Source organism: Zeugodacus cucurbitae, chromosome 3, assembly GCF_028554725.1.
Source record: "Zeugodacus cucurbitae isolate PBARC_wt_2022May chromosome 3, idZeuCucr1.2, whole genome shotgun sequence".
NCBI lineage: Eukaryota > Metazoa > Arthropoda > Insecta > Diptera > Tephritidae > Zeugodacus > Zeugodacus cucurbitae.
Genome location: NC_071668.1, coordinates 13,742,755 through 13,814,164, shown reverse-complemented (window position 1 = coordinate 13,814,164; position 71,410 = coordinate 13,742,755). Strand labels below are relative to the sequence as shown.

Below are 71,410 nucleotides of genomic sequence, written 5' to 3'. Positions count from 1 at the left end.
ATTTCAGAACACTTCAGTCCAAGCTTTACTACACACTCCATGATTTATTCTCTCTCACCTCACTCTCTTTTTAGTTTCTTCTCTATGTTGTGTGGGGTAAAACATGGACCATATTCATTGCGTACCCTATAAATAGCTAATATGTGTACAGCTCATCAACAATACTCAGTATGGCCACAAGCTAATAATACAGTTAACTGCTAGCGCTACCGCAAGAGGAAAGAAACAAAGGAATTCAGGGTGTAGAGTGCATTTGGGTGAGTAAAAGTGGTGAGCTAGTAATAACACTAAGCAAAAACGTAGGATGAGTCAATGTGGAACAGTTGGGTCTAGTAGTATAGTAAACTGGATGTGTAGATGATTCGATTAAAGAAAGGGTGTTCGTAGAAAGACTGACTGAGCTTCATAATGGCCGTATCTCCTAGAAATTAAACCAACATTCTCAAGTAGTTAGAATTACTATGTTGGAACGATAACTTTTCGAAATATCTTCGTATATCAATCGAGAGCAAGGACAGTCGAAATGGTAACAAACGATGCCGAACACAACGACCACTTAGTGGCAGAAAGAAATAGCTTATGGCAAACGAGGTGCGAGGTTGGAATAAAAACAAGTTTATAGTGGTACCCAACCCAAATTGGACCCAAATTTCTTGAGAGATTCGGCGAGGGTGTCTATTTATTCAGAAAACACGCAAAAATAGTACCCAAACTATATGTGTGGCAACCCTGGTAAATATGACAGGAGTTTTATTCTGTTTGAAAGCTCATGAATGGAAGAAAATGTGAGGAAGACACTCTCAAAACTACGCTCAGAGACCTTGAGTAAGCAGTACTACCAATTCATTGGAATTTCGAGATGATTTTTAAGAGAAAAATACCTAGAGTTGCCAATTAGTATAAAATGCAAATCACTGCGTCGAAATCTAGCAGTTTATGTATAAAAGAAAAAATCAACAACAATAAAAATGTCTCCCACAATTTATACATTATGGTGACACCACTTTTTATGATGAGAATGTTAGACCACCATTTCTGGAAAAGTATCTCAAACATTTCGCATAAATGACAACCAACATACACAAATTGAATCAAAATGAGTTGTGAATTCCCGGAGCAACACTGTTGCAAGCTTATATGCACTACAAAATTGCAACGAAAAGAATTTTCTGATTCTGAAAACATGTCTGCTTTTCATTCACTGTCGGTTACAAGTGGCAATGTGCATGCCGGCGTTGTTGTTGCCACTTATTTGTTACTTGTTAGTGTTGTTAGTGTTGTTAGTGTCAAACAACTGCACGCACCATTCAAGTAGCTGCCTGACTGGCAGTCGGTTGGTTGCTTGGTTGGTTGGTTGTTGTTCGAGGGCGCTGCAGTCCTAGCTGTATATTTTCGAAATTGCTGCCTGCTGCTGCAACGGCAATTGGCACTCTTGTCGGTGGCGCTCGTTAATGGCGGGGTCAGTTGTAGGCTGGCCGGGGGAGGGCGGAGTGTCAGGGGCTGGTCGGCATGCAAACAGCAAAAACATACAATTTGCATATTACATAATTTCGCCATTGGCACACAACAACAACAACAATGTTGTGTCCTCAAAAGGACAACACGCGCACTGTACGCAATTTCAAATATTCACTTTTCTTCACAACCAACACCCTCACACCCTCTTTATCACTCCTACGGCAGTTGCATGCAAATGCAGCACACTTCCCCACACACATATATACACACATACAATATGTGTGTGTGCCTGTTTTTGCGTGCAAATGAATGTGAAAATGCTTTATGTCCACTTGATGGGGTTAAGAGGTGTTTACTCGCTTTTGCCGCAAACCTCTGCCGCCACACTGCCACTGGCCCGCACCCAAAGATGCGGCAAATGTTGCACGCACACTCCCACACACACACACACACATACATTGTCTTTTTCACATCGTTTGCCCGCCATATTGGCATTTACACGCACCAAAAATTGCGTTTCGCGGTTGTCTGTTGCTGCAAGCACAATTTTTGGTTGCGTATACGCCATGTACGACGTTCGTTGTATGCAGTACATTGAGCGCTGTGAAAATGCTGCAGCGCAATTTGCGCACATAAAATTTTATAATTGTGACTAATTGAGTTAAAATATGTGGAAATTAAAGATAATAAAAATGACTTCATTAAAAATATATTTAATTAGCGGGAATTTCAATCAAGAAACTATAATTATAATAATAAGTATGCAAGAGCTGGAGAAAGGCCTAAGAAAATATTAATATGTTTTTTCAGCGAAGAATACTATGCTCAGTAATACATGCCTCCTTCATTTAATGAAGCGGTCTATTAACTAACAAACATAATAGTACAAAGTCAACCAGACGGTATAAAATCTTTATGTTCGGTGTATCGGAACTATTGGAAGTCCTCGACCGATTTTATACATTGGTTCTCAAATATACGCTTTCCGCTTTTTTGCTCTTTATTCAATGCTTTATAAAAAGTGTTACAGTGATCGGATTTAGTTCAAATATTCGTTCGATAATCTGTTTCCATCTAGACGGCGACTTCATAATACCCCTCGTAGAAGCCCCCCTCCTTATTTGCGAAGAACTCGGACAGCCACTTTTCACAAGCCACTTTTGAGTTCAACTTTTCACCACCAAGAGCGTTAGCAACAGGTGTTAATCACTTGGCGCTATGTCTGGGGTATATGGTGGATGCGTTAAAACCTCCTATCTGAGCTCCAGTAGCTTCTGACGAGTCATCAACGAAGTGTGTGGTCTGGCGTTGCCCTAGTGGAACACTACACCCTTCCTGTTGGCCAATTTTGAACACTTCTTGTCGAAAGCGGTCTAATTATTCGCAGTAGATAGAGCGACTGGCCATATGGGAGCAGCTCATAGTGGATGATTCCATTCCAATCCCACCAAACACACAGCAAAACCTTCCTGGCCGTCTTTTTATACTCTCGCAACAAATGTTGCCAAAGAGAGTATTATAGTTTTGTTCACATAACGGTTGTTTGTAACACCCAAAACTAAACGAGTTAGATATAGGGTTATATATTCCAAAGTGATCAGGGTGAAGAGTGGAGTTCAAATCTGAATGTCTGTCTGTCCGTCCGTCCGTCCGTCTGTGCAAGCTGTAACTTGAGTAAAAATTAAGATATCTTAATGAAACTTGGCACACTTATTTCTTGGCACCATAGGAAGGTTGCTTTCGAGCAAAATCGGACCACTGCCACGCCCACAAACTAGCGAAAACCGAAAACACATAAAGTGCCATAACTAAGCCATAAATAAAGCTATGGAAATAAAATTTGGTATGAAGGATCGCACTATGAAGGGGCATATTTGGATGTAATTTTTTTTTGGAAAGTGGGCGTGGCCCCGCCCCCTACTAAGTTTTTTGTACATATCTCGCAAACCAATAGAGCTATATAAACCAAACTTTCTGCGGTCGTTTTTTAGCCACTTCTTAATACAGTCCAAAAATTAAAGAAATCGGATAATAACCACATCCCACCTCCCATACAAAAGTTAGGTTGAAAATTACTAAAAGTGGGTTAACTCACTAACCAAAAACGTCAGAAACACTAAATTTCACATAAGAAATGGCAGATGAAAGCTGCACTCAGATTTTTTTACAAAATGGAAAATGGGCGTGGCGTCGCCCACTTATGGGTCAAAAACCATATCTCAGGAACTACTCGACCGATTTCAATGAAACTTGGTTTGTAATAGTTTCCTTACATCCCAATGATATGTTGTGAAAATAGGCCAAATCGCTTAACAACCACGCCTACTTTCTATATACCAGAACTTTGAAGACGATCTGAATTGTTTACTTTACAATATATAAAGTAAGCACTAGTGAAGATATCGATGCAGAACTTTGCACAAATACTATGTTTTTAGTGTGGCATACCACACTACCAAACCATAGGTTTTTAAGGTCCCATATATCGAACACGAGGACCTCGGTGCTTCTAACCTAATATTATGGTTTCCAACTTTCAATGGACTTTATACAATATATATGACGAATATGTTTGTCAAATTGTTTATTATATAATATAAATAAAGTTAAATAAATAAATTGCGAGAGTATAAATTGTTCGGTTACACCCGAACTTAGCCCTTCCTTACTTGTTTTTAATTAAGGCTATTCACATATTGACCGATAAATTCGTGAAGTTTTTGCACATTTTTACATCAAAAACTATAGTAAATCTAGATTATAAATCCATATAATCTTACTAAGATATCTTGCATATTGGCCAATATAAAATGAAACCAGTAAAATTCTTACATATGTTAGGAATAGAAGGGCTAGGCGAAGTACTAAACTGATTTTAAACATTTTTAGTCCCGGCCGACCATATTATTGTCACAAATTTATTTGAACTTAATTGCATTAAGATATATCGAAAATAAACCGAAATTTGAGTATAAAATCAGATATTGCCGCGGAGGTTCTCTTAATCGGCATGGGGGTCCCGAAAGGGTATATTACGTTTTCGACCAATATAGATGAGAGTAGTCATATGTCAGAACTAATATTTGTGTCAAATCTTACTTCGATATCTGCATTTACTCCATTGTTATTTCCTATAAAAGCCAATTAGCTTAATAACGATATTTTAAAAATGGTGTTCCAATGGAAGTAGGCGTGGTTAAAGGCCGATTTCCCAATTTTCAAACTATTTAAAACGGTTCTCGGAATTGGGAGAAATGAAATATGTATATCTAAAAAGTAGGCCCAGGCCCACTGACCACTTTTTAACTACAATGTTAGATAAAATAACACCTAAAGTTCCTTTTTAACCGCTTAAAAATACTGACAAATATCTGACATAATAAACAACATCGCTTTGAATAATGGGAATTACCGATAAACAAAGATCTCATGAATATAGAAGAAGGTCTATAGAAAAAAACACTTCACTTGAGAAAAACAAAACAGCTTGAGAAATAGATATAAAAATTTCAATAATTTTCAATATTCAAAAACAAGAAAAATCATTTCCCACCACAGAAAACCACAACAAATTGCTTTCTGTCAAGCTAATAAATCAAACACCAGAGCCAGCAGCTGCCAATTTCCAAATCGTCTTCCGCCATCTAGCCAACAACAATCTCCCCCGCCAGTAAACACAGGCGATGCTCTCCGCTCTGTTATAAATTTGAACTAAGTTGTTTCACCACTTTATTCATTTGTGCTTTCACGACTTTTCAGTACATAAATTATCATTATGGCCTTTGTTGTCTACGCCCAATAGAAAAGATCTATTGTAAATAAATTGAGTACTAAATTTGCATTTTAATCGGTTTTCATGTTTTCTCTTTGCCAAAACTCGCATGTAAATAAGTCAATAGAGGCATATTTATTCAATACTTTCGGAAAAATATTATTATTAAGCAAACGTGTTGTTCATATTCAAAGTGAGTGCGGGCAGCGCTCCTAAGAGACTCTTCAGAATATTGAAAAACTCTTGAATTTCTTAAATTATTAACATATTTCAATTAAGTTGACAACTTTTAAAATTTATTACAACTTAGAAGATGATGAAGATGTGTGTTGAGTCCGTAAAGCAAAGGAGTTGTAAGTATTAAAGTGCTACAAATTTTGTTACATAAGTGTTTAAGTACAGTGGGAGATAAAAGTATTCGGACGGAGAAGGTCGTTAGATTGCGGGACTTTTATACTCAGTTGGAAGAGAGAATCAGATAGAGCAGTGCAGCCACAGAAGCGAAGAGTGTACCTTCAGACACTTTACCAAAGTGTCTCTTTAGGGATGGAGCCTGATTCCTAAAATTTAACCAATTCATTCTTTTTCAGTATTTTTAACCTATAAATGACTATAAGGGAGGTGTGGACATAGTATGAAGGCTCTCAAAGAACGATCCGTAGTTGTAGAGAAAGATTTTTGCACGAGGTATATTGAAGTTTAGAAAGCCGGTTTGTTAGGTAAACTAACATACATAATCTTGGAATTCAAGATTGAAAAAAAATCGAAATATCTCAAAACTGTTTTTATATATATAAAATAAAAGTGAAAAAGTTGCCACCTATTTAAAAAAAATTAACAAAAATATATTTAGCATAAATAAACTACACTACTTAAATAAATAAGAAAATAATATTTTAGAGTAGGGTTGCCACCTATTTTATTCAATTTAAAATTAATAAGATAAAATATTTACTAAAATATAAGTTAAAATAATAAAAAATAACTTAAAAAACTTAAAATTTATAATAATTTTTGAGAAGTAGATGGCAACCCCTTTTTTGGAAATATCAATAAAAATATTATAAAATGGAAAAATCACTATAATATAGGTATTAAACAAAAGAGAAGTAAGAACGCAATACTTGAACATTTACGCAGGGTTACCACGTGTTTCATTCAATTAAAACTGGAAACTCCAACACATAAGATACAATATAAATAATTAATTAAATATATTTTTTATAATGTCAAACACTGAAAGTTGAAAATATATTTCGAGAAGAGTTACCATACTTTGACACAAGAACCCTAGTAGGGGTTTCAACGGGTCACTGTTGTAAGTAAGTAAGGCTCTTTATAGTAAAAGAATCGCAACTATGGGTCGCGATTTCCTTACTTCACATTGCCAAGACCACAAGGTGGTTCAAAGATGACTCAATAGTCTTAGAGATCACAGTCCCGTCGACGTCACAATGGGCCTCCCAAAGGCCTAGTTGTGTCGACTTGACAACCACTTAACCTAACCTACTATACTTTTAAAAATGTTAATTAAAAAAAGTGTGGTTAAGATGGAATTGGAAGTTTAAATTATTTTTTTCTGGGAGTGCTACCACCTTTTTTCAAATTATTTAAATAAAATTTATGAGATCAAAAAATATTACAGCATATTTATCAAGCGAAATCAGTAAAAAAATTGAAGAATTGCCACCTATTTAACATTTTTTAACAGTAAAATTGACAAAATAAAGTCAGAACTACGAACATTTTTAAGACCCACTGTATAAGTATAAAATACATATAACTGCAAAACTGTAAATATTTCCCCTGCGCATGTATTATGTTAAAGGAACTGCATAACTTAGAAGTTGTTAAAATTCCATACGGTTTTCCTGCTCTCATATTTTTTTGTAACATTTCATAAGAAGCTAAGCAGCGTACAACCACTTTAACCAGAAAATCTCAACAAAACGAATAACCAGAAATTTATATTATTATTTTTGTCATGCAAATTGCTTGTGTACTCTCATGCATATATGTGTGTTTGTGTGTTGCTTAGTTAATTAAAATAACGAGCATTTTTGTTGTTGTTGGTTGCATTGAAGATGGACAGTTAGTTGACGTTAAGCGTAGTTAAGACACAAGTGACAAGATGAGTGCTGAATGCTGATGTATACAGGTGTGTGTGTTATGAATTAAAAGCAAGATAAAGCTTTTGCTTTAATATATTATAGCAAATAGCATATGAGTTAAAGTTGCAATCTCAAGTATTTAAACAATTTCTAGACTTTGACTTTAAGCAAGAACACACACACTCGAAAGTTGGTGTGGAATGCTAACCATTCATAGAGAAATAGATTTATATACATATATCTTCGTGTATATAACTGTATTTATTCCTTTGTGCAGTCACTGCACAGTTAGTATACTTGTAATGCTTTAAATATTTCCGAGTATTAAATTTTTAGTAGCAACTTCCTTAACTTCGTCATTAATATTAATGGCAGTGCAGTGAAATCAAATTTACAGCTCATTTCTTAAATAAATAATAGTTCACATAGAAATAACTGAGCGTTAATAGCCGCAAGCAATGCTGCTGACTTTGGGTATATTTTACAAAGTGAAAAACGAACTCCCAAAACCTAAGGCTGGGCACATAGTGAAACGGAAAGCAAACTAGCGGGGATAACAAAGCCAATTCAATCTTAAATAATCTTTCTATGGAAGAGAATCGACAATGATTAGGGACTTAAAATCAAAACACCAAGTATATGAAATCTTACTTTAAACACACTTGGAAACGAAATTCTCCATAACTCGAAGTCTTGCATTGGCAATAGAATTCAAATTTCATACAAATTACCTTCCGTATATCGGAAGTCTCTCTAACTCGAAGTTTTTTTGTGGATTATAGATATTCGAGTTAGAGAAGTTCTACTGCAGTTCATTATCATGCTCTTTCACTACTTAGGGTTACCGTACCGATGCTCAGATAACTTGTCCCGAATAATTCTAGATTCACTGGACTAAATTCCATATTTTTCCAAAAGGATCGGTTTTAGATTTTTTAGACTGATAACTCGACAAAAAATCTCTAATTATTTGTGCACTTTTTTCTATATCTACAGCAACAATAACTACATACAACGAAAGACGAAAGCAATATCGAATGGACACCGGAGGGGAGAGACATCCTTTATTGTGATATCAAATATTTTTATTAACAATTACTTAATTATTATAACTGTGACCTTGAAAAAGCCCACTTTACTTGCTTCACGCTAGAAATAATATTTAAAAAATTAACATGCCATGTACTCTTGCTTTGATATACTAACCGGAGCCAAATTTGCCCACTCAACCGTTTTACCACTAAATATTCATTTTTTCCTTTGCCTTTTCTAAAGAATTTTTGAGGCATGCAAAATCTTTTAGACTACTCATAGAAATGCATGTTTGTCTGCATTTGGCCTCAGAATTTTGTGTGTAAATTTGAGTGAATTTTAGATTTATCACATTGTCATTGGAATTTTACTTTAATCAATCAGAAGAACATTATTTCTTATATTTATTTCACTACGTTGACTATTGTATATGCATATCTATGTATGTATTTAGATTTTCCATTTTTCTGATTTCAGATAGCGTTTCATTTGAGCGTTAAGATTTCTAAATAAATTTTTATGAATAAGATATTTGGATATGCCTTTATTAGGGTGGTACGATTAGGTAACAAATTCTGTCGGGTCAGCAGTTAAAAGTAGCTATAGTATGCTATAAGTAGTAATTGATTTTAAAAAATACTATTGATGATTACGTCTTGATAAATTTCTACAGACTTTAGATACGCTTTACCTAGATAGCCTCAAAATCTCGATAGAAAGCTTTTATATACGAAGCTTTAATGTAAAAACTTATGTACTGGCTGTTGATTGAGCATGAACTCGAATACAAGTCAGAATAATTTAGTACAAAAATGTATAGTATCAGAGAGTATAGATAATAATCGGATAATGCTCAATTAGAACAAACAAACATATACCAGTAGGTAGGATCTTTTTCTAACATGTAATAAAAATTAATCCCTCTATACTTATATATTTACTATAAGATCCTTTACAAAAAAAATCCTTTCACGGATATAATTTTCAAAGCCTTTTTGTCTTGGAATATTAACTTTAATGTCTGCCATTTTGTCTTCTCTTTTAATCAGCTATTTCGTAACTTAAAAATTCATATTTATTCACAATAACCTCTGTGGAGTGGCAAATCGAACAAGTAACTGGTATAAATCAGATAAACTGGTATAATTAAGCACATATAGAAAAGTAAGAGGTATTTACAAACCCCGCTTGTACTTTAATATTTCAATAAAATAAGTGTATTGTTGCTTTGGGAGAAAGAGAGAGAAAGAGCAAAGCCAAATAAAAGCGCCCAAGGAAATGGCAAATCGATGCTGGATATTATAAGATGAGAATGCAGATAAATTAAACTTTGTGTTAGCTTTAGCAAATTGATTGCCAACGAGTGACCAATTTGTCATCAATGTAGAGAGACTACAGCACAGTACCATTCACATGACAATTGGGTATCTGTAGTAGACCTGGATTTTTATCCTGTTAAGGACTGCCAACTCAAAAGCATCTCTGAAAATTAACTGAGCAACATTTGTTTCTTCAAAAACAACAACAAAAACAGATTGAAACAAGTAAGGAAAGGCTAAGTTCGGGTGCAACCGAACATTTCATACTCTCGCAATTTATTGAAGAAATTGTATTAAGATAACACCCAAATTTACCTATAAATTCGGCACAAAGTTTAATAGAATAACGAAAATCATCCTATATAGTGTATGAGGGATGAGGAAATTCCTGAACAGATTTCATTAATTTTCACCAGCAAGGTACACTATATCCAAGACTATACACTCACTTAATTTCGCTAAGATATCTCACATATTAATCAATATATATATGCAGATTAAAGCCCACCGTATTTTTGAAAAACGTATAATTAAGTATATGGGAGCTAGCAGATGTTATTATCCGATTTTAATAATTTTTTGAACCGGGACACACTATTAGAATAAAAAATTTCCTCTGAATTACATTAAATTATCAGAGAGCTTTATTCATATTTTCGGTTAAAATTTACCCTTAGGCGCGGAGTTCAACATGTTCGATAAAAGGGGACTTGAAAAGTTATAGTCCGTTTTCGACAATTTCTTCTCAATTGAAGCCAGAGATGATATGTACTATTTGTGTAAAGTTTTATTCCGCTATCTTCATTGGTTCCTTATGTATACATTATAAAGTGAAGGAATCAGATGAAATTCAAAATTGAGTTATATGGGAAGTTGTCGTTGTTATGAACCGATTTCATCCATGTGTCATCAGGGTGTCAAGAAAGTATTATATATCGAATTTCATTGAAATCGGTCGAGTAGTTCCTGAGGTATGGTTTTTGACCCATAAGTGGGAGATGCCACGCCCATTTTTCATTTTGTAAAAAAATCTGAGCGCAGCTTCCTTCTGCTATTTCTTCTGTAAAATTTAGTGTTTCTGACGTTTCTCGTTAGTGAGTTAACCCACTTTTAGTCATTTTCAAACCTAACCTTTGTATGGCGGGTGGGCGTGGTTATTATCCGATTTCTTTCATTATTGGACTGTATAAAGAAACGGCTAAAAGAAACGACTGCAGAAAGTTTGGTTTATATAGCTTTATTAGTTTGCGAGTTATATTCAAAAAACCTATTTGAGGGCGGGGCCACGCCCACTTTTCCAAAAAAATTACATCCAAATGTGCCCCTCCCTAATACGTTCCTATGTTCCAAATTTTATTTTCATAACTTTATTTATGGCTTAGTTATGACACTTTATAAGTTTTTGGTTTTCGCCATTTTGTGGGCGTGGCAATGGTCCGATTTTACCCATTTTCGAAAGCAACCTCCTCAGGGTGCTAAGGAATACGTGTCCCAAGTTTCGTTAAGATATCTCAATTTTTACTCAAGTTATCCGTTGCACGGACAGACAGACATTCGGATTTTGACTCGTCTCGTCACCCTGATCATTTTGATATATATAACCCTATATCTAACTCGTTTAGTTTTATGACTTACAAACAACCGTTAGGTGAACAAAACTATAATACTCTCTTAGCAACTTTTGTTGCGAGAGTATAAAAAAGTAAAATTTAGAAAGATTCCGAAGAACTTGATGGTTTTATTAAAGTCTTCTGATTAATGGGTTGTATAGGTTGAAGTTGGTCAAGAAATCGAAGCGAGCGATCATTATGTTTTTCGGAAAAAGTCGTTGCGGTGACTTGAATTATTCTCAACCGATTTAATTTTTTTTTTTTTCAAATTGTTCGTAATGCCGTGTCCTAGAACGATTTCATTTCTTCGATTAAATTTTCATATCAATCTTATGAATTTTTCAGTACTGTTCATCAGAACAAAAAAGCCTCTTAGAGAAAATCGTCCCCGTTTGCACAATATTTTTTTCTCATGTCGATGAATCATTCAAGGACACCACAAGTTCTCATTCTAACGAAATTTCATTTGTTTTTATGCTTTCAGTTGAGCTGATTGAATTACAATAAATACAAATAACATATAAATAAGCTTTTAAACGAGCGCTATGGACGCTATGGACTATAGTCGAATTCAAATTGGTTTATATTCAATTCAACACCTCCAACGTATAAAAAAACATTTCCCTGTTAAAACTATTCACTATTCAATCTGGCAGTAAATGACCCAATTATTACAGAAAACTGATTCAGTCACTCATCATAATTTTCTATTATTATTTCTATATTTATAAATTTCAACATCAGCACAGCACCTTAATGCCACAACATTCATATAACGAGTATATCCAACCACATGCCCGTCTATGCGTTCGTTTATTTGCATGTTTGAATATTATTTTATTTATTTACATATGAATTTATATTTTATTAACTCATTGGAGCGCACGCTTGTACTACTATCATTGGCATTGGCAGGTTGGCAAAAGCACAATCAGACATGGGCACACATGCATGCAATGGAGTGCACCAGAGATTACGTATACGCCTCGGTGGTCCAACAAAATGCACTCACAACAACTTGCATGTCGAAGTTCGTACTTCAACCAAAGACTTTTCTACTTCAAATATTATGATGTATGTACTCGTATTTGTATTGAGAATGATATATAGAGAATATACAAATGTACATATGTAGCCATGCCTGTATGTGAGTATGAAAGCTCTGGAAACATGAAAGCGAGTGAAGATATATGAAAATATATATTTATGTTATCTATCTGCAAACCGCTAACAAGCTAGTGCATCTTCAGCTGCTTGTTGTTGCACGTTTTCAGCTAGCTAGCAAATCATTTACTCGTGGTTCATTGGAAATTTTCACGAACATCAAAGCATTATCTAGCATACTCTGAATAGCGCACTGCGTTTCGCATCTAATTTTCATTGTGCCACACACCGCAGCAATCAATGCGAGAGAGCAGCACATTTTCAGTTGCCAATGTGTGTGTGCGTTTAGTAAGTGAGACGCGCTCATTTGCCGGGCTTGGAATGCGTTCAGCCAGAAAGTTTCTATTGATTATGGCGCAGCGCAGCATATTGAATTGCTTCCACCTGAATTTGTAGTGGCGTTAGGCAATTATTACGCTGCTGTTAAGCGCGTACTAGATATATTGCGGAGTTTTCAAATAGTTTGCTAAGTACGAGAGTGATTGAACAACTTTATCAAGCGAACATTTAATAATCAAACTATTAACTTAAACAATTCGGTTTATCAAAGAGTGTTCACTAAATAGGGAGACATGATAAGAAAATTCTAATGATAAGAGATACGAGGAGAGACAAAAGAACAGGGCTCGGATATAAAATATTAAAAAAGGTACACTCTCCTAACGACAAACTCTTAATTCGCATCTGTATTGTAGGACCTTATAGGACCGTCTGAAGAAAGCAATTGACCAGAAGTGGCCAAAAGAAGTGAATTTGTGTTCGATCAAGACAACGTCAGGTGATACACATCAGAGCACGGCTTCCGTTGAGCGCAAAAATGTTCATGCACTAACAATACCCGAACTATCAGCTCATTCGGCTCAAGCGCTCAAAACGGCATTCGTGAATGTTTTCGCTACTGAGCTGAATTCAGCTAAAATTGCGGTAAATTCGTTTGCTTGCTGAGTTTATTCACGATCGTGTTGAAACAGCTATACCCAGGCGTTCGCTCATTCGGCTCAACAATGATCGTGTTGAATGAAAACAAACACACAAAAGAGCAAACTCAACACATATGAATAAACTCACTGTGCTTGAATAAATGCGCAACCTGCAGCGCTACTGGTTTTGTAAAATCCGTTAGCACACACACATGTAAATATATATACATATATATCCGTACATATATAATTCTATATGTATATCAGCTGCAAAACTCACTTTTTCCTTGAATCAGCTCATACGCACAAGTTTCTATTCAATTCCAATCACTGAGCGAAAGTGAGCTAAACATTTCGTGAAGTGAGCAAACGTGAGCAAAGCATTTCGGACCGAAGGCTCACATTGTACGCGAATGAGCGGTTCGGCAACATGAGCTGATTTTTACTCAACGCTGTACTTCGCTCAGTGATTGGCATTGAATAGAAACTTGTGCGTATGAGCTGATTCAAGGAAAAAGTGAGTTTTGCAGTTGATACACGATACACATATCGATAGTGACCCGCCAAAAGCTCTGGGAGCTTATTTGAAAGGTAATTAAGCAACTACCATATAGTTCGGATCTAGCACCTACTGATTACTACGTATTTCTATATGAAAAATGCTCAAAATACAAAGCTCCAATAATGACGTGGCTCAAAGCTCGACTTAAACGTGGACATTGCGTCGGCTTAGCCATATTATCTAGGAATTTTCCTTCAAACTCACTAGTAAGCTGGGACGTTCTCAGCTACGCCCAGCTTAGACTAATATTTTCTTAATTTTAAGTTAACTTTGGCATATTTACAGATATTGGTGATATTAATACATAAAGTATCCTCTGACTGAGACCTAAACTTGCACCCGATGCTAAGCTTTCGATTTTGACATGAAAACAAAACCCATAGACCAAAAATATATTTAGTAATCGATTTTAACTAAAATTTCGAAATAGACTTATACAAGGTGTGTTCAAAAAACAACGGGAATTTTGAAATTTCCAGAGTTTGGAGAGTCCAATTGTCAATTTTTATACTCTCGCAACAAAAGTTGCTAAGAGAGTATTATAGTTTTGTTCACATAACGGTTGTTTGTAAGTCATAAAACTAAACGAGTTAGATATAGGGTTATATAAATGATCAGGATTATGAGACGAGTTGAAATCCGGATGTCTGTCTGTCCGTCCGTCCGTCCGTCCGTCCGTCCGTCCGTCCGTCTGTCTGTGCAACGGATAACTTGAGTAAAAATTGAAATATCTTAACGAAACTTGGAACCCGTATTCCATGGCACCCTGAGGAGGATGCTTTCGAAAATAGACAAAATCGGACTATTGTCACTCCCACAAAATGGCGAAAACCAAAAACACATAAAGTATCATAACTAAGCCACAAATAAAGTTTTAAAAGTAAAATTTGGAATAAAGGATCGCACTAGAAAGGGGCATATTTGGGTGTAATTTTTTTGGGGAAGTGGGCGTGGCCCCGCCCCTCAAATCTGTTATTTGTATGTATCTCGCAAACCAATGAAGCTATATAAACCAAACTTTCCGCACTCGATTCTCTTACGTACTCCACCACACACCATGAAAATAGTTGAAATCGGACAATAATCACGCCCACCTCCCATACAAAGGTTGGGTTGAAAACTATTAAAAATGGGTTAACTCAATAACGAAAAACGTCAGAAACACTAAATTTTACAGAAGAAATAGCAGAAGGAAGCTGCACTCAGATTTTTTTACAAAATGGAAAATGGGCGTGGCATCGCCCACTTATGGGACAAAAACCATATCTCAGGAACTACTCGACAGATTTCAATGAAACACGGTACATAATATTTTCTTGACACCCTGATAACACGAATGAAAAATGGGTGAAATCGGTTTACAACCACGACTACTTCCTTCTGATTCCTTCACTTTATAATGTATACATAAGGAACGAATGAAGATAGCTGAATAAAACTTTACGAAAATAGTGCATATCCTCTCTGGCTTCACTTGTGCAAAAATTGTCGAAAACGGTCTATAACTTTTCAAGGCTCCAACCCAACCTTTCTTCTAATAGTGTGTCTCTGTTCCAAAAATTATTAAAATCGGGTCATAACATCTCCTAGCTCCCATATACCTAATTATAGGTTTTTCAAAATTTCAATGGACTTTAAACTATATATATGCCGAATATATGAGTCAAATTAATTATGTTAATAAAATTAAATAGTGACACCCGAACTCAGCCCTTCCATACTTTTTTTTTTTTCAAAAAACAAAAATTCCCGTTATTTTTTTAACACACCTAATATACTTTGGGCTTCAACGTAAAACTCAAATAATGAAGAGTAATGAAAACAAGATGCATCTTCTAGTCTTTTCTTACCATCAAATTAAAAACCAGAGTACCAACAACTTAAAAACTTAAAGCTTCTTTAAGCTCAAGATAAGACCAGCATAAGTCCAAGACTTTGACCTAAGCTTTATTGGAATAGATCTAAGCTAAATCTTAAGAGAAAATTTAAATTTTTACTAAAGACATTAAATATGATATAGAATTCAACTTAAACTCTTTAACTTCAACAAATCTTACTGAGTCTTCCGCAAAATCCAAGTCTCAGCTTTAAAACAACACGATAATCATTCTCAACCGATTACTATTTGTTTGCAACAAATGTATCTACGAGCACAAAGAAATGCGGAATAATAGGCGTCTTTGCTGTTCATTTGCGCAACAAAGCGAGAGCGCACAACAATAACAACAATATTAAGGCCAAACGCGTACATGCAAATATGCATTAGTATTAGTGTAAACACACACATACATCCATACATATATACATATGTACATATTTGTTATGTGCTTGTATGCGCTGGTAATGGCGATAAGCTGCTAAACAGTCAACGCATTTTCACGTTGAATGCGCGCTGGCTGGCACACCTGGGCGTATACGCCACAGTGCAATTTAATGCCGCTCTATTATTTATGGCTTGAAAATTGCAAAACACCAGCCGCAACAAAACACACACACACACACGCACACATAGAGCCAACGGAAATTACGTAGCGAAAGTGCAAAAGCATTGGCAGTGGTATACTAGTACGATAGCAACAACAACGGCGGAAAAAGCCAACTAAACTGTGTGTTGTTTTTGCAATTGTTTGGGCTTTTGTTACTCAATTTTTTTCTGCTTGTTGTTGTTATTAATTTTTTTCTGATTGTTGTTGTTGTGTTAGGCTTAACCCTCGCGGCTTTGGCGCAGCCAACAGGGAGTTGCAGCAGCAGCAGCCGCGACGAGCTAAGCTTAAACGTCACTTTTGTTTCGACCGCATTCGCAATTGTGGTGCATTGCTTTGTAATTATTTACACCTTTTGTTAGCGTGCGTGTAATATTCGGCAGACATGCTACGTATATACATATTCTATTTTGTGTATAAGTATCATGCTTGAAAATGCGATGAAATCTGGTGTGTCAAGTACTAGTGTTGGTTTGGTGTTTTTAAGAAGAGGAACTAGTGGAGGCTATATTGTGGAAGCCTAGAAAGTGTTAAAATGTTCTCGGACTAAGTCGGATATGCCCAAAAATTCAGAATTCAACATTCAGAAATGAAAATATAGTAGATTGGAACGTGTGGATCATGTGGAACGCATTTATGATCTATTAATTCAGCATTTTCGAAGCAAAGCGAATTCATAAATTAACATTTAGAAATGAAATTACATTTAATTAGATTATGTGGATCATATGGATCGTATTTATATTTTATGAATCTTTATGAGCTACGCCCTGTCGTAGATAGTGCCGAACTTTAACGGAGTGTTCAAAAACTCATGAGCTAACATTTAGAAATGAAAATATTGTAAATTAGAATGTGTGGATCATGTGGAACGTATTCATATTTTATGAATTCTGCACTTTCGAAGCAACCCGCTTCATGAATAAACAATCAGAAATGAAAATATAGTAAATTAGAATGTGTGGATCTATTGGATCGTATTTATATTTTATGAATTCAGTACTTTCGAAGCAAAGTGAGTTCATAGGTTAACACTTATAAATGTAAATATAGTAAATTATATTGTGTGGATCATGTGGATCGTATTTAAAATTCACATATACAGTACTTTCGGAGTAAAGCGAATTTATAAACCTAGTAATACGTTGCCATACGCTTGAATCTTTCGACTATTCTGTCATAACGACAGTTAACTTGAAGCTCGAGTGTTCGATAACGAAGCTAGCGATATGAGAAGATACGATACTTCAAAGTAACTGGAGACTATTAAACGCTACTAGAGTCCTCAGGCTGAATGGCTCTATTGTGCTAGCTTTGCACATCCTTATTCTCAACTTTCTAAAATCTGAAAAGCACTGCAACCTCTTCAAGTAAGCGAGAAAGATTTCATTTTATTGAACTTCCCAGTAGAATTGGTGGGATTGATAATGTCTTCGGTACTAAATTCTTACTATTATTCTAATTTCTCTCTCTTAAACTTATTAATTGTTTAAATTATAGAAAAAGAGCTACATTAAAGTAGTTAGCACGTTACAAATAACCGCTATGCAAAAGAAATAATCACGCCTACCACTGGAGTCTTAACAGTTTTCCCACTTCTTTGGCATGCTCTCACTATTTCGATGCTTTCAACACTACATGTGGTTGCTGCTACAACAACAACAAGCAATTACACACACATGAATACCCCTATCCAGACTCACATATGTATGTACAGGCAAGTGCACCCAAACTCATTAACGCGATACCAACTTACTGTAACAAAACTGTCAATTTCATTTTCACACCATCATTTCGTCGTCGCAATGGGAGTTTACACTATAATTTTCACAATCTCTCGCTTGCATTTTTTTTATTATTTTGTTGTAATTTTTTAATGTTCATTTTCAGTTTCATTTTGCTGGCCTGAGGCGGCCGCAGCTTGATTTTTCATATGAAATCGTTAATTATTGAGCGGGTGCAAGCGTTGAGGGCTGCTCCGAGTGTGAGTGCGAGTGTGTGCGTGTGTGTGTGTGGAAAATATAAATTTAATAGACATTTCAATATTAATCAACCACAGCATAATGTTAATTAAGTGCCAGGAAAGCGATTTAAAATACCATAAAATATCTGAATAATAGAACGTGCTGACAAATGAGCGCGTGTAAGTGTGTATGGGTACCACATGGCGTATGAGCGATATCGCTGGCTCGATTATGAGGGCGCATTGGTATGAAAGCTGGTATGACTTCGGGGAATGTAGGCAATATTTTATTTAGTGTTTTCAATTTATATTATATTGATGTGTGAGAATAATTGTATATTACTCATTTATGGCAACTGAGACCGGTTTGACAGAAAGGACACTCAGTATATGGAAGTTTCTACCAAAATTTAGTTGATTTAAGAAATATGTGTTAAATTCGATATATATTCAAGTGATGGACTAATTTGGCCTATATTTAAGTACCAATTTGAGCAATATTAACGCAATTGGACAGATGATTAGACAGAAATGATACCAATAAATGCCTACAGGGTTAAAAAAAGGCTCTCTAGAATAGTATAATAAAAAAATGGATTAAAATTAATTCATGAAGAATATCCATAACAAAAGAGAATTCTGAGCGCTTTACACTAATGTCCAGCATTCGCCAAACTTACGTTAAAGCACCTCGGTAGGCAAATCTTCGGTGAACCCAGTGAAGTGACTGGACTCGACATTAACCGATTTAAGATCATTATAATTGTGTCCAAGCACTTTGTCGTATCATAAGGGTATTAGAGATCCGTTAAGAGTATCCGGGTATCGCAAAGGACAGTCGAAGCTGTCTAAGTGAGATTTACTGCAGTTGCGGAGATCTCCCCTTAACCTAACATAACCTAACCTAAACTCATTTCCGAAGAATCGTGCCAGCTGATCGCGTCACTCTCTTTCTCCCTATCTCTCTCTGTCTCTAGTTCCGCTAACAGAGTTGCCAAGTCAAAATTTTTAAAATTATTATTTAAATTTTGCTTTAGGCTTAACCCACACCGGATTAATCAAGACGTCTTTTCTTGTCTGATATGACAACATCACATAGCTTCATATGTGACTACCCACACTGAAGAAGAGAGACAAAAATGCATTTTCGCTTGGTTTGAGCTAGAGCAAAATACGTTTTTATGTCTTATTAGTCAAAGACTTTTTTGACTAATCCGGTGTGGATTAAGCCTTAGACGAAATTATGGGCCAATTGCACGCTTTTTGGTTACAATGAGATGAAACGACCGTTCTCAGAAACCAAAACCGATTTTTACGTTGTCAAATCCCCATAATTCTATAAAAATATTTCGATTTGAATCGCTACAACAACATTTAAGGGTCATACTCAATTTGTGGTACGAAAATAATAATATTTTTTATAAGCAGTTAAGAGAAACGATGAACCGATTTCATAATTTTTTGGGGCCAAACCGATTCAATTGATAGAGTATATTCCGATTTATATAGGAAAAAATTGCCAAATTTTTGGGCTAAGGCAAAGTATGGACCCATTTCGAGAAAATTTCTTCGGAGAAGAATTGACACATGCCGTCTATTATGGAAAAGATTCTGACGGGATTAAAAAAGATTTCTATGGGAACTGCGAACAACCCATTTTCCTACTGTATTAAGAGGGGTTAATTAACAGTCTATTTAAGAATTTTAGTTACCAAAATCAGCTCGACTCTGTTCGACATTTTATGAAGAAATTCATGTTGTGGGTGACACGCCTATATTCCAGTTTTATCAAGTTCTTCCTCTCTTTATCCAATGTTTCTGTTATCTTCATTAGAATACAGCCTTTGTACAAGACCTTTAAATGAGAATTCAATGCTTTATCCAACCACCCTTGTAGAAAAACAGCTTGCAAATATTACTAAATACTACTTATTTGAACAAACCGACTATGATTTATAAGCTGCTTCATATGCAAGTGCGTATATAAGTGTGTTGCGCATCATTAAATTTCTAACCTAACATTTTAATTAGCAAAATTCTAACAGAAATTGTTTCATTCAATTATATGCGCATGTGTTTGTATATTTGTACGTGTGTGAAACACCCAAATCACAACAACAAATAAATAATACACATTTATTGACACAATCAATTTCCCATAACAATTTCCTAACAAAACCCATGCAGCAGCGCCTAAAAGCACACACACTGGGTTTAAGTGTGTATATATGTATGTCAATTTATATTTCAATTTGCAAATAATACATAATTTTACAAATAATTCCGAATTTCACACACTTAATTTGCCTCATAAGACACTTGTGGAGTGTGGCAGAAGTTTAATTGAAAATGCTCAATTCAATGAAGGCACACACACGCTATACTCACTCATACATATACATTTAAATATACAAAATGATTCATGAAATTGTGACATCTTTTGTGTTTGCTGTTGCACAGTTGTATTATTGAATGCAGTTCAACATTATGCGCTTAATGATATTAATATGATATGAACTGGCAAAGGGGTTTGCAATAAGAACGATTATTATTATTGAGCCGTGGGCACTGAAAGATTTTCCAGACTTAAGATCATAATTATACTATCGCAACAAAAGTTGCTAAGAGAGTATTATAGTTTTGTTCACATAACGGTTGTTTATAAGTAAACGAGTTAGATATAGGGTTATATATATTAAAATGATCAGGGTGACGAGACGATCGCACTAGGTAGGGGCATATTTGGATGTAATTTTTTTAAGGAAGTGGGCGTGGTCCCGCCCCCAAATCGGTTATTTGTATATATCACGCAAACCAATGAAGCTTTCTGCAGTCGGTTCTCTTACGTACCCCACCACACACCATGAAAATAGTTGAAATCGGATAATAACCACGCCCACCTCCCATACAAAGGTTAGGTTGAAAATTACAAAAAGTGCGTTAACTCACTAACGAAAAACGTCAGAAAAACTAAATTTTACAGAAGCACTCAGATTTTTTTTACAAAATGGAAAATGGGCGTGGCATCGCCCACTTATGGATCAAAAACCATATCTCAGGAACTACTCGACAGATTTCAATGAAATTCGGTATATAATATTTTCTTGACACCCTGATGACACGTGTGGAAAATGGATGAAATCGGTTTACAACTACGACAACTTTCCATATAACTCAATTTTGAACTCTATCTTATTCCTTAACTTTATAATATATACATGAGGAACCAATGAAGATAGCGAAATAAAAGTTTAACTTTAACTTTTCAATGCCCCGGATATCGAATATGAAGAACTCAGCGCCTTAGGGTAATTTTTCAACCAAAATATCAGTAAATCCAAAAATATTGGACCTAATAGACCCAATTTGGGGCAAGAGCTTTAAGTTGAATAAGATGTGGACGGCTAGAATAAGTTATGATGAAAAAGTAGGCAACTACCGACCGACATTGACAACCGACCTGTCTATACGATGATCTGGACAGGGCATGACAAGAAAAATCTTAAAACCACTAAAGCCATGTGTAAAGCAGTACAACAAAAGTACACCAAACTCCTACTGTCACTCGATAGATGGGACTGTGGGAGTTTGGTGGGAATATTCACAGGCGATACATGCCTACAAAATGGAACTTATGGATCGAGATGTCTGCAGGAAATGTCAGGAAATGTCAGGAGCAAGGTATAATAGAAACAATGAAGCATCTCCTGTACACTTGCCCTGCATTGCCAAGGCAACGTCTTCGTTACTTGGGGGCCTCACAATATGAGAATCTGGAAGAGGTAGTGAAGCCACAAAAACTTTTAAAATTCGCGTCAAGCGCAGGGATTCTAAAGGATGACTACTCCTCATGGACAACGTGACGGCACTCCATAGGGTAACGCAAAGAACCCAAAACTGGTCTATGTGTGGCGTATTGGCCTACCAGTATAACCTAACCGAATTACGAAGCTTATTTGAACCTTAGATAGAGGTAAAAACAATATACTAAACCTTTTATCTCATTTATAGGGGAAGAGAGGAAGTTCTACGAATTAAATTTGGTTTAGACTAAACTCCTCTTATGTTATTGAAGAGTTTATGATATAGAGAAGACGGTTATTGTTATTGTGGCCATGTTTGTTTGAAACTAGTTTAGATATTTTTATTGACGTCATCTAACGGTGTAGACGAAATAGACACGGATTTTTTCCGACCAAGAGCGGTTAGGCAAAGTTAAGGCATTGTATAGGATAACAGCCAATGCAGATTCTAGGATTTAGCAAAACATTCGGGTCCATGTAACCGCAACGGACCAGAATTTATACCAAACCCAGAATTGTTAACACAGTAACGTTTCTCAATTTATAGAAATAACATAAGTAGTTGTCAGTATTTTAAAGCTACAGAAAATACTTTCAACATATGGCTACAGATTTAGGATAAAGCAATGAGACCTTTGCTACACATTCTCCTCTCTTTCACAAGGTGCGCTTTGATGTTATTCCGCAAATAGAGTGGCCTCCAAGGCTCAAACCAACTACTAATAACGGACAGCATCTTAAGAGATGCATTTATTAGCAGAAAACAATATAAATTTAGAAGTTTCGTCGACCGTTATTTTAATAAACTCCCTTAATTAAATCAACCCACCGAAAAACAAACGCCAAATCAACCTTTTCTAATAATATAGTTCTTTATTTTATTATTAATTTATAATATTAGTTTAAATAGAACTTATTAAAAACAGCACGCTCTCTCTCTCTCGCTCTCTCATCGAAATGATTCGTAAATCATGCATACTATTCTAGCTAACTCTTTCACGCTCTAACGCTCTCTTTCTGTCTGGCACTTAAGTGCCAGTAGGCATTAGCTGCTCTCTTTTAAATTTATACAATACAGTTATGTATCATTCAACTAAATAAAAAAAAAACAGTTTTAGGTTTATATAAATTATCAGTTAATAATTATGTGTTTTTGTTGTTATTATTTATATATTAACTACCATTATTATAAATATATATGTATGTTTCTAGTGAACGAAAATAACGGTAATTTTAAAATTAACTTTAATTTTAATTTTTATTATTTACTTTTTATTTTTTTTTTTCATTTCACACACACGCTACATATTTATGCATTTCGTTAAGTATTTTTTATTGTTTACAGTTATTTATTGTTATTGTAACTAATAGTTTATACACATATCTGCACATGTCTTTATGGTTTATCTGCTTTTGCTATGCACTTTTTAACAATATTACTTCACACACATACATAGGGATATTCGCTATATGTCTGTCTGTATGTATTTCTGCTATTTTCCTTTATGTGATAATTTTACGCTTAATTTTAGTTTTGCCGGTGTATCAATTTCATCACGATATATGTATGTATTTCTTCCTCTTTTTCTGCTAAATTGTTTCTAACACAATTTGCTAATTTTTTTATTTTAAATTAAGTGTGAATTGTTTGTCGTTTATTATTTTATATAATTGCTTTATGTTGATCGCTGTTAAGGTAGCTTTACGAGCATTTAATGCTCTCACTTGGTGTAATGTCTCTATATAACATGAGTTTTTGAGTGATAACTGTTGTTTCTGAGTGAAAGGTGGTTTCTTTGTATGATTAATGAAGAACAGTAGAAAGAAAAGTGTGGGTAAAAACTTGGAGTTTCACAATTAAAAAAAATGTAAAAAAAATTAAAATTAAAAGGAAATAAAAAAAAATTTGTAAATATAAAAAAAAATAAAGAAAAATGTATTAAAAAAATAAAAAAATTAAAAAAAAATTAAAAAATGTATTTAAAAAAAAAAAAATTAAAAAAAAAATTAAAAAAATTTATTTAAAAAAATTATTTAAAATATAAAAAATAAATAATTTTTTTTTGCTTTAAAAATATATAAAAAAAAATTAAATTACAAATAATTAGAACAAATAAAAGAATTAAAAAAAAAAATTAATTAATAAAATAAATAACACAAAAAGTTTTTTTTTAATTGATAAAACGATTAATGAAGAACAGTAGAAAAAAAAGTGTGGGTAAAAACTTGGAGTTTCACAATTAAAAAAATGTAAAAAAATTTTAAATTAAAAGGAAATAAAAAAAAATTTTAAATATTAAAAAAAAATTAATGAAAAATGTATTAAAAAAAAAAATAAAAAATTAAAAAAAAATTTATTTAAAAAAATTAAAAAACAAATTAAAAAAAAAATAAAAAAAATTTATTTAAAAAAAATATTTAAAATATAAAAAATAAATAATTTTTTTTGCTTTAAAAATATATAAAAAAAATTAAATTACAAATAATTAGAACAAATAAAAGAATTAAAAAAAAAATTAATTAATAAAATAAATAACAAAAAGTTTTTTTTTAATTGATAAAACAATTAATGAAGAACAGTAGAAAGAAAAGTGTGGGTAAAAACATGGAGTTTCACAATTAAAAAAAATGTAAAAAATTTTTAAATTAAAAGGCAATAAAAAAAAATTTTAAATATTAAAAAAAAATAAAGCAAAATGTATTTAAAATAATAAAAAAAAAAATAATTAAAAAAAAAAATAAAAAAAATTTATTTAAAAAAATTATTTAAAATATAAAAAATTAATAATTTTTTTTAGCTTTAAAAATATATAAAAAAATTAAATTACAAATAATTAGAACAAATAAAAGAATTAAAAAAAAAAATTAATTAATAAAATAAATGACAAAAAGTTTTTTTTTTAATTGATAAAACGATTAATGAAGAACAGTAGAAAGAAAAGTGTGGGTAAAAACTTGGAGTTTCACAATTAAAAAAATGTAAAAAAATTTTAAATTAAAAGGAAATAAAAAAAAAATTTTAAATATTAAAAAAAATTAAAGGAAAATGTATTAAAAAAAAATAAAAAATTAAAAAACAAAAATTAAAAAAAATTGATTTAAAAAAATAAAAAAAAATTTATTTAAAAAAAATATTTAAAATATAAAAAATAAATAATTTTTTTTGCTTTAAAAATATATAAAAAAATTAAATTACAAATAATTAGAACAAATAAAAGAATTTAAAAAAAAAATTAATTAATTAAATAAATAACACAAAAAATTTTTTTTTTCAATTGATAAAACGATTAATGAAGAACAGTAGAAAAAAAGTGTGGGTAAAAACTTGGAGTTTCACAATTAAAAAAATGTAAAAAAATTTTAAATTAAAAGGAAATAAAAAAAAATTTTAAATATTAAAAAAAATTAAAGGAAAATGTATTAAAAAAAAATAAAAAATTAAAAAACAAAAATTAAAAAAAATTGATTTAAAAAAATAAAAAAAAATTTATTTAAAAAAAATATTTAAAATATAAAAAATAAATAATTTTTTTTGCTTTAAAAATATATAAAAAAATTAAATTACAAATAATTAGAACAAATAAAAGAATTTAAAAAAAAAATTAATTAATTAAATAAATAACACAAAAAATTTTTTTTTTCAATTGATAAAACGATTAATGAAGAACAGTAGAAAAAAAGTGTGGGTAAAAACTTGGAGTTTCACAATTAAAAAAAATGTAAAAAAATTTTAAATTAAAAGGAAATAAAAAAAAATTTAAATATTAAAAAAAAAAATAAAGAAAAATGTATTAAAAAAATAAAAAATATTAAAAAAAAAAAATTTAAAAAAAATAAAAAAAATTAATTTAAAAAAATATAAAAAAATTATTTAAAAAATAAGAAATAAATAATTTTTTTTTGCTTTAAAAATATATAAAAAAAATTAAATTATAAATAATTAGAACAAATAAAAGAATTAAAAAAAAAAATTAATTAATAAAATAAATAACACAAAGTTTTTTTTTAATTGATAAAACGAAACCGCCAATATATTTAAAGAAGAAAATTGGAAAATAAAAAAATTTATTAAAAAAAAAAGTTATTTAAAAAATTATTTAAAAAATAAAAAATAAATAATTTGTTTTGCTTTAAAAATATATAAAAAAAATTAAATTATAAATAATTAGAACAAATAAAAGAATATTAATTTAAAAAAATTTAATTAATAAAATAAATAACACAAAAAGTTTTTTTTTTAATTGATATAACGATACCGCAAATACATATAAAGAAGAAACTTAAAATGGATAATATATGAACTAAGATATTTTAATAAAAAACTATTAAATGTATAATAAATAGTAAAATAAATATTAAATAAAAAAAAATTAAATTAAAATTAATAAAATTAAATTAACCGAATAAAATAAAAAACTAAAAATGTATAAATAAGAAGCTTAATATTAAAACGAAATAATTATTTATATTTCATACATTGCATAATAATAACAAAAAATTATAATTTTAATGAAGAGAACAAAATAATAATAAAAACCAAATATCAATTATGGTAAAATGAAATAAATAAAATTTCTTTAATAAAACAAAAGAAAAATAATTTAAAATAAGTAAAAATAAATTATATAATAAAAACTTCAAAAATATAAATTCAAATAAAATAATAAAAGAAAAATATACATAAATCAACAAAAATAGAAGATTAATAAAAATTATTCATTATAAATAAAAAACAAATTGTAACAATTATATTTGAAAGATTGAAATTTAAAAAAATATGTTTTATGAAAAAATACTTTGAATATAAAAAATAATAATTAGGAACAAACTAAAAAAAGATTTTTAAATATATTTTACCAAGCCAAAAATCAATTTTTTTTAATAATTATGAAATTATCTTGCTCGTGAATTAAAGATGAGCAGTTAATATTAATAATTTTAATAGGAAATATATTTTTGCAGATAATATAATATAATTTATAATAGAAGCACTATAAAAATATTATATAAATAATAAAATAAAAAAAATTGCTAAGCATTTTTTAATTGGAAATATTTTTGTAATTTTATAAGAAACAAAATTAAATGAAATATAAAAATAAAATAAATTAAAATAAAAATAAATTAAAATAAAATAAATTAAAATAAAATAATAATTAATATTAAGATGTTGATATTTTAACAAACAAATTATAAAAAAAATATTTATGGATTTAATATTAAAGCATTTTTAATTTGTTAAAATTTTTAATTTAATTTAATTTAAAGATATTTTTGTAATTTTATAAAAAACAAAATTAAATGAAATAATAAAATAAAATAAAATAAAATAAAATAAAAATTAAATTAAATAATAATGATAATAAATAATAACATGTTGATTTTTTAACAAAGAAATTATAAAAAAAATTATTAATTATTAATTTTGCTTACCAAAATCATGATTTACAACATGTAGAAAATTATAAAATCGAAATTCGAAAATTTCAAAAATATCATGAATATAGTGGTAAATAAAAATTAATAAATAATTTGTTTAAAGTAAATTATTTTACGTGAAACTCTTAAAAAATGTAAAATTCGGCTTTTTAAATTGGATTTTTTTATTATATAGTAACACTATATATACAATAAATCACAACTAAAAATTAAACAAATAGTAAATTATAACAAAAAAATAAATTAATTTAAAAAAAATGTAAAAAATAAATATGCCCCTCTCATTTAATTGTAAACAAAAAAATAAAATAAAAAATATTTTTAAGCGAGCTAATGAAAAAAAATATGCTTTGCCTCAAATAATTCATTGCTAGCGTAGCAGTAAGCCATTATTAACAAATTTTAGACATCCCAAAAAAACCAATAGACACCCATTTGTTTAAAGTTTGTTTTTCTCATAATATTTGTATTTATATTTTTAAAATAATAGTACGTTAACGCAGTTTGTTTTCAAATATGTCTTTTGCCAATATATATATATTATAATTACATATACATATGTATATTTTACTTAAGTAATTTCAACGACTTAGCTTACATAACTTGCCAAGTTGCCACCACATATGCATAACAAACTAACAAATGTAAATTAACATTAATATATATATATATATGTATGTATGTATGTATTTATTTAAGTGCACTATATACAAATTTAAAATTAAATTATGCCAATTTAATAGAATATGCACAAATATAATATATATGTATGTATATATGTATATGTATAAATGTATGCTAATAAATGAAATAAAATTAAAATTAGGTTAGGAAGGAGAATGTGCTTACTGCAAGACGGCAACGTTACTGTGGCGTAGTTAAGACACGGCACACACACACACACATGGTGCATATAAAGTGCCCGTCTGTCGGTATGTGTGTGTGTGTTGATCATCAACTACAAACACACACAAATATGATTTACTTTTAATATAATATATAACTGATTAAAATCACTCTACATTTGCATACATATTTATATATAAACAGTATATATATATGATGTTAGTACATTTTGTAAGTTCCTAAAAAAACGAATAATAAGTCTACTATATTTCTAATACAATTAAACAAGCGCTTATAGTTTTTTGTTTGTTTGTTTTGTCTCGTTACAATTTTTTTGTTTTTGTTTTTTTGTTTTCCTTACACAAAAACAACGAAATGATATGCGTTTGAAAATAAGCTTAGCAACAACAATTGCGCGCGCCGATAAGAGAAATATATATATAGAATACAAAACAGAAAAAAAAATCACCACAGATTTGTTGTTACACACACACACAAGAGCAAGGTCACCTATGTGTATGTGTGTTTGTATGTATGTACATGACAAAATGAAACTCCAACAAATGACATCGGGCGCATTTCGTTGCATAACAATTATGTTTAAATAAATTTACTCCGCCGTTGTCTCCTCACTCTTCTTTAACCTTCTACTCTTGGCAGAAGCCCTCAGTCTCTTCAATGGCAAATGTCAACTTCTCCACCAGCTGATCGTAGCTCTTGTAGGGCGGCAAGTCCAGCCGATTGAAGCAGGTATGCGAACGCGGCAGCCACGTCTCCTTACCGACCTTCTCAATGCAGAAACGTTGCGGTCCATTGGAGCCCATAAGTTCCGCGAAGCCACCGACTGGTACACGACACGTGCCGGTGACGAATTGCAGCAGACGCGCGCGCTTCTCATTATCCGTATCGCGCACGAACTGAATGTTGGGGAAAGAGAGAAAAATTAATGCTTTTAAAATCTGCAACTTTTTATACAACAACAACAAATTGTCTACGCACCTGCCAGAACCACATGACCTGCTTGGAATTGCGATTGTAATGCCTATAGATTGTATTGCGCTGCCAATCGTCCACATCCACATCCTGCATGCCGCACAGTATGAGCTCCAGTTCGCGTTCATCGAAATATTTGAGCCACTCGAGCGGCACGACTTCGTTGAAGCCTTCCAGGAACGTTTTCGTTTGCTGTTCGATACCTCTGAAAAGCGTTTATTTTTTGGGTAAGTTTTAAGGGTACAATGGCGACGGTAACTCTTTCGTTGTTATACACTCTCTCTATCTCTCTTTTATATCTTTCACTCCTTCGTTACTCTCGCATTAGTGTCTCTCACTCTTTTGTTACTCTTCCATTAGTGTCTCTCATACTTTTGTTACTCTCTCTCTCATTCGTGTTGTGTGTTACTGTTGCTGTCTCACTCATACTAATGTCGCCATATACACATTTTCATTGCTTGCACTCGCTACTTTCACTAATTCTCAAACAGTTTATTATAAACACTAAAACTGAGTTTTCGTAGAGTCCGATAGGGAACTCTTAACTCTTTCTGAAGTTTTTGAGACCAATGAGTTTATTTTAAGCATTAGTCGGAATTTCAATGAGGCTCACTTACAGCCACGAAATTATTTTCGAGAAATAACTGTTACTTTGTTGAATACAATAATCCCATTTATTCTTAGGATAATGAATTCATGTAAAGTTTTATAAGGTTTGCTTTCCAGGTTTTATGGGAAAGTCAATACATTTCGAACGCAATGGATAGATCTCTCTTTTTTGTGATCCTCAATGCGTTTAATAACTTAGTGATATATTTTCGATATTGTTATAATTTCAATATCGAAACTTTTAGATCAGTATTGAAATTATTCATTTATTAGTACGATATTTAGAATCCTTTATTTGTGGGATTTTGCCAAAAGTTAGGAGCATTTCCTTTAAGAGTCGATTTTTCCACAACTTTAAAGTTTTTGTACCGAGTTTTCGAACAATTTACATATTATTCGAACTCGATGGTTAGAGATCTTCGCTTTAAGAATCTCTTTGAGTAAATATTTTTCTCACAGAATAAACATTTCATTATCGTAGTATGATCGATATTCGAATGTTTAAAAAATAACAGTTTATTATTCTAATTCAATCAATATTCAACTAATTGGTTCTGCCACTTTATAGTTAAAGACCTTTTATAAGCCTTTGAAAGGAATTTCATTCAGTTCTAACTACTCAAAAAATGGTTTTCAAACATTCTTAGTATTTTTGGGCCTGTAAAAAATTTTAGACATGTTTCTACGATGATCTAAACAGATGCCCACGATACTCACTGAGGACCCTTTATTTGTGGAATAACATCAAAGCGCACAAATAGAGAAGTCGAATGCAACTCGGATAAATTTGAAATATTTTTATAAGACTTGCTTCCAAAATTTTAGTACAGACATTCATTAATCAGACAGTCATTAAACCAGTTTAATCAACAAATATGTGGTTTAAAAATAATCGAAATCGCAAAAAGCTCAGTGAGTTCAATTTTTTTATAAGCTATCAATTCACTCTCAAAATCTCAACTATGCCCACCAAATACAGATTCATACAATTAACGAAAACCACTCACCTCGTCATGCGCCATTCCGTCATGAGGGTTATGTATTCCTCCTTATTTTCTTCGGTGACACGTTCTTTTTCACCATTCTCCTTCAATTCATGGTGTATTATCTGGCCGAGCACCTCAAAGTCCACGCTGAACCACAACTCCAGGCCACACTCGTCAATATTATTATCACGCACCCAAATCAAAGAGTTATAAAACTCCGGATCGATGGTCTCAATGTCTTTTATGGTCAATTTCTTATTCAGCATACGCTTGTAGAAAGGCATCGTAAAACCGGAGTAAATGAAGCGACCATGATACAGCGCCATCGCAATGAAGCGACCAATAAATTTGAAATATTGCAAGTGATCGGGATTCACATACGAGGCCGGATTGATTTGTAGACTGTAGTTATTCTTGTTGGCATACTCGAAGAGACAATACATGGGATTGAGCACTTCGTGTGAGAGCAAAAAGAACCATTCACGCGACACGCCACCATAGTCGAGACCCTCCTCGCCGCGGAATATAATATAGAGGCGGCGACGCAGTTCGTAGGCGGGCAAACGCATTATCTGGTGGTATGAATCTTCGAAGAGCGTTTGACGCGTCACCGTTATCTTAATGTGCGACGGCAATGCATTGCTCTGGCACAGGTAACGGAATTGTGAGAGCTTCCAGCGGAAGGAGCGCTCATAAGCGCGCGGCACACCGTAAACACCCTTAGCGCCTTTGGGCGCGCCCGGACGCGGATCTTCGAATGTCGTGCGACGCGTATTGTGATCGACAAAGAAGCGCTCACCGGTTGTGGTGTAGCGTATCTCCCAGCCGGGTGGTAATGGACCCTCATTCATCAGACTGACCTCTTGACCTATAGTTACAGGGGAGAGTATGAGTAAAAATCAGTAATATTTCTGTCGTGCACTCACCTTGCGTGCGCGGATCCTCCCACTGTGTGGTGCGGTTCTTGTGATTCACAAAGTACACGCGATTATCTGATTGCACCTTCTTCTCCCAGCCATCGGGTAGCGGACCCAGTGCATCCTCATCGTCTTGCGTCACAGTCGCTGTAACCGCTGTCGGTTGTTGTTGCTGTTGTGAGTAAAGGAAACGCTGATTGCCCTGCGCCACCACATGCGCACGCTGTCCCTGCCAATGCTGGAAATGCATGAGCCGTTCGCTGTTCGGTCGCTGCCAGGTTGTTGTGCGCGTATTGTGATCCACATAGTAGACGCGTCCGCGTGGATCTTTGCGTATCTCCCAACCGGGCGGTAGCGGCGTCGGTTTTTCCCAATATGTGGAACGCGTATTGTGATCGACGTAATAACGGCGACCATATTGATCGAAGCGTATCTCCCAACCGGCTGGCAGCGGCTCATCGTCCGCCTGAGCGGCCTGCAAATACAAGAAAATATTAATGAGTTTTATATAAAAAAAAAAAAACAAGTTTTCTCGACACACCTGCAACTGTTGATCGGCCACATTGGAGACGGGCATTGCGCCTTGCGTCAACAGCGCGCCCTGATCGCCAGCCGCGCTTAACAGCGCGCTATCCATCAATTGCTGTTGAGTTTGCGGTTGTTGTGGTTGTGACGGCAGCGCTAACGGCGACATACTGGTAGCGCCGCCACCGCCATTCGCATACATTTGCGACATGGGACGCACTTGCACACCGGCCGCGTTCACCGCCACTGCGCCGCCGCCGCCATTCATCGATGGCATGCGTTGTACTTGCATTTGTGTTTGCTGTTGTTGTTGCTGCTGTTGCACCTGCATTTGCTGTTGTTGTAGTGCAACATGCTGTTGCTGTTGTTGCGTTTGTGGCATTGGCTGTTGTTGTTCCCAAACGGGTGGCGGCAGCGGTGGCGCAGCACGCCGCACAGCTCCACTCGGTACATTGCCACCACTACCGCAGCGCTCCAGATTGCCATTCGCAACGGGTGAGCGCGAACCACCACCGACCGTCAAGTGCGCCACATTGCTACTACCACCCGCACCCGCCGCTGTTTGAGCGTTAAGCGCGCCATTCTCCGCATTGCGCATGCGTATGCGTCCACGTACGCCCGCCGCGGGCGTGAATATCGTGCCGTCGCCACCGATCGTTGGCGGCAGCATTTGCATGCCATTGCCGTTTTGCTGCTGCACGCCGTTCGGCATGTCCAGCTTGAGTCCGTTTAGCACTGCGACGAGCTCGCCAATTTTCGTTTGCCGATTATCTGATTTGGAGGTAGCCAGCAAATCCATCGTGAGCTCAAGATACTCGAAACGTCCATTTAATTGTTGCAGCACATGCGCCAAATTGATAATGCGCTCGCCGAGTAGCGTGTCTTTCCGAAAGCTTGAGTGATCGAGCACTTTGATGTGTAACACGGAGTTTGGGGTTACCTGAAAAAGGGAGGAACATTTTTTATTAATTTGCTAATTAGAAACTCTTAATACATATTTATAAAATTGGTCTAATTCAGAAGTGTCAGTACATCTCTTTTTTTACTTAAGAGACTACATAAAGGATATAATGAGATAGATAACCAGATTTTTATCAGTCCTTTAGTTCATATCACCCTTTCACTACGACTAAGACAAGTTCTATCTACCATTTGATGATTTTCAGAATATCCAAGAAGAGACTTAGAACCAAAGGACTCAGGAGATCTATTTCATGACATATCGATGTAGAAGCCTATGTTGTTGTTGTTTTTCTTCTTCATATATTAAAAAGTTAGGGTTCCATGACCAACAAAAACAACAAACCTTCCTCTACAACAACTGCGCTCCTACAAGGGTTCAGGTCGGATGCCCAGGCGAGGTCAGATGTGTTAAACGCTTTCTCCCCGCACACCGGCTCTGTCGACGAGTGACCAACCCTTTCCGACCTACTCGTGGGACCAATACATGGAACAAACCACAAAAACTAAAAATTAAACAACAACAATGGAGCCGTGAGTATCAACCAAAGTACACAGAAAGCGAAAGGAACAAACCAGAAGAGAAAGAGAAACAAATCCTTAAATTAAGTGAGGAAAAGCCGGTACCAAAGGGCTGCCTTTACCTTAGATAATATAGGCAAAGACCAAACGGTCGGCAACTCTATTGATGAAGAGGACCTCAAACGCCAAAAACTAATAGTAGAGGAATGTGAAATCTTGAAAACGAAGCAATCGATTCCTCCAGCAGAAGCAGAAAGACAAAGCGGATAGTAAAAGAGGAACTGGTCGCACAATGAATCGCCGGAAACTCTGCCTAAGAAACCTAGGCATGGCGGAATCGAGCGAAATTGTGGTACAACAGCCAGGCACTTCAGTGACGTGGCCAGAGACAACCAACAAGTAGCAGTCATAAAGAGAACGCCTCCTCACCGAACGCTATCCAAGAGAAGTGGTCAAATTGTGAGAGCCCAGTTTTAAGCTACGTGCTAGACAATCCCGCGGGTCCTTATCCAGAGTTCGACTCCTTGGAAACCCTTAACCTGACTTACCGAAAGAATTATATTAAAAAAAACCTTCTAGGCCACAGTAAGTGTATAAATGAACCAAGTTCTAGTTCAAAGAGGGTCAAAAATTGCTATTTCACTTTTCTTTATGTGACACTCCTACCGTATACATACATACATATATACACCCGCACTTTTAAGGAAACTAGAGTACAACGCACGCTTAAACAAATATCTACAATCAGAACTTGGCCTTCAAGCAATTATTGTCGCACTTCGCCGATAAAATTACAAAAACAAACAACGAGACGACGATTGCTATAATGGCAAATCTTCAACAAAAATAAATAAAAAAAAAAAAATTAAATAAAACAGGAAAGAAAAATAAAAAAAGGTGAAAACGCAAAACCGCAAAAGTAAGGAGTGGTGGTTATGAAGTGTGCGACCGTGTTTTTTTGTTTGTAGAGAGAGTAAGGAGTGGACACGCGTTATTGTTTATTTGCCCAACAATAAATACATAAAAATCAAAAGTTAACAAAAAGATGATTTCTAAGAGCTAAGAGCTACTCACTTTCAATAAATAGACACTAGAGAGCAGACAATCAATGTGAAGTGAGTTGAATAATAATTATATCGGAATCAATAAACAATAAAAATAAAATTTAAGTACAGGGAAATAGTTGGAATGTGTGTAAGTATTTCCTTTTATTTACATATGTATATATGCAGCAATTTACTCATATTTACAAAAACAACAAATTATACAGTGAGTGCTCTTCATAAAGTTTAATAATAACACGCTGTCGGTATGTAATTATAGCAATATTTCTAATAATGCCACAGAATGACAGCTGTGTAGTCGACTTTGAAAATTCCCAGCAATTATTTAAAATTTATTGGGTAATAAACAATTATACACAAGTGTATGTGTGTATTTGTAATAAAAACAACAAAACAATTTAAAAAATAATCCAATCGATCGCTATAACAATGCATACAATTCTTAATCGTATATTTAACGGTAATCAACGAGGCCTCTTCTATGTTTTTTAAGGCAGTAAGGTCTACATTCTCGAAATGCATACGGATTTATAACTAATTAATACGGAATTATAACTAATTAAATCGAAAAGGACCATAACTGGTCTATGCGTGGCCTGCAGGCCTACCAGACCTAACCTATAACTTATTAAGGACTGTCAACGGCACTAAACTATTTTAGGAAAATATTTTTGTTGTTATAACGGGCTATTCGAATTTATTACAATAAAGTTTATTAAAAATAAACTTTGTATCTATTTTTATTCTTCTACGGCTCTTCTACAATTCTAGACTATTTACAATGAAATTTATTCAAAATAATCTACTATCAATTATTTATCCCTCTATAACCCTTACTTTAATCATTTTGTGTTTTACTTTCCATCTCTTTGTCTTTCATTTGTCCGCATACCGTTAAAAATAACTTGAATTTTCAAACTATTGATTCATTAACATACCAGCACTGTGAATTCCTCATTCCATTTCGGTAGATAAGTATTCTTCACCACATCAGTTTTACGTTTACTTTTATTATCGATTACTAATTCCACATATGGATTAGGCTTTAGAAACCCATTGTTGCGCAGTGAAGCTTCTTCAACTGAAAGTGCATACGAAATAAAGTGGAATAAATAATTTATGTCTGTATGTATGTATGTATGTAACGAATGACATTTGGTGGCATTTTTAACTTACTCGTGACACTCAACTGGTGATAACCTTGATTGTTGCCCATGCTGCCGCAAGTCGTTGTTGTGCCCGCTGCCACCGCAACAGCTGTCCCAGTCGCCATTGTGGGCGCATTCAAATTAATATTGCTACCACCCATATTGCCACCGCTACTACTGCCATTGTTAATACTGCTGCCCACTGTTGAAACGGTAACGCCACTACTGGTCTGCATGACGCCACCTACACCGGCATTACCAGCCATGCTGGCTGCTTGCGTTGCTGTTGCTATTGCTGTTGGTATTGGTGTTGGTGTTGATGACACTGTCGCTGTTGCTGGCGCTACTGTATAGTAGTCAGCAGCTGCATGCCCTATGGAAGCTGCTGACATAACATTTCCATCGGCCATTAACGTCCGACACTAACTCTATTTTAGCACTTTAGCACTTGTGCGTGCAGCAATTACGACGCACTCACTACACTGCGCGCACTCTCTTCTCCACAAAACACCGTACGTATGGAAGTGTAAGTGAATTGAGGCTTTTAACAGCAACAACAATGTAATGTAATAATAACAACAAAACCAAATACGTTCGGGTTGAAACACTGCCAAAAATTTTTGTCACAATTTACGTGCTAATTGCGCCAACTGCTATTAGCGCTTTACTATTTACTTTTATATATTGTTGTTGTCGTTGTTGTTGTTGTTGTTGCAATTACGTACTATTACCACGTTAAATTTATTACGTATATTTATTGTGCAGTTGACACAAATTTTTTGCACTCGCTTATATTTATTTCTATACGCTTGTTTGTCGGCAAAAAAAACCTCAAGCAATCCACAATTCAGCTGTTGAGCACCGTCGTCTGGCCACCACCGCTGCCAGTAAACAGAAAACAACCTGTAAAGAAAATTTAGTTGAGGTTAGATCATATTCTGTGGAATTGCTAGCTACTATAGTGCATCGTTATGTGTATGACGCCAGTAGGTAATAAATATTATCGCGACATATTATTAGTTATTATACTAAATATATATATATGTACAGACTACTAAAGAAAACGAAAAACTTAAATAAAGTAAATACAAATTTCATACAGTGTGCCCATAAAGTATTCGATGTTTGTTTTGAAGCACGCTTGGCGAGCAACAACAATGTTTTTAGAAACTTTGAAGTACATTCGTCTTTTTGCTAGTTACGAATATCGTAAAGGCTCTTCTAAACTTCACTTCTAACGAAAAATTATTTCAAATGACAACTACAACAAAAAGTAAACAATTGTTGGAGGAAAAACAGGCATGAATAATTTGGTGCACATAAACCGAACGGACCTCGAAATTAAACCGTCCAAGGATTGTCATTTCGAATTTTTGAAATATTTAAAACCACAATTCAACAAAAGAAATTATAATATGTAAATTATTTAACTGTTATACTTAACAAACACACTGTACATGCACCTATTATTAATGAGATAACTTTGTTAAGAACACAAAATAGTTTTTTTTCTCGGATTTCTGATATCAAAATACATAAGTACTTTCACCGGCGCAAGTACGTGCGTCATATTGTATAATTTGCAAATAAAGCAACAAAAAAATATGTGAGATTATTTTTTATTAAAATGTTAGTTGCTATATTTTGATAAACACGATAATTTTCGACTTTATGACAATTCGTTTATGTGATAAGCCACGCGTTTAACATCACTTCATAAACGTAATCGTAGGCGTTGATAAGCATAGCGAATGCGACATACATACATTTAATGAGCTTGTCGACAAGTATGTAATTTTTTAGACAAATTTAAGTCAAATTTTCGCTTATATGATGATGAAATAACGCGAGGGATTTTAAAAAAGTATGCCAAAGTGTTTCAGTGTGAAAGTAAAAAATCTGATAACATGCGTACAGCGTGGCCGTGGCGAAGCTTTATTATATTTATAAATAAGTTTACAACGTTTACGGAAGCTTAGCTGAGAGATTTAAAATTTACAACATTGACAAAAAAAAGTTCTTAAAATAATATGCATATATTTAAAGTAAAATATTTTTAAACAACTACAGTAGTTAATAATAAAACTTGAATAAACAAAGTATTGCAGTATATTTTATGCGAAATGGCAATAAAAAATCAAAATTTTGAATAATAAAATTCTTGAAATCAGCCTGAAATCAACCTGAGTTTACTAGACATCACAGTTATCAATAAGGCTTACAGAACAGTCCCTCTGCACTTGCAATTAGATGCATTTTTTGCATTGGCACTAAAATCATTTAACCAATTTTTCAGAAATACATGACTTATGGACACATTACCAACTATTATAAAGCAGCTTTTTAAAGAAAGTTAGCCCAACAATGTTTCTAGTACTATATCAGTTGACTTCATAAAAGTCACAAAGAAGTATAATCTAACAAAATTTAAAATCAATGATAAAAATGAGCGGATATTGATAAGTGCGCATAAATAAGTATTTATTGTAAGTACAAGTATGCATATAGACACGCATACAATAGCAAGGATCTTTATGGCAGCAATGTGCCAAACGAGTGAACAGCTCATCAAAGTCATAATGTCGATAGTGAAGGTACTTTTGTTGAAATGATTTCGTAAGCGGTTTATATATGATTATACGTACAAACATACCACTACATATATACAAATGTACTTATTTATATCAGTTTCATACCGCCGAAAGCCTTAACAAATATTAAACATATGTACATATAGACAAAGGCATAGGCGGAGTCATGTAGGCGGCAAGAAGGTAAGTTATAAGTATATTACCCGACGAGTCATTGATAGCGTACACTTTTAGTTGGCAAAACGAAAACAATATAGTCACGCAGAAACAACCGTCACCCCACCACCACACCAACATAGTCAATGCACTTTGCTCAGCAGTATTTTTAAGCTCAGGCAGGAGATAAGCTGCCGAAACACAAGTATGTGCATGCAAATGAAGCGCTACAAAAGTAACAAAAACACTAGCAAGCAAGTAATGAAACTAGTGCATAGTATATATGTGAGCATATAGTTACAAAGGAATCTTAGTTTCTAAAACCCATTATAGGTGTACGATATGTACATATATTTACGTAGATTACTTGTGTACACTGCTCGAAGAATTGCCTACTGAAAGCTGTCGTGATGTTGTGCGTATGTTATATATGCTTAATAAGTAAATATTGTGAAGGCGTAACCACAAAAGTGCTTTTGGCCAGTAAGGCTAACAAGTGAATAGCAACACCTGTCCACTTTCAACCCCAGCCGAAACTAATGCTTATATGTAAGTAGGTACAAAACTTGGCTGCCAAGCGATGCGCAACGTTTCCGACCAACTGACCAACTAACTAAAACAACATCTTGTCAAACAAAATAGCATACCACCTTTGCTGCATTTACATTCCAATAAGAGGGGTACCTCACCCTATATGTTTGCCAAGTCTTTTCGAGTACTATATAAACGTTATATTTTGCATTAAAATGAAGGCAAAGGTCATACCAAGCCAACTAATTGGCCAACGTTCACTGCCGACACAACACAATATGGTCCTAATAGAAAACTTTATGGTATTGTATGGAAAATTTATACGCTTAATAAGCCAATTCCACGAATACTTACACATCAATTTTTCCTTGTATTTTGTAGCAAATCTCAATTTATTACACTACAGGCGATAATAATTTATAGAGATTATTACTTAATGCTGTTTAATATTTTAGGCTTTTTAGGGCCTTTTCTTTGTGTTTTTTTTTTCTTCTATTAACTATTTAAAATGTGAAAGGCTCTTTGCTTTTAACATTTGATAATAAGCAGAAACTTTTCAAATAAAACTTCACGCAACACTTTTACCGAAAAACATACACTTCTCACCTTCGTCAAGCACTTTTTTCAATTTTAATTATGTTAATAATATTACTTCGGTTTGTAATCCAAAAAGTTATTAGTTTTCACAAGAAATTTTCAGTTTTTCGACCCGTGAACACCACAAAAATTCTTTCGTTTCAACGTCTGTGCTTTATCTGACATTTGTAGCTTTTTCATTTTCTTGTTGTCACATATTCGTTAAACTCAACGAATATGACGATGACTCGTTCAAATTTTGCATAGTTGTATTTTGATAAAAGCTAAAAATATGGTTTTTGAAATAATTTATGTATTTATGCATGTATACAATTTTAATAAATAAATATAGTTTATATGCCATCTAATACATAAATTGTTATCTTTTACCCTTACTGTTTTGAAGAAAACTTAATATATCAAGAACCAAATTTTTTTCTTTGTGTGTTATATTCATATACAGTTGAACTTCCATAACTCGAACTGCTCTAACTCGAAGTTCTCCATAATTCGAACTATTGAATTGGCAATAGAAGTCTAAATGCATACAAATTACCTTCTGTGACTCGGAAGTCTCTCTAACTCGTAGTTTTTTTGTGGATTATGGTGATTCGAGTTAGAGAAGTTCCACTGTATTTTCTTATTATTTTTAAGTTTTTGTCCGATTCTGCCCACTGTGCAAGCATTGATCAGCCGTTTAACCGAACATACTTCGCGTTTTGTTGCGGTAGTATTTGTATGTATGTATTTTCATTGAAGAAATGCCGTGTTTTTGTTTACATTCTGTAAAATGACTGAATTGATAAATTTATTCAAAAAATTAAGTGAGTTTTTTGATCGCAATTTACTTTGGGAGAATATTGAAGAGGCATACGAGCTGGATGCTGAAAAAGAGCAACAAAACAAATCGAGTGCGGATGAAAAACACTTAACTACTGCTCAACACACTAAATCCGCCGTATCTGGTTTGGCATTTGTGCAGCGCGCACTCAACGATTCGCAGGTGTTGTCCACGCTGCTTGAACTATGCTCTTCCATACGTATTTTGCGCAGTGAATCAAGTGCCAGTTATGATAATACCTATGATTGTTGGGATGAGGTGGTTAAAGTGTCGCCGCGTGATTACTATCTCAGTTTTGTGTATGCTTTGGCGGGTCTGCCAACACTCGACCCAGCCTGTGCCGCATATACAAAACTTGCACTTGCTGCCGTCAATACATATTTCCTGTCGTTGACTATACCCGGCGCAAAAGGTTTCCATATCTTTGAACCCGAGGTAATAGCACACTGTCTTCAGGTGTTCAGCTTGATAGAACGCATACAGCATCCGGATGTGCTGAGTCGTATGTCGAGACAACAACCTATCGAGATATGGGTACGATTCTCTACATTCTGCGATGATTTCAAATTACTGCTGAGATATGTGCATTTCAATGACCACAAAGCCACACGCGACACCTTGCTGAAGAAACTAGTGAATATACTGTATATGAATCATGAGCGTGGATATGCAAATATGTGTAAGTAAATGGAATTTCATATCGTATTAATTTCGAGATTTATTTAAAACCAAAAGAGCAGAACATTTCTATATCTAAAATACAAAAATTGTGATATCGTTAATATTGATATTTTACCGGTAACTTAATTGATACAACAACAAAGCGTTTAGCCAATTGCACGTTTCATAAACAGATTTTTTATCGGCGAAATACTGTCTGTGAGTTGTAAACCCAAGCTGCGCAGTAAAACCACAGGCGTGAATGTGGTCGAGTAGAGTGCGTGCAAACCATGCACACCGACCATTATCGGCACATTCTTCGCTAAGCTGCGTTGTTCGTATTTGATAAGGTAATGATTGTCACTAAGTTTGGCGCCAGCGTACGCCGCATCAGAGAGCACTTTAACAAGTTCACGCACATCACTGAAGCCTAAATTGACACCTTGTCCTGCAAGCGGATGTACACGATGAGCGGCGTCGCCAATCAAAGCCGCACCGGTGCACACATACGAAGAGGCATGTAGAAAGCCTAAAGGAAACGAAGCACGCGATTTTTCTATAACACCATTGACGGCAGGCGGATATTGTCGCAGCATATCGGGATTACGCCCAATTAAGGAATTCAATGTATTCATAGCATTAACAACAAAACCATCCTTGGGATACTCCTTGAAGAAGGCTTCATTTAAAGCTTTGGCGAAATCTGCATCTGACAATTCCAACAAATGTTTAGCATGTGGTATAGTTGTGCTCCACACCACCGAGCTGAGTGTGTCGTTTAGTGGTAACAGCGCTACCGGACCGGTGGGTAAGAAACGTTGCCAGGCCACAGAATTATCACAAGCGTCTTCCAATTGTACAGTGGCGACAACTCCACGTCGTTGGTAATCCAAACTGAATACATCGATATTCATTTGTTTGCGCACCAATGAATTGGCGCCATCAGCGCCTACCAGCAGTTCACACGTTAATATTTTGCCATCTTTAAGATGTATTTGTGAGTATTTATCGCCTGTGTCTGCTGAAAGCTGTACACCCTCAATGCGTGCATTGTTGCGCACTTCCACATTCTGCGCATGCTGACTGTCAGCCAATTGTGCATACATAGCGTCCAGCATCAAATCATTTTCAATAATGCAGGCTACATCGGCAGCGAAATGTTCATCTTGAAATTTGATTAAGGCATCACTACATGCATCCCATACTTGCATCTGTTTCACATGCTTCACTCTACGTTCTTCCATGTAATCCCAAGCGCCAATAGATTTGAATAGTTCTACGCTGTTATTATTAATAGCTGAGACACGATTGCCATATTGCGCCTCGACACTGAAGCCTTTGAAAGGCGGTGCACCCTCTAGCAATAATATGCGTTTATCACTTAAAACTTTGTTTTTACCCAGTGCAACAGCTAGCGCGGTGCCGACAAGTCCACCACCACCAATTATGATGTCAAAGTGTTCCGCTGTGGATTTCTGTTTTTGTGCATGGTCATCCGCATAGCACTTTGAGCTGAGTGAAAGTGCACGCACTGCATGCAGTTGCTTGAAAATTAGACGCAAATTGCGTGTGCCGGGCTGTTTTATTAAAGCTGACATTTTTTGGTAGTGCGGCTGTGAATTTAAAAATATTTGAAATAAAATTGTGAAATATTTATTTTGATTCTCTACCTTTCCAAAATTATGCGGCACTTTGAGTAATTTTCGATTCTCTTTTGGTTTGTTTGACTTATGAATTCGGTGAAACAGCTGTTGCGGCACGCAGTGTTGCATGTAATGTATGGAAAGGTTTTTTTGTTATTACCGTTTGCATTTTGGCATTTCCTTTTGACTATTTCCGCTGTAAGAATATTGAATGAAGAAATTTAATTTAAATTATTTACATTTATTTGGTTTTAATTTAATTTACTTAATTTTCTCATATTTTAGACGCTGCCAATTTACACGCTAAGTGCTATGAAATATTTGAAGAAGTGGTAAACGCGCACAATGGCGAACCAGAGGAAACACTAATGAAGCTCATGAATATGACAGTTTTTCTGCATACTTACCCGCCGAAACCGAAAAGTACAAGCGGAACTGTCATTAGCGGCGATTGTGAACATATCTCCGATTGGTTTATAAAATGTATCTCGAAATATCCGCGTCTGCTCGTAAAAGTTTTGAATTTCTATATCGAATGCATGGTCACCAATCCGATAAAGTCTTGGAAGACGGAGCAGACACAACGCGCACTGGAATATGCCGCAAAATATGATGCTGCACTTTATACCACATGCAATGAGTCGGCAGTGGAATTTCTGTGTGAGGCCATATATGCCGAGGAAGTTATGATACGCGCACGCACCATAGAGTTAATTTCACGCATTTTGCAGCTGGAAGCGCATGTTAATTGGCAAATGTTTCGTCATGAAGTATCGGACATACCACGCGAGGTATATCTAATAAACGAACTCATAAAGAGTCTGCAGGATTGCAACAACACGATTAAACTGAAAGCAGTACAAGCGCTGCACGTTGCACTCACCAAAGGCTCACCGAACACTGTGAAAATACTCAACGAAGGTATACGCTATACACGTTACCTTGATCTTGATGTCAAGCTGCCGGATGAGCCACGCGTGCGTAAAAATGAAATACGCTACGAGAAACCCACTGCACTGGAGCCGAAATATAGTTTTGAAGGACACGGTTTGGTGGAGTTGTCATTCTTGCATTTGCCAGAATATGTTTACGCGAATCTCTTTCAAAGTGCACAATCGTATATTAGACGTGCGGGTGTTATGTTTATGGAGCAGCTAATCAAACTAAATCCACTGATTATTTTCAATACAAATTTTGTAACAGAAACAACGCGTTTGGTTGACGAACCCACTGCCTTGGTGCGAAAGCAGACGCTACTCAGCATCGATAGCATACTTGGCAGCTATCCGAACTGTTATCCAGTCATTTGGGTTTGGTGTAAAGTTGTGGCGCCCATGTTGCACGATGGTGATCCAAAGAATATTGAATTGGCAATGGATGTGAGTGTGTTGAGAACCTAATATCATTTTTTACTTAATTTTTGTTTGCTCACAGTGTTTTCGCGTACGTGTTTTAGCAAATCTGCGTGGCATCGATCAGTCAAATCAAGCGGAACATTTCATGCCTTGGGTTATTATACGTACAATGCTGTCCACACAACCGCGGCTCTATCTACAACAATGCTTCCACATGGCGCTACAGCAACGGTGCCTAACGTTAGTATTTAAGATTTTTCTGATTTTTTTGAATTTCAATTTGTAATCATTACCAACTCTTCTAGTCCACAGATACTCAGCATAATCGAATCACATCTACTCACCTCGAATTCTACAGAAGCTTGGATTGTGCTCAATTTCGTTTCTGGCAAGATAAAAAGCAAAGAGCCCGACGCGCTTATACACCAATTCATATCAATGAAATCGGTATTATAGAATATAAAATTGAAATTAGTATTTCTTACTTAACCCTACTTTTCATACACAGTGGAACAAAGAACAAAATATGCTTATTGCACTGGAAGTGCTCGCCAACTGCATACAGGATTTCTCGCACACCGCGCTCAATCACGCCTTCAATCACATACTTACACAAATACGTGAAGGTCAAATTATACCCGTACTCATTGGCAAGGCATTCGATCTGCTCGTACATATTGATAACTGTTCGCAATCTCAGGCGTCCAAAAACAAAAGTCTCAAATTTAATCCAATCGAGTTAACCGAAAAGGCTTGGCTGCTCGAATTGCATGATTTGCTGGAATTTCGCATACTCTCCGGCATAGCAGACTTTCCCGATAATCGCGCCACTTTCATGTCACACCTTTACTCGTACTCGGAGGTGAATCTGCAGACGCGCTTGCGTCCTCATCGCACGATTGTTGGCTTTGTGCATAAATACATTAGCGTTTGCTTGAAATTGCCGGAGTCAGAATTGGATTTGGAGAATGAGCGTCTCTTCAATTCGATGATTTTGATTGCGGGTCGTTTGTCACTGCGTGACGCCGTCACGGCCAGCACTACTTGTTCACTCTATGGTTCCATTTTGAAAATTATCGATCGTCCGCCAATTGTGAACACAATAATCGTGTCGCTAACGGATCTCTGTAAGAAGCATACACAAATTGTGGAACGTATCATTGAGCATGTGCTGGCGAAGTTGTCGTCGCCGTTTGTCATGAATCGCGTGGAGACATTTAAATGTTTCGAGAAATTAGTGTTACAGGATCAGTTGAAATTACGTGGTTCCCTGCTGCTGGCGCTTATGGCTGCCATCTTAGATGAGAATAGAGAATTGGCTACGCGTGCTTGTGACTTTTTTGTTGAATATCTGAGTAAAAAGAATTCAACGCTCTTTCAAAAATGTCTAATAGAATGCCCGTTCGTCTTCAATGAATATGAGGTGAGTGGGTGGGCGGGACATTGTGGATTGTGGAATGTAATATTTTGATTATTTTATTCTTTTACAGAATTTCGATGGGTTGGATAGCTTTTCGGATACAGGTATTAAGTCGCCTTTGAAAGGTGAAGGGAAACGTAAGAGTCGTCAATTGCTTTATAATCACTTGATGGCTGCGGTGGATGAAGTGAATTTGGTACTTTATTTTGGGCAGCTCAAACTGATTTCAGGTGAGTCTGAGTAAGGGTATTTCTTTAAACGATTTCCGCAGAATGTCGAATTTTCCGAAGACTGTAAACAATGGGTATTGCTGTTGTTGTAATGGACCTCGACAGCTGCGAATAAAATTTGCTCGTTCGAACTAGACTTTTACACAGACTTAGTTAATTGATTTTACATGACATTACTCTTCAAGAACCCTAGGTTAAAAAGAAAGAGTCACAAATTCAAATTTAGAGGTTAGAAGTCGGGTCAACTCGTTGAACATTTTTTTAATTTTTTTTTTTAGAAAAATCCTTACGTGACTCCTGCATGAAAAGTCCTGAAGGCCTCGCATTGCTCAAGGACGTGCTATTCATTTTGAAACGCGTCTGCCAATTGACCAAGGAGCAAAAGCCGAATGCTGAGAACAAAGAAGGCGACGGAGAGAACAATACGACGGATGACGCGATGGCAAACGAAGTGAGTGTGGCGGAAGAGGCAGGCGCCGCAAAGACTGCAGGTGCAACTACTGCAGGCGGTACAGGACGTGGACGCGGGCGACGACGTGAAATTATAACAATGCCGGATGCGGTATGGAAAAAAATATATTTTTTTAGAAAATTGATTAAAATTCCAATTTTAATATCTTTTTAGTTGAATCTACTCGAAAAGTCTCTAATATTCATACCCACCATACATGGCTGCTTCACTGCTCACAACGATGAAGCATTGCAAAAGGCTTTCGATGATTTGGGCTATGCATTGGCGAAGCGTTTTCCCAATCTGGTGCAATATGCACAACCCGCCGAATTTTGGCGTAAATATCGTGAGAAAATAATGGCGTTAACGCCGTCGAAGCAAAAGAAAAAATCGAAAAGAAGAGGGAAAGAATCCAAAACACCCGAGAAGGCTAAAGCGAACTCTACACAAATCGATGAAGATCTTGTTGCTGCTGTGGAAATGGATGAAGATTTCGAATGCGACTCAGCGGATGAAAGTGATTTCTGTTCGGATGATGACTTGCCGTTGGCCAGCAAGAAATATGCTGGTTCATCGCCACAGAAACGTGTGCGCTTGAGCAATGCCGAAATACCGATGGAATATTTATTTAATCCGAATATTTGAAATGTGAAATGCTGTGCAGAGCAAGTGATGAGATATAGCGGTACGATTGGTAATAATGCTTGCAGCAATATATATTTTACGTATAATGGTTTTAGGTTATGTATGATGGCTTGCCAATATTATTCGATTGCCTTAGTTCAGTACAATTCAATGCATTTATTTTAATTTTACTTTATTTTTATTAACCCTAAAGACTCGAATAGTTAATATATTTATTTTTTATTATAATTAATAATTTTAATTATATCTTCTGAGAGAGGAATGTACTCCTACATATATTATACAGACTAATATATATATTTATGTGACTAAGTTAATATAAAATTAATTAATTTCTTAAAATTAGTAATTATTACTCGAATAATTTTTATATTTATTTTAGTATATACTTTAAATATTACTTATATATCTTCCTAATATAATAAATGATAATATATAGTAATCAGTATCAGTAATATATTTAAAATTATTATAAACTATTTCATATAATAAAATGTTATATTAAACAATCTAAAATATTAATATAAATATTATGTATTTAAATAATAAATAAATATTGTCGACGAATTTAAATAAAAATATTAAATTTTTTTACGAATATTGTAATAAATATAAAAATTATATTTTCAGTTTAACAGTCAAGATTCGAAAATCTCAAGATTCGCAGAGTGTAAGATAAATGCAAGAAATTTAAAGGAAAAAGAATCAAGAATCAAGACTCTAAGTGAGAATGGCATAATAAGGTAATAATTCATCCTTAAAATATTAATAATTCAAGAAATGCTTGGACATTGATAATATTTAGATGAATGAAAGGAGCTAAGATTAGCGTTATTGGATTCTTTTGAATTTGAAGCAATCAGTTACACCAGGCAATGAGGTTGAAAGCTTCCTACATCACTTTTTAAAGCAATCTTAAATTTTCCTAAAATTTTTCTCAGTTAAGAAATATCAAAACAACCGAACAAGTTGTGAAGAGATCTTTATTATCTTCTTAAAATAGAGTCCAATTGAATCAGCCCAAATTCCGAATCGATGGACTTTTAATCGACATAGACTGGGATGGTCTCTATCATTCAATAATCTCCAGCCGATTTTCTGATATCTTGTGCCCAGGTAAAATCTATCCACACCAAAAACTCCGTCGTGATTGGGAAGGACCTCTCCGAGCCGTTCGATACCAAACGAGGTTTCAGACAAGGTGACTCACTATCGTGCGACTTCTTTAACTTGATGCTGGAAAAAATTATAAGAGCTGCAGAGCTAAATAGAGAAGGTACAATCTTCTACAAGAGTGTACAGCTGCTGGCGTATGCCGATGATATTGATATCATCGGAAGCAACAACCGCGCCGTTTGTTCTGCTTTTTCCCGCATGGATAAGGAGGCGAAGCGAATGGGTCTGGAGGTGAATAAGGACAAGACGAAATATCTCCTGTCATCAAGCAAACAGTTGGCGCATTCGCGTCTTGGCTCCCACGTCAATGTTGACAGTCATAACTTCAAAGTCGTAGATAATTTCGTATACCTGGGAACCAGTATCAACAACACCAACAATGTCAGCCTTGAAATCCAACGCAGAATCACTCTTGCCAACAGGCGCTACTTTGGACTGAGTAGGCAATTGAAAAGTAAAGTGAATACCGCAGACCATGGAACGATGAGCTGTACGAGTTATACGACGACATTGACATAGTTCAGTGAATATAAAGACAGCGGCCCTCTGGCTAGGTCATGTTGTCCAAATGGACGAAAACACTCCAGCTATGAAAGTGTTCGATGCAGTACCCGCCGGAGGAAGCCGAGGAAGGGGAAGGCCTCCACTCCGTTGGAGGGACCAGGGAGGGACCAGCGACCTGGTTACACTTAGAATCTCCAACTGGCGCCGAACAGCGAAGGAAAGAGAGGAGTGGCGCGCTCTCATCGATTCGGCTAAACGGTTCAACGCCAATCACATACATACATACAAAATCTATCCTATCTAAACATCGACTGACTACAGATTCTTGAGTTGATCATACGAAGAACAGAACGAAGTTACGCGAGGGTCACTCTACTATCGCGAGGCAACTCGAACTCGGTGTCTGCCATTGGTGATGGTACATTTTCATCAACAGCCGGTTCTGCCGTACTTTGACCCTACCAAGGGCTGTTATTTCGGCGATCTGAACTTGTTTGGATCGGTACGTGATGGTTAGTACCTATCTCGGTTCCGATGGAAAAATGCTTTTCAACTGACACTTATCTGATGTTATCGTCCCTAATACATATTTGGCCCCAACTCACCTTTTGCTCAAATTATCTGACTTATTTTTTAGGGTCCAATGTCAATTGCTTCCCAACTCATTTTATTAAGTTTTCAGATCCTGATGATTACATGCATTAATCTTATCTTGAACGAATGATTTCCAAAAGAAGGTTTGAAGATCTGAAAAAAATAGATCGATATAAATAGTCAGCGATTATAGGATTTCATACGACCTACCAAGATTATGAGGCCATAGTATGGAATATACCCTCAAGTAAAGCAAGGACCGTAACACAAGCCGTTGTTCTCTCTCCAAACACCGCACCCTTTATAAGTTATTGTATCACTTATACTGACCTCTATGCTTTTCCATCGACAAGTCGTTCGCGTTTAATTTCACGTGCCTCAATTTGCCGTATGCGGCACACTTCCAATTTGGCCAATATTTACCTTTTCACAGCTCCGCTTTCCGCACAGATTCGTCCACACACCCAATACAACGGCTAGCCAGCCGTTGCCGGTTTGTAATACAATACGCCTGGCAAGTGGCACGCTGCAATGGCGAAGACGTACGAAAACAAAACTAGAAATACCAGACTAATTAGATTAAATGCTATTTTTCATGTCAAGTTCTACAAAACGGTAAATATTTGAATGCATTGTATGCAGAATGCAAAGCGAATTCATTTCAGTACGAGATGGACTTCACTTAGAGACGCGCGCGTTCAAGCCTTACACAAACTCTGCGCTGCTCAGACTAATTATTAATAAGCTCAAGTTAGTTGTTATATAAGCGGCCAATTATAACGGAAATACTCGAAATTATAATGAGCAGCAACGAATATTACTTCGATGTGCAACGGAAATCCTACGAATACGAGCAGACCTATGAAAACGACGCGAAATTAAGTCCGGACACTTACGAAAGCGCGAGTGAAAATCTGCTCACCGATTATGAAGTTGTGAGCAACGAGGAGGCGGACGAGGACGACACCGTTGAGGTCGCCTATCGAAAGTTGCGACGCGAAAAGACGGAAAGTGCCGTCTCCACGAAAAACTCCCCGCGTCACGCGGTTGGCGAACGCGTTGAACACGGTAAATTACATTTGAGTTTGAGCGCAGAGAAAATATCGTTGAAATCACAGTCGGAAAAAATCGATAAATCGAACGCGCCACTGGAAACGGAAATTGCGCAACAACAAAGAGAAAGCCCCGCGTGTCGCGAGCGTTGTGGACGTGCGGCGAAATCGACAAGCGCGAGTAGCTTTTGTCCGCGTCATCGACGCCAACAACAACCACAACAGCAACAGTTGGAGAAGTGTAAACCAAAACAATATGCGCCGATCAGTTTCACCATAGTGCCGATTAATGTGGCGACGCAGCGGCGAGTTAACGAGCGTAAACAATACGAGAATGGGCGTGATTTGCCGGAAATTGTGCTGACATCCTTCGAGCAACAGCAACAACAACAACCGAAGCAACAAAGTGTGAAAGCGCCGCCGGGTTTTGACACGGACGTCGCGCCGAAACGTGGCTCAACAGCGAAAGGCGGTAGTACTGAGTATTTACAACAAAAACAACAGAAACAACAACAACAATACCAGCAATCCCAACAATATCGCAGTGTAATGCTATCAAAGGTACCGCCTCCATCTCTACCGCCACCACCAGCTTCGCCAGCACCTTCCCCAATAACAACAGCAGCAAGCGCAAAAATGAAGAAAGTCACCAGGTTTTCACGCGCGCCCGAATTCACCAACAATCACTTTGAGCTACCATCAGCTACAACAAAGACAACCCCAACTCCCATCCCCACCGACACTGGCACCGGCGTCGCTGTTGTTTCCGCTGCTATGGCAGCAAAGAAATTACCGGATGCCGAGGATACGAGCATAAGCGAGATTAATTCGCAGCCCGGCAGCTCGACTTCACCGGAATCCCTAATGGATAATGTGCTAAGCGCTGCGTCATCCGTCTCCGTACGCAGCAGCAGTTTGAGCAGCGCTGGCGGCGGCAGCGTCAGTGGCAGTGGTGGCAGTGAAATTCTAAAAATTCTCAATGTCACACAGAGTGAAAGCTTAACGCGTAATGTGCCACATGTTGCTATGGTAACCACGCTGGCAAAAGAACAACAACAACAATCACAACAACACGTATTCGCAGAGACTAAGGAATTGTACGATAATCGCTCATTGAACTTAAAATCGCCCGTTACAAGAGGCTTGTCACCGTTAATGACAACAACAACAGTAGGTGGAAAACAAGCCACAACAACAACGCTTACACCAATCGCAACAACACCGTTACAACTGTTGTCGCCGGCGCGCACCCTATCGCCACCCTCTCCCTCCACCGTGTTGGCTTTGGGTGGCGCGTCGTCATCGTCATCGCGTTTGGGTGAGCCGCGTGCGCTACAACCAGCCGAACTAATCGAAGCGTCAGCAAATCGTTCAAGGTGCGTTAGACCGTATACACTTCAGTGGGTCTACGAAAGCGCGCGGTCAGGGTCGCAGGGAAGTAGGGAAATTAGAATTAAACGCTATATACATAGATGATAATTGTAAGAAATGGGTACAAAACCATTAGAAAATAAACAAAATGTGTGCTAATCAGAATTACTAAAGACACTTTCAACTATACAGTTATTTTTAGTCTTATAACAAAATTAATATCGTTCCTCAAGTCTCGCTTTGTTTTCTCCAGAAGTCCATCACCGAGTTCCAGCATTTTGATTCGCGTCACCCCGGATGCTTCGTTATTTCCCGACGATTTGAAGTGTCGCATCTGCAACGAGATATTTCGTGATCCACGCACTTTAAATTGTTTACATTCCTTTTGCTTCCAATGTTTGGTTGATGAGAATTTCAAACAAGACTCCAGCATACCATTTTGGTCGCAACCTGGCGCCGAGGATCACGATTGGAAGGGTGAGTTGAATACAATTTGTTTGTTATTTAGTTCTAATGTACTCTTAGAGGCTTAAAGAAAATGATTTGAGAGACAACTTGATCCCTCTTGTTAGATACCTTCATAAATCGACTGGGTAATCTCCAATACTTGTCGAAAATTTTTGTCATAATTTGGGGTTTCCACATCGAACGGATACGAACGATTTAAAGCTTTCTTCATTTGAGCATTGAAGCTTGATTTTCAAGTTGCTTACCGGCGATACCAGATTTGAGTCTCCGATCAGACATTTTAGTTAAAGCTACTATTAGTGAAGCTTTCTTATTAATTTGACTAGTAATGAGAGACTGTTTCTTGTCATTCATTATCATGCATTAACTCAGTAAATAAGTGCAACTTTGGAAGAATCATTCTCCAGATGTACCTAGTGAAGCCGATTTCGTTTATCTTTAACATCGAGAAGCTTATGGTAAACCATGGTCCCGAATGTAGCCGTATTTCCTGTCACCTGCTGTTTAAGAAACTAAGTACAGGGTAATGCGGAACTAAAGAAATATTGCTGAGTCTAGTTAATAACCCGCAAGTTCCCAGTTCCAACAGAGGAACGTGAAGAGCTCACGAAACTGTATGTCCCAATAAAAATTCTTCAATATCTAATAGAATCGATAAGCTCTTGTCTTAACCTGGCATCTGGGGACGACAGCTGCTCTGGACTAGTCCATTTCTGCTCGAAAGCTTTTCGTCGGAGGATTTTGACACTGAAATATTTCTGGGCTAGACCCGACTTCGCAGTAATTAAAAACATAATAATATATACCTTAATTCGACCAAAGAGTCAGTCAGACCGTCAGTCGTAACTCTCTACATTATTTTAAATTTTATTTAAAAGATTCTGGAAAGTTTAGAAAGCACTCCACATGTTGTTATTTAATGTGGTATGGTTGAGATTATTACTTACAGCTGTTTTGATGACGTCACTTTAGCAAAGTATGTTTGTAAGTAATTGGCGTTGAACCGTTTAGCCGGTTATAACCGAATCGATGAGAGCGCGCCACTCCTCTCTTCCCTTCGCTGTTCGGCGCCAGTTGGATTTTCCAAGTGTAACCAGGTCGCTCTCCACCTGGTCCCTCCAACGGAGTGGAGGCCTTCCCCTTCCTCGGCGTCCTCCGGCGGGTACTGCATCGAACACTTTCAGAGCTGGAGTGTTTTCGTCCATTCGGAGAACATGACCTAGCCAGCGTAGCCGCTGTATTTTTATTCGCTGAACTATGTCAATGCCGTTGTATAACTCGTACAGCTCATCGTTCCATCGTCTGCGGTATTCGCCGTTACCAATGTTCTGAGGACCATAAATCTTGCGCAAAATTTTCCTCTCGAAAATTCCTAGTGTCGTCTCATCTGATGTTGACATCGTCCCAGCTTCTGCGCCATAAAGCAAGACGGGAATGATAAGAGACTTGTAGAGTTTGATTTTGCTGGATGATACAATATCATCGGCGTACGCCTGGAGCTGTACACTCTTATAGATAGCAAAGTAGATACCATTTAAGCCTTAAAAAGCTTCAAAGCTCTCTCAAAAAGCTCATTTACTGTTAAAAGTTACTCAATGTCTCCACTTTCTCAGCAAAAAACTCTCCAAATTTTTCAACTTTTAATATTTTATTTAAATTTATTTATTTTTAATCGCGCTACACTATTTAAAGCTATTGATATATGTATTGTATGTATTTATATAAGTTTAGTAAAGTACGTATGTATGTATAAGTATGTATATATAAGAGTATAAATGAAGTTATTAGTATTTAAGTTTATAGAATATAGTAATAAAATTGGAAATTCTATAAGTTTATACTCGTAAATATAGTGATAGTGCATGTTTGTATGCTTATCAGCGGATTAGCTTAAGATTTTTTGTTTTTAATAATTTATTGAATTTGCAAAAGTTCCACTTTGTGGCGCAAACTTTTATTATAACAAGTGATTTTTTTTACTAAACTAACAATTGCTTTTGAATGATTTGTTGGCTTTCTTTTTCATATATAATATATTTTATAGTTATATTGCGATTTTATTTAGAATATTAGAAGAATTTGCTTTTTTCAGATTTAATCTATTAAGGATTATGTTATATAAGAGTAGCTAAGACAATTGGCAATTATTGGAGTTATTTTTTTAAGACGTTTCTTCATATTACATATCATACCTATCTTCGATACCTTAGGTTAGGTTAGGTTGTAAGGCTGTTTCCCAAAGGGACTTTAAAATATAGTCCTTTGTGAAGCCTGGATCCCCCTTAGATTAACAAATTAGGAGTCGACAAAGCGCCCTGAACCTACTACAAATCTGCAGAGATTCTTAACCTCTATATTCGCTATTTCGCGAGCCTGTTCTAAAAAGTGAGATCCAAGAAATCTCTTTCTTGATCTCGCAAAGGCAGGACATTCCAGAAGAAAGTGATGAGACGATTCCATCTCATCCTCCTCCATGCAGCTTCTACAGCTAGCATCCGGTAAGATTTTTAACCTTACAGCGTGGATCCCAAATGGGGCAATGGCCAGTAAGAACCCCTACGACTAAGGAGAGGTGAGGTTTACTTAGGGCGAAAAGTTCAGTAGACCTACCGCGGTTAACCTTAGGCCAGAAGGATCTTGCGACTAAGCATGTGTTTTTAACTGACCAGCGCCTACCCTGCTCAGCCGAAGCCCATCTGTCCAATAGCAGACCGCAGTAGGACAATGGTGCTCCTACATGCTTCCATGCTTCTAATAGTGAGTCTGTCGTCCTTGACCTTGCAAGCTCATCAGCCTTACAATTCCCCGCGATTTCTTAGAGAGTGGTGAATCGAACAAACAACAGACTTGAGTTTTATAGAAAGGGGTTTTCTTCTTTGTTTGGCCACCAACTCTCTTCACATCGAACCAAATATTGCCTTGTTGTTGATTTCAAATATTAAGAAAGAGAGTTCATTTAAGGAGACCGAATGTGTGCTAGTACAATGAATTTCTGTATCCCTCCCTATCCCTAATACTTAGTTAAAACGATATATGCTTAATCCATTCGGTTCACTATAGAGACTTTATAAACTCAGTACCAGACTATCTGTAAAACATCTTCTCTTTAACTGGTCTAAATCTATTTTAGTGTTTACTTGGTCTAGTCTCAAAGTTATCAAAAGAGAACATATAGAGGACAAATAGGTCTCAAAAGTCTAAGTCGTAAGTGTGAGGCCTCAACCTAAATATATCCAAATTTTGTTTAAGAAGCAGTAAGATGTTCTTCCGAATCTGTTCGAAGTCTTTAAAACTTTCCTCGAATGACATACAGAGAATATTGAATCTTCCTAGAAGGAGGAAAGGTTTTGTGGACCAAGAAACAAGTACTGGTCTATCTACAACGACTGAGGCAAGCTCGATGGATATAAGGAAATAATTGAAATGAGGAAAGGAAGGGAATTCTTTGGACCTGGTCTCGCTAAGGAATTTCTCGTAAGGATTTTTCTTCTCTAATGGTTTAGGTCTAACCCTTCAATTAAGTCCTCTTAAAAAGTCTCCTCAATTTAACTGCACACACCCTCCACTATTATTAATAATGTTTTATAAATATGTATGTAGAGTATATAAATATTAAGTATACTAGTTATTAATATATATATTTTTAGGCATAAATATGCATAATTTTAGTATAAATATAAAGTTTCTAATGCACAGCAAAATGTTTTTATGGCGTCGGCCATTTTAATATGACTTCATTATCTAAAGTTATTGTTTATATATATTTTATAAATTTTATATATTTATGTATGTATATATCTCAATTAATTTCAAAGAAAGTAATGTGATTATTGAACTTTTGTTGTTGTTGCCATAATTGCAGAGAGTTTACAGTTCAGTTTCAAATTTTCTTTTTAAGTATTTTTTTTTTTAATTTCATATTATTATGAATTTTAATTATTGATATCACTGATAGTTTATTTTAATTATTTTATTTATTATTTATTTTTAACTTTTATTTATTTTATTTTATTTAAAATTATTTATTATGCTTTCCAACTTTTAGTTTTGTGTTATTTTTTACCTTCATCTTCAATAACGGCATTCAACAAATTGTATTATTCAAATATTCATAACAACTTGGCTGACCGAGTACAGCAACAGCGGCCGCCTCATGACGTGTCTTCAAGAAATTACCCACCCAATGTGTTGTCAAATCGATATACTTAGTTTTTGCACCGGGATTATAATCGAGAAATCCCGCCTTCGGCATGACCTCCTCGATTTGACTGCCATCCGGCCAATTATTGTAGCTGGCAATGCTAATAAAGCCCACGTGGTTGAGTATGGCTGTGCGCCAAGCGACGCCATAGTACTGAAAGTTAGATCATAATTGCATTGAAATTTTTTTCTTAAATCTCTTAATGTTAAATCTCACGCCTTGACTTACCCTGCCATTGCTGCGATGTCTTTGTATATCACCGTGTCGTGGAAATTTATTCCGCTCCGCAAAACCTGGTCCCACTGTTGGCACAAATAACATTTTGTATGTCAAAGCGTAGGATTTCAAATATGACCAATTCTTCCAGGTGCTCGCAAATGTGGCGCCATTGCTTGGTAGCTTATTGTAGAAGCCTTCGAAGCAGAGTCGTCGCATAATATCCACGTGGTTTTTGAGGCTGTGGGACAGAAAAAATAGTTTAACCTTATTCTTGTGATCTTATAGCTATAAGGATCGAATGATCACGTCAATAGTCCCATAACTTTACGTCGAAGAAACAATTTAGACTTCTTTATATTATCTTTGGTATCTAATTAAGAAGCTATGCCTGATTAAGTGCCTCTCTATCTCGCAGCTCTCAGAAAGAAATTTAAATAAATATGGAAAGTACCGAATTCAATAACTGAATCCAAGGAAAGGTTTTTTCTACTCTTCATTTTAATGTCCGCCTCTCCCTTTTAAATCTTTATCAAATTTAGAGAGACAAAACTACTGCTAAACTAGCTGCAACGTCTCAAAATTGGTTCGCAAACCCAAAAAGAATTATCTGGAAGCACATTAGATAATAAGGTTCAGAGGAGACCTTCTCCACTTATTCTGGTAGAGCTTATACTGTTAATCACTGTCTTCTACATTCTGAATATATATATATATATTTGGACAATAATTTTCATTCGAGGTATTTAAGAGTTATACGACCTTGACCGTCAACTAGATCGAAGTTCGAACGTCACCCAGAAGATATTGCAGTCTTAAGTCAGGTTTTGTATGACATTTATGAGTCCTAAATTGTTAAAATTGAAGTTTCGAACTCAATCTGTCTTCCAAGAACGTAGGACAGGTTTAAATTTAATCCCTTTGGTCTGAAAGACCGCTTGGAAGCCTTTGATTAGGTCCTATAAATGATAGAAGACTCGTTACTAAAAAATTATCAGACTATAAGACCTCCCTAACATTCTCGTTTTATAACCAAGTGATTTCTGATTCAAAAATATACCGAACTCACCGAATATGCCCAATAAAGTAGGCATCAAAAATGCGCCGCAACGACTCCGGGTGCGTTGGACACAAAGCACGACCAGCCGGCGTTTCACTTAACTTATACGCATTGCTTACGTAAATCACGGGCAACAAACGCTTACGCGTCAGCGAGTAGACACGATAGAAACTCTCGGCGGTCGAGTAGCGACGCACCGCCTCCAATTGCTGCTGCAGAAACCCCACACTCTGATTGCCCGCCACGCTAATCTCGAAAGTAATGCTCAAATTATAGCTGGGCGCCAGTTCCAACAGCTGACGATAGAGTTCCGGCTCGCCCGCTTTGCCGCTACAGCTGAGTATGAGCACACCAATGCCGCAATTGTGTATGTTATCGAAATGCTTCTGCAGCAAACTGGCGGTGGGCTTGTACAGACCCAAAGCCGGATAGAAGGCGGTGTTGAGTATACGCACTGGCTTCACTGTTGTCGTTGTAGTTGTTGGCGCTGATGATAAAGTAAGCGATGTTGAAGAAGATAGGACGGCGTCGGAAATATCGCTGAGCAGCTCTTTGGCGGCACCACGCAGCTGTAACTGTGGCGCAATCAATTGCGGCTTCTTCGTCTTGTACCAGGCGACAGGCGCGCTGTAGAAGATGTGCACACCCGTCGTCACGGCATCCAGCTTGGTGTGCTCCTCCGCGGCGTCGATGACATTGCGCTGCTGCTGCTGTTCCTGCCGCAGCTGCAGCACACGCTCCTGTGCTATGCGCGCCTTCACCTTGTTCTCGTCATACTTCTCGGGCACAATAACGCCATTTTGGCGCGGCGATTTCAGCGGTGGCTGCTCCAAGCGGTTGTCGTGGCTGCTGACAACGCCAACACCACCACTGCCACCGCCGCCGTAGATGCGCGCTATGAAGCGTTCGTCGAGCACACGTTCAGTGGAGCTCACATTCGGCGAGATGTTCAATATGACCACGGTAATCACAATCAGCGCTATGACCATGAGCAGAAAGAGTATTTTCAACTTTCGTCGATTTTTGACATATTTTTTCAGTAGCATTTTGTAGCTGCAGCATTTTACAAATGTTTAATGTAGAGTAGCGACAGCAGCGCTAGGCCGTCCCGCGCACGGACCGATTGAACGACTGACGAAGACTGTGTGTGTCGTTTGTATCGTCCTTGCGGTGGACTATAAAATCACTAGATTGCGACGTTGAGTGCGGTTTGCGCTTGTACCCAAATATTTCTGTGTGTGTCTCACTGTGTGTCCCAAAGTGCTTTTGTGTACTTATCCGTGTCTCGTATGTGTGTGAGGCACTCGAGCGTTTTATTTTTAGTGCATAGCGTTGCGTTATGCCATTCAGCTTGTTTTCTTTTTTTTACCTTTTACTACACATAATTATGCTTGGTTGCTTCCTCTTCATTGTGTTCTACTTCTATTTTCGTATTTTAATGATTGCCTTCTTTTTTTACTGCATTCCTTTTTAGCGCAGACACCCCGGTTTGCCTTCACATGTATAACTGTATTTCTCTGTATGTGTTCTTCTCTCGTTGTGTTGGTGTGTACCATGTGCTTCCTGTTTACGCTTTGGCTGTGAGTAAATTCCTTCATTCCACTGCCGGTGGACCATTGTTTACATGCAGTACGCTTGCGCGCTTCCAGTCATGAGAAGTGGTTGAATAGCGTATGGGAGAGGGAGAGCACAATGGAAGTCTTCTTAACCGTTATAAGCGTTATAAAGGAAAATGATAAAGGAAACTGTTATAAAATGGTTTTTAAAAAGTTCCAGGACTAAAATGAGATCTTCAGTCGAATCTTTAAAATACACATAGCTGTAAAACCCTTCTCAAGCTTCCTTCCAAAAACATTCAGCTTCGTCCACTGCCCCTTACAATTATTTATCTGGTCAGAACCTATGCTTTTTTAGGTTTGTGTGGACCTGAAAACCTAACATGTATTGGCATGGTTTCACCAAAGCTTCTTCTACGTCAGATTAGGTCCAGATCCTTCCTTGGACACATCAGTCGAGACGTCATCCATTAATTTTAGCACATTTCTTTGAAATATCCGTACAGAAATAAAAAATCTTTGTTGGTCGAGTTGCAGACAGTCATTTAAGCGACAGAACCCTTAAGCTAAGTCCTCCTTACATTAGTGGAGCTCAAAGCACAACTTTTTAGGAAAGACATTGTTGCCCACTCTGAAGTCAGACTTTCAATCGTCAAGTTCTCGAGATATTAGTTGCCGGATCTTAGTGGGTTTCATGAAATTCGTGAATCTATGAATCTAGGGAATTGATAAAAGAAAAGTTACTCAGAAGAATTATTTAGCTGACTCATGCAAATATTTCTTTTTTCAAGCCACCAACAAGTCCAACTACAGTGCGCAATCCTCTTCACCGGAGATGTCCGTGCGTAGCGGTTCCACCTCACCTTCGCGACAACGGCAGTCGTCATTCAGTTTCAAGCGTAAAAAGTCACTCGAACGGATCTTGCTGAAAGTAAGGGTGGGTACAGCAACAATAACCAAAAATTAAAAAAAGTAAAAGTAATCGTTTCCTCACCTCTCCAACAGTCCAAATCAGATGGCAAGAGCTCGGAAAGCTCTACGTCGCTGCGCCTGAGTGCCGCACCCGAAGAACGTCTACGCTACATCAGCTGTAAGATTTGCAAATATGCAACCGTAATACCGTTAGGTGGCATACGGCAATTACCACAGAATTTTCTACTCGTACGCAAGATCGAGTCCATACAACAGGAGCTGGGCGATGAGGTGATAACGAAGGTTTGGTGCAGTCTCTGCTTCGAGGAGACCAATGTAAGTGAAACAGTTGATATAAAAATTTAACTTTGACTCTACAGAAATCTACTTACAGGCGACCTACCATTGTGTTAGCTGTACGCTGAATCTCTGCTCGCTCTGCCGGGACTCACACGAACGACAACGCAACACAGCCAACCATAGCATACGCAATATAATGGAGTTAAGACGCGCGCGTAAAAAGCAACAAACACTCCTCGATGATAAGACAAAATTCACGCTGAAATGTGGCATGCATCCCGGTTTCGAAATGAAGGCGTTCTGCAACAGCTGTTTGCAGGTGAGTTTAAGTTGATTTGGAAGTTCGACTTTATTTCCTTTCTTGTCTTCTTCTCAAGATCGCTTGCGCCGATTGCCTGGTGCTACTCCACAAGGGTCACAAACATGAGCCGATACCTAAAGCCTTTATAAATTACTCCAAATTGTTACACGACGCTGTGGACCATACGCGCCCGCTCTGCAGCTATGCCGAGCATTCCATCGAGCGTATGAGCGACATTGCGAAGCATATAAATAAGAAATGTGATGACATACAAACGCAGATAGAGGTTTTCATGCGGCAATATCTCGAAGCGATCGAGGTGCATCGCAAAACGTTGTTGCAACAGGTGCATCGCGCACGCGAGACCAAAGTGGAGATGATACTCGAGCAGCAATTGGATTTGGGTGAGTATTCTCTTGACCTTAATTGATATTTCTTTATATATATAATATATTTTGTAGAAAAACGAAATAACGAGTCCAAGGAGGCATTGCTCTTCGCTCAGGAACTCACCGAATGCGGTTCCAATGTTGAAGTGCTCTCATTTCTTAATATTTTGCTTAAGCGTTTCGAATACTGTCAGCAATTTAAAATGCCCGCAGAACCAAAGGTAAGAGATTTGCAAGGAGCTCGATCTCTGGCTTCCAGCCGCTTCCTTTATTTAACAAGTCCGGATCATACCGGTAGCTCTGATTTGACCTTTCTATATTTGAGAAAAAGATTCCGCAGAAAACCTGTATAAATAATGAGTTTGCTCGTATAATTTGAGACATTTGCACTAATCCTAATAGATCATCTACCGTCTCTTTATAACCGAACTGATAGTTCGTGACAGTTCGCTAGTCTTTTTGGGATTTGCTATGTGACACCTAGATCATATGAGCTCAGCTACTGAGTTGTTGTTTTTGAAGCGATCTCGTCGCTAAATCTAATCCACAGTTCTTGTGAGTTCGAAGGTCTTTGTCTTTGGGTTGTTGTTGTAGCGGCAGAAAGTATTCCACAAATAATTTTAACAAAGCTTCCGAGTTGACCGTCTCTTTCACGATGTACATCCGTATTCACCCCCGTTACATATATTCGATTGCCGTGAAATTGGACATGAGCTCAGTTCTGGAAATGCTGTTGACCAAGAGTCAAAGGGAAGGGAACAGCAAGATAGATTGCAAATTTCTGAGGGTCTCTGGACCTTGGAATTTAGAAAGTCTTACCCAGTTTTCTGGATTTTTTGGCTATATACGACCAAATTCGGTCTTTCGATCGTCCTACACATTCCGATCTCATCGAAAAACTTAACTTAACCTTCTTACGTCGTCCACTTACTTACTGGGTTAGAACTCGCGATCCAAGTTTAGAACGTAAGATCTTCTACAAAAAAGAAAATAAGGTTCTTCACTTCGGTACATCAGTTATAAATATAATTCTAACCTCACTTTTCTCTCATTACAGTTTACGGATACTCTACACTTTCTACCACATATACGCGCACCACCGATGAAGGCGCAAAACGATATACCACTCTTCGGCATCATTACGATGCAAACTGTTGAGCCTGCTCTCTGCACGCTGCAGTGGGAGGGTAAGGGCAATGAAATATCTTGTACTTTACCTATAACCATATTACGATTTTCAGGCTTTACCCAATTACGTCTACATAAGCGTGTTGAGCTACTGTTGCAATCCCGTGACTCGGATGGTGCGGGTTTATGTCATGGTGGTTTACAAATACAGTCTTTACTTAAGTACAAAGAATCGAGTTCAAAATATTTACCAGTAGAGGTAAGCGGAAATAGTCAAGGCCGAAGGGTCTCATTCAGTAACGTTCGTTTCACAGATCGCCGACAATCGTGACGGCACTTATGGTATCGGCTTTACACCCGACGCGGAAGGGGCACTAGTGCTGATTATAACCATTAATGATAAGCCCATCAAGGTATGAATACTTCAAACTGTGAACTAATTTAAGTGTTTCTCCTAACTCTTCGCTCGCGCTTTCAGGGCAGTCCCTTCACATTCCTCGCACGCAATGTACGCCCGCACAGCGGCGTCTATCATTGCTGCACCTTCTGCTCCAGTAAGGGTAATAAGTTGGTGAAATGTTCCTGTGAAGGTCGTATGCCTGGTTATAATGGTTGTGGTCATGGACATGCCGGCCATCCGGGCAGTCGTCATTGGTCGTGTTGTGGTAATGTCTTAGAGAGTTCCGAATGTAATATGGCAAATAAGTTGTTGAACTCATGCAATTGATTTTAATTAATAAGCAAGTACCCTAAATACATATTTAAAAGCGGCAAAGGTATAGATATTCAAGAAATGGACCAGGAACAAAGTGAGTAGTCCATTTTTTTAAATTATTTTATGCGTTTCGGTCATCGGGCAAGTACTCTATAAGTATGGATTACAAACGAAAGTATACATAACTTACTTCCGATTGCTATCAGAACCAATTTTCTATATCCGATCGGTATTCTTAAAACGCGAAACGATTCTTTGTATCTCAAAGTCAAACGCGATACCATAGCAATTGAAACAAGGTCTATGCAATGGCCTTAAGTATGATTTCTTACAAAAAGTCGAGCAACGAATGATAACCAAGGCATTGCCGCACTAGTGAAGCTCCTCAGGGACCTAAATCGTATTATTTATGAGATCGCTTATGTTGTTGTTGTAGTAGAAGAAAACATTCCCCAAATATTTTTGAAGAATACAGTCTAGTGAACTGTTTTTGATCGATAATAAATCCCAGCCCATTCTGAATTAGTCGGCTCGTGGGAATCATGCGAGATCGATTCTCAGGATCTTTCTCTGATCTCGGGAAGGGTTTCCAAGAGTTGAAAAGGACCTAGATACCTCTTGCTACTATCTTTCATCTTTCTCCTAATTATAAGAATTGAGTATTCAACTGGCGGAGCACGAGAATTAGATGGCACTTAAATCTTTTAGGCTATAATCATGACGTATCCACCGACTGTATTCAAAAGAACTCTAGAATTCTGCAGACAAGGCAATAAATCCCAGATAATAAATCCCAGCCCATTCTGAATTAGTCGGCTCGTGGGAATCATGCGAGATCGATTCTCAGGATTTTTCTCTGATCTCGGGAAGGGTTTCCAAGAGTTGAAAAGGACCTAGATACCTCTTGCTACGATCTTACTATACATCATTTGACAAATCAGTTTTCACCTACTTATAAGAATTGAGTCTTCTACTGGCAGAGCACGTGAGTAAGATGGCACTTAAATCTTTTAGGTTATAATCATGACGTATCCGTAGAATTCTTCAGACAAGGCTTATATTTGTGTCTGGAACTATCTATATTGCGATGATTCTACGTTATATATATTTACCTAAGTTATATATTACAGATTAGAATAATTCATTACTCTATAACGAAATATGAATAAACAAAGGAGGCTTATCTTTACTACCAAGTAATGGGTCTTTAGGGTTTTTATGATTCAACCTATAACAATTTATTATTTTCTTATCTCCACTGAATTCAAAGATACTCAGAGCGAAAACTCTTTGTCTAAAATAGCGCTAAAATGAGCATGTGAGCATACTATTTTTGCGCTCCGCCTCTCATAGCGTTGGTTGGCGACGCATCGAACATCAAAGATATCATAAAAATGAGCGAGTTTTGAAATGCAACTGCGTTATTCGAAACAACTATGCGCTCAGTGCTCAAAATATTTAATTTAACCAACAAAACTACACAAATACTAAGCGCGTGTATGTATGTTCGTGTATATTGTTTATATACAAAACGAACTAGGTAGGTACCACACGCTTAGTTGAGTACAAGCAACGGAAGTCAACGGTTGTGTGTTGAACGCGTAAAAATTGTGAATTCTCGTGCCTACCTTCGACTACTCGAGTGTTTACGAACGATAACAAAGCAGTGCTGTGTGCTGAATTATTACATACAATTATTGATTTGTAACTAGAAAGTCACAAATTACAACAAATAAATTGCATATGAGTGATTAATTAATGTGTCGCTGATTATGTAAACGTCAAGAAAGTGTAGCAAAACAAAGAAAAAGTATATAAAATATATTGCAGTGAGTGCTCAGTAAATGAAAAAAGAAAATAGAACGGTGTGAAAAGACGCCAAATTCTCATTTACATACATATGTATGTACACTTGTGTGTACACAGTTGTGTCTGAAGTGACAGCGACGGTATTTTAGTGACAGTCAACAAATTTCTTTGGCGAAAATAGCAATAACATAAAAACAAACTGCTGAATCGATCAAATGATTAAACCGTGTCTTTTTTAATTAGTTGATGAAGCATTTAGTTCCTCAAAATATAGTGCGTGATGTCTGCGATTCATTTCTTGTTGAGCACATGTCTCAATTAATAAATTAGCTCACTCATAGTCCTCAAGAAGTTGTTTTAGAGACGCTCTCTTCATTTGGCTTGGATATTTTACTTTAACTTTCTTTTGTAGAGCTTACAGTTCACCGGGAGCCTCTAGAAAGTATGAAATATTTAGAATAAAAAAAACAAACAATGTTCAATTCTACCAACTTTGGAGTTTCCAACTGCTTCTCTGTTTATGATTTTTTGCTCTTCACTCACTTTTTTAATATCTTCAAGATATGTAATCGCAAATTTAGATTTTGAGAGTCTAAACCAGATCTTCTTTGTAAACGCTCATCGTTTATTGTTTGTTCTTAAAATGTCTTCTTCAAACAGTTCTGAAACATAACATGCCCAAAGATCTCTTTTACTTGCCTCAAATATGTGAGAACTACTACGGACAGATTGCCAGAAATGAAGTGTTATATATTATTTTCAAAAAAGTCCCCAGTTAGTCCTCTCACAGCTTCGAAGAAATTCCTTCTCAATATTGATAAATATGAATAGAAGAGTCTAACATTCATATTGTGGTTAATAAAGGGCTTTTGTTGTTGTTGCTTTTCAATAAGAGCGCTAAAAAAGATGCCTTTATGTATGGAACTCGATTTCGTTTGCATGGCCACCACGGGCACGCTTGCAGAAGTCCAGACGCTGCAGCGTAGCTTGACGTAGCCCCACTGGAAATAGTCTAACGGCGTCGAATCGCACGACCGAACCGGCCAATTGACTATGCCATTTCGTGAGATAACACGTTCACGAAACTTGATTTTCAATAAATCGATTGTGGCATTCGCTGTGTGACTTGTATCGTCGTCTTGTTGGAACTATATATTGTCCAAGTCCATATTATCTTATTGGGGCCAAAAATATTCGGTTATCATTAAGCGGTATCGACTCCCATTTACAGTAACGTGCCGGTATTGATCATCACCGAAGAAGTACGGCCGCCGCCCCATAAACCGCACCAAATCGTAATTTTTTTGGGATCCAGTTGTGACTCATGGAGTACTTGTGCATTGCTGCCTCACGAATAATGCATATTTTGCTTATTGACCATGCCATTCAGTCAAAAATGAACATTATCGAGGCCACTGACTCCGAATTTCGGTAGTAAACTTTAATAATTGCGACTCGTTGTTGGATCGTATATTTTTCAGGATGAAATGGCAAACCTTACTGAAGAGAAATGAGAAAAGAGCGTCGTTTGCTGCCCCTATCGGTTTACTTTTGTAGCGTCCCTTTTGGAAAACCCTTTAGGGCCATGATAGAAGAGGTCCACGTCTTAAAAAGAGCGGAAAAACTGCAAAAAGTCTTTATACAAATGATGACTATTCGAATATAATATAATATTTATTTTTTAATAATTTATTATTTAATTTTTGGGTCTTCAATCAAGTCTGCCTCTACAAGTACGAAATGCAAGACTGTTTCTTTGATCTATTCGTAGTAATGACTCTGCAAATACTTGTAGTATGGAAAATCTATTTTAAAAATTCTTTCCAAATGGCTAAGGTTCCATAATTGTTATTAAGGATCCGTATATTTAGTTTCTTGGCTCAACTAGATAATTGTATGATCTCTGATCTTGTTCTATGTTTCATACTTGGAAGAAAATCCTATGGTATTCACGTAGTGCTTTTACAAATTCTTCAACCTTATCCACAAAGTACTCAGGCCCACAAAAATGATTTCAATTTGAACCTTTCAGATGAAACTTTGAAAAATTGAAAAAGCGATGCTTTTAGACTTTACCGGAAAGAAACTTTGTTTGGCGAAACTTAAAGAAGAGTTTTTCCATATTTCATAATTCCAATTTCTTTTTACGGAGAAAGTATAATCTGTTGGACACATGCCTAATGACTAATCGCAAAGAATTTACGCATTTTTGCAATTAATCTCAACGAAAGCATCTGAATTTCATGAAAACATTTAATTAAAAATCGCAATTAAAGTGAAAGCCTTTGTGAGATCGAGCGATTACAGATCTGTCACATTTCAATTAAGTTAAAAGCGTTGAGGCCTACAACAACAATACAAGTAATATGCATTTAATTGCAATTAATATTTGCGAGCGCCACGGCATTCCGCTAAGGGCACTAACAACAATTTGCAACGTGTTTAACATGGGTAATGGCCAATACAGATCTGTAATCTCAATTAAACTGCAAAAAAACTATAAAAAGAAAACACAAAAACAATTTAGACACGTTCACTGCTTGCAGAGGAATTCAAATTTGGCGACTCTTTTTTTTTTTTTTTGTTTTTGTCGCAGTAGGCACGCACGTCCGGGCATTTACCGTTTCAATTCAACGTCGACCATATGCTGTTTTGCACTTCACTCATCATATTATCTTGGCTTTATGCTTTCTGCTTTTATTTTTGTTTTTGTTTATGAACGAAAAGGTCTCAGCACATACTACCGTAGCTATCGACCATCAATCACAGCCACGAAAAAACTCTCACTTACGCATGCGCGCGCATTTCGCTTACATTCGCTGAAGTAATTTGAATGATTGCAGTATGCCGCTAAGCGCTTAGCGATTCACCGTTTTCGTGCGTTGCGTACCGAAGTGGTAGCGCGAATTTCACTATGTCGGCTTAAGCGTAGCTTCCGTTACTGTTTTGTTTTACCGTATTGCATAAGAAAGAAGAATACGAAATTGCCATTAAACCGAACTGTCTTTCTATTTAGATGTCCAACCCCAACCCCCTGAAGAATTCTTCAACTATTCTATAAGAATTGGTCGGAGAGCCTATCTATCAGTTCTAAAGCAGATTCCTTTTGCGTTTAAAATCTCAACATAGTCTGAGCCATCTATGGTCTAGCTTCTCGAAACAGTCTAGGAAAATACGTTTCTGGATGGATCAGCAGTTCGAAGCCTAATTCGATTAATTCAAACGTGGCGACAACGATGGGGACGGTGAAGTCTTTTTCTTCTCAGTTCTTTTGGCTTCGAATCGGCCCAGTATATCGGTATAGTAGAGCACAATGACCGTTTAGCCCTTCTTCAGATAGTCGAAGTAGATCAGACCATAAGTATCTCAGAAAACGGTAACAAGCAGGTTCCGGAGAAAGTCTATTGTATTCGCGGATCTATGTTTCGACCAGGATCATGATACAGAAACTCCTTCCTCAATAGTCGCAGTCTTTTGAGATTTCTACTGTCTCAGATATATCGTCGGTCTGCCAATTCTAGTACTAGAGCTATATCTTCTTCGCGTTGAATTATAAATCATTCAACTCAACAGATGTCAAGTCATACAAGTACCTTCAACAAATCTTATTCTCACACTAAGGAACCGAGGTGCCAATCTCTTTGAGACCGCCAAGAATCGCTTAAATTAGAATAAATCCGAGGCATATGGTTAATCTCTAACTCAACTCGAGAAATAATTACCTTACCTTCTTTTAGTAAGTTCTGTCGAAGAAGTTCGGTTGTGCCAAAAGATGGATATAGACTTATAGTATACCGAGAATAAAGCGTAGTTAGATAGCTTTAAGTGAATCAATTGTGATAATAAAAAAGAAATTAAATAAAATAGCAATAAAATGTGTAAAACAACGAAGCAACAATTTACAGCAATAGTTCCGAGCTTCCACAGGACCATTTGGATTATAGGTAAGAAACCGAGTCTGCTTAAAATTGGATTCACTCAATACCGCAACTTCTATTTTGCTTCGCAGTCATCTTTTCACTAGTCAACTGCCATGCGAAGTCCTTCTTCAACCATGGTCAACAGCAGTCACTGGCGTCGGATCCAACAACGACGACCGAAGCGCCGCCCACAACCCCGGCGCCAACAATGCGTGACATAGTAATAGGTCCTTGTCGTTGGGTGATCGGACGCAAATGTCCCGATGAAGATGTGCGTTTCTACTTGTACACGCGGCGCAATCCGCGCAATCGTCAGTGCTTGCACATCGACGAGACGCTCGATAAGTCCAATTTGACTAGTTCCAATTTTAATCCGCGTTATCAGACGAAGATCATCATACACGGCTACAATGCGGATATGTTTATGAGCACCTTGCAGCGCATGAAATATGGTGAGTGCAAGGCACTGGGAGGGTCTCAATATCGCAGTTTACAGGAATTTATACGTCTTCTCTGTGCTTTCTTTAGAATATTTAATGCGCGATGAGTACAACATCATCTATGTGGATTGGGCTGCTCTCTCGCCAGGTCCATGTTACATCAACGCCGTACATAATACCAAGCATGTGGGTGCTTGTGTAGCGCAGCTTGTGGAACGTATTTTGGAGATGGGCACCACCGATATGCATGTCATAGGATTCTCGTTGGGCGCACAGCTGGCGAATTATGTTGCGCGGAATTTGGGCTCATTTCAGTTGCCCAGGATAACAGGTTGGTAACAAGCTGAGAAGTTCTTTTGAAAGACTAAGGAAAGAGACATGAAAGGATCAAGCCAGTCTCTGGTTTGAGATCCTAGATCTCTCCCCCAGATCTAGGCCTTCCAATCTGAAGATCATCTAAAAACCTTTGGAGCTTATACTTCAGCTATTTAAAATGTTAATTTCCTGAAAGTATTGGGATTTCTATAAACTGTAAAATTTCAGGACTCGACCCCGCCATGCCGCTCTTCATCACCTCCGGTATCAATGATAAATTGGATCCCAGTGACGCGGTTTTCGTGGATGTAATACATACGAATGCCTTTGTACAGGGTAAAATCGAGCGCTGTGGACATGCGGACTTCTATATGAATGGCGGTATACTGCAACCCGGATGCAATAAGGCCGGTTCAAGTGAGTACGCTGGGATACTGTTTTGAGATCTTGAAATTATAAATATTTTTCAACACGCAGACCCCTTCGCCTGCAGCCATCAGCGTGCCGTTGATTATTTTTCTGAATCTATACGCTCACGTAAGGGTTTCTGGGGTTGGGCTTGCAGTTCGTATATCTCATATTTGCTCGGCATGTGTCCACCAACAAATTATCTACTCGAAGCGGGCGAAGATATAAAGCTCAGCACGAAGGGTATGTTTCTGGCGGAGACTAATGATACAGCGCCGTACGCTTTAGGCAAGTGGACCGATTTACCGACACTGGGTAAACAAGAGTCTGTAGTTAAGAATGGAAAAATCACCATAACATTACCGCAACCATCGGCCTTCCGTGATCCGCTGCTGCAGCAGATCGATCAATGGAATAAATTGGAGACAAATTTCAATGACATCGAACCACAGCCAACGCCATTTTCACAAGATCCCAACGGCGAGAATTGGACATACTTTAGTGGCGCCGGCACTGGTGACATAATCGATACTGCGCAGGTTGGTAATATACCCGACGGCAATTCTGTGGAGGAGGAAAGTTTGGAGGATGCGAAGAAAGTGGATGAAAGCCGTAGAGAGTGGCAAGAATATCGACGGAATTTGACCAATGGCCATATAGAAAGTAGTATTTTTAAAGTGCCTCATATTGAAGGTGCCGAATTGAGTGGCAAGAAGTTGAGTAGACAGCCGCGTCTAAAAGAAATAAACTTAAATAAGTTATAAAAATGTTGAAATATTTGGAAATATAAGTTATTTGAAAACTGTATTGGATTTATGTGAATGCGTAAGGGGTTAGAGAAAGATTAAATGGTGCCTGAGAAGTTTGACATAGCATTTATTTCAGGAATTTGTACTTGAAAAGTAATTTTAGTATTGTTGTAATTAGTTTTTATGATTTCCCGTATAAAATCGATTCCATTTGGTTTTAGATCCCGAAAGAATATTATGTGATATCTTTGAGACAGGTTTGGGATAATTTTTTTGAAGACTTAAGAGATTTGTTATGGCAATTTAACCTACTTATATCGAATAACTTAATGAGATCTTAGTAACTTTGTGGATTCGCGATGTTTGGACCACAGGGAGTAGATTTTTTTAAATGTTGACGAGTTCGGACTTTACGAAGGACTCAAAACTATAGTCGGAATAGTGAACAAATCGAAAAAACTCATGGTATGTATTCGCATATTGTTTAAAAGCGACGAGATTTCTGGAAACCAAACAATGGA

At 36.4% G+C, this 71,410-nt stretch overlaps 6 protein-coding genes across 10 annotated transcripts; 3 read left to right on the top strand and 3 right to left on the bottom strand.

Annotated features, from left to right (window-relative positions):
• Positions 1-28,912: 28,912 nt before the first annotated feature.
• On the bottom strand, positions 28,913-40,251 carry LOC105219193 (E3 ubiquitin-protein ligase Su(dx)). The gene is made up of 8 exons (XM_011195168.3): positions 39,839-40,251; positions 36,235-37,109; positions 35,997-36,139; positions 32,529-33,452; positions 31,997-32,462; positions 31,092-31,938; positions 29,482-29,680; positions 28,913-29,399 (listed from the first exon to the last, which is right to left on the bottom strand). The coding sequence occupies exons 2-8, from the start codon at positions 36,614-36,616 to the stop codon at positions 29,130-29,132; spliced, it is 3,231 nt and encodes a 1,076-aa protein (XP_011193470.2). The 5' UTR covers positions 36,617-37,109; positions 39,839-40,251; the 3' UTR covers positions 28,913-29,129.
• A 303-nt stretch (positions 40,252-40,554) lies between these two features.
• LOC105219195 (uncharacterized) lies at positions 40,555-48,272 on the top strand. Of its 4 annotated transcripts, none has more exons than XR_008470248.1 (10): positions 40,555-41,580; positions 43,490-44,583; positions 44,639-44,799; positions 44,865-45,006; positions 45,068-45,982; positions 46,050-46,209; positions 46,488-46,771; positions 46,835-47,354; positions 47,936-48,048; positions 48,111-48,272. XR_008470248.1 is itself a non-coding variant. In XM_011195171.3 (8 exons), exons 1-8 carry the CDS (start codon positions 40,851-40,853, stop codon positions 47,303-47,305), a joined length of 3,957 nt encoding a protein of 1,318 aa, XP_011193473.2. In that variant the 5' UTR covers positions 40,556-40,850; the 3' UTR covers positions 47,306-47,605. The 4 variants fall into 4 exon arrangements, 2 of the variants coding, with proteins under 2 accessions (XP_011193473.2, XP_054082584.1); XR_008470247.1 differs by having other exon boundaries at positions 46,835-47,345; positions 48,111-48,271; XM_011195171.3 differs by lacking the exons at positions 47,936-48,048; positions 48,111-48,272 and having other exon boundaries at positions 40,556-41,580; positions 46,835-47,605.
• On the bottom strand, positions 41,602-43,334 carry LOC105219194 (ubiquinone biosynthesis monooxygenase COQ6, mitochondrial). The gene is made up of 2 exons (XM_011195170.3): positions 43,232-43,334; positions 41,602-43,174 (listed from the first exon to the last, which is right to left on the bottom strand). Exons 1-2 carry the CDS (start codon positions 43,331-43,333, stop codon positions 41,729-41,731), a joined length of 1,548 nt encoding a protein of 515 aa, XP_011193472.2. The 5' UTR covers position 43,334; the 3' UTR covers positions 41,602-41,728.
• Positions 48,273-49,844: 1,572 nt separating the features above from the next.
• Positions 49,845-64,972, top strand: LOC105219197 (uncharacterized). 2 transcript variants are annotated; one of them, XM_029044861.2, is made up of 11 exons: positions 49,845-52,007; positions 52,256-52,479; positions 60,295-60,434; positions 60,509-60,751; positions 60,810-61,034; positions 61,093-61,420; positions 61,478-61,626; positions 62,463-62,592; positions 62,647-62,792; positions 62,848-62,946; positions 63,012-64,972. In XM_029044861.2, exons 1-11 carry the CDS (start codon positions 50,380-50,382, stop codon positions 63,258-63,260), a joined length of 3,561 nt encoding a protein of 1,186 aa, XP_028900694.2. In that variant the 5' UTR covers positions 49,845-50,379; the 3' UTR covers positions 63,261-64,972. The 2 variants fall into 2 exon arrangements, with proteins under 2 accessions (XP_028900694.2, XP_011193475.2); XM_011195173.3 differs by having other exon boundaries at positions 49,849-52,007; positions 60,295-60,440.
• On the bottom strand, positions 55,893-59,994 carry LOC105219196 (glycoprotein endo-alpha-1,2-mannosidase). Its single transcript, XM_011195172.3, has 3 exons — positions 57,957-59,994; positions 56,900-57,128; positions 55,893-56,824 (listed from the first exon to the last, which is right to left on the bottom strand). The coding sequence occupies exons 1-3, from the start codon at positions 58,991-58,993 to the stop codon at positions 56,555-56,557; spliced, it is 1,536 nt and encodes a 511-aa protein (XP_011193474.2). The 5' UTR covers positions 58,994-59,994; the 3' UTR covers positions 55,893-56,554.
• On the top strand, positions 64,804-70,947 carry LOC105219198 (lipase member H). Its single transcript, XM_011195174.3, has 6 exons — positions 64,804-65,077; positions 68,795-69,001; positions 69,067-69,429; positions 69,506-69,748; positions 69,961-70,149; positions 70,210-70,947. The coding sequence occupies exons 2-6, from the start codon at positions 68,932-68,934 to the stop codon at positions 70,902-70,904; spliced, it is 1,560 nt and encodes a 519-aa protein (XP_011193476.2). The 5' UTR covers positions 64,804-65,077; positions 68,795-68,931; the 3' UTR covers positions 70,905-70,947.
• The last annotated feature ends 463 nt before the right edge of the window (positions 70,948-71,410 follow it).

Coding starts and splice junctions, on each gene's coding strand:
- LOC105219193 (XM_011195168.3), bottom strand. CDS start 36,616: ATGGCCGATGGAAATGTTATGTCAGCAGCTTCCATAGGGCATGCAGCT. Junction 33,453..35,996: donor ATGAGGAATTCACAGTGCTG/GTATGTTAATGA, acceptor TCCCTTTTTCAG/GTAACCCCAAACTCCGTGTT. Junction 32,463..32,528: donor TGGCCGATCAACAGTTGCAG/GTGTGTCGAGAA, acceptor TTGTATTTGCAG/GCCGCTCAGGCGGACGATGA.
- LOC105219195 (XM_011195171.3), top strand. CDS start 40,851: ATGACTGAATTGATAAATTTATTCAAAAAATTAAGTGAGTTTTTTGAT. Junction 44,584..44,638: donor ATATTGAATTGGCAATGGAT/GTGAGTGTGTTG, acceptor GTTTGCTCACAG/TGTTTTCGCGTACGTGTTTT. Junction 44,800..44,864: donor CTACAGCAACGGTGCCTAAC/GTTAGTATTTAA, acceptor CAACTCTTCTAG/TCCACAGATACTCAGCATAA.
- LOC105219194 (XM_011195170.3), bottom strand. CDS start 43,333: ATGCAACACTGCGTGCCGCAACAGCTGTTTCACCGAATTCATAAGTCA. Junction 43,175..43,231: donor TGCCGCATAATTTTGGAAAG/GTAGAGAATCAA, acceptor TTAAATTCACAG/CCGCACTACCAAAAAATGTC.
- LOC105219197 (XM_011195173.3), top strand. CDS start 50,380: ATGAGCAGCAACGAATATTACTTCGATGTGCAACGGAAATCCTACGAA. Junction 61,627..62,462: donor AAATGCCCGCAGAACCAAAG/GTAAGAGATTTG, acceptor CTCTCATTACAG/TTTACGGATACTCTACACTT. Junction 62,947..63,011: donor TTAATGATAAGCCCATCAAG/GTATGAATACTT, acceptor TCGCGCTTTCAG/GGCAGTCCCTTCACATTCCT.
- LOC105219196 (XM_011195172.3), bottom strand. CDS start 58,993: ATGCTACTGAAAAAATATGTCAAAAATCGACGAAAGTTGAAAATACTC. Junction 57,129..57,956: donor TACTTTATTGGGCATATTCG/GTGAGTTCGGTA, acceptor TCTGTCCCACAG/CCTCAAAAACCACGTGGATA. Junction 56,825..56,899: donor GACATCGCAGCAATGGCAGG/GTAAGTCAAGGC, acceptor TCTAACTTTCAG/TACTATGGCGTCGCTTGGCG.
- LOC105219198 (XM_011195174.3), top strand. CDS start 68,932: ATGTGTAAAACAACGAAGCAACAATTTACAGCAATAGTTCCGAGCTTC. Junction 69,002..69,066: donor CAGGACCATTTGGATTATAG/GTAAGAAACCGA, acceptor TTTGCTTCGCAG/TCATCTTTTCACTAGTCAAC. Junction 70,150..70,209: donor ATGCAATAAGGCCGGTTCAA/GTGAGTACGCTG, acceptor TTCAACACGCAG/ACCCCTTCGCCTGCAGCCAT.